The 70900-nt window shown below is 41.5% G+C and overlaps 1 protein-coding gene and 1 pseudogene across 5 annotated transcripts; one reads left to right on the top strand and one right to left on the bottom strand.

Moving 5' to 3' along the window:
- Positions 1-19340: 19340 nt before the first annotated feature.
- WEE1 (WEE1 G2 checkpoint kinase) lies at positions 19341-47152 on the bottom strand. Of its 5 annotated transcripts, none has more exons than XM_036028999.1 (11): positions 45856-47152; positions 44242-44447; positions 43277-43340; positions 42937-43109; positions 42351-42472; positions 37644-37790; positions 27929-28024; positions 27737-27822; positions 24701-24871; positions 24465-24610; positions 19341-19439 (listed from the first exon to the last, which is right to left on the bottom strand). In XM_036028999.1, the coding sequence occupies exons 1-11, from the start codon at positions 46429-46431 to the stop codon at positions 19427-19429; spliced, it is 1800 nt and encodes a 599-aa protein (XP_035884892.1). In that variant the 5' UTR covers positions 46432-47152; the 3' UTR covers positions 19341-19426. The 5 variants fall into 5 exon arrangements, with proteins under 5 accessions (XP_035884892.1, XP_028371350.1, XP_035884893.1 ...); XM_028515549.2 differs by lacking the exon at positions 19341-19439 and adding an exon at positions 21851-23164 and having other exon boundaries at positions 45856-46431; XM_036029001.1 differs by lacking the exons at positions 19341-19439; positions 45856-47152 and adding exons at positions 23011-23164; positions 45228-45655.
- Positions 47153-54958: 7806 nt separating this feature from the next.
- Positions 54959-56016, top strand: LOC114498962 (annotated as a pseudogene).
- Positions 56017-70900: the final 14884 nt, after the last annotated feature.

Below are 70900 nucleotides of genomic sequence, written 5' to 3'. Positions count from 1 at the left end.
AGAACAATACTCAACAAATATAAAGTATCTGATGTAATATTTATTCAATAAATAAATACATCTCCCACATATATCTTAAAAGAGTGAGTGGGAAATGAGAAAGTAGAAACGTGGTAAGTCGACAACTTTTTCAATAGTTTTTTACTATGAACGAGAGCAGAGAAATGGGATGGTGGCTGGGTGAGAATGTAAGGTCAAGGGAGGATTAAAAATGGGGATACAAGGAATAGTCCAGGTTGCCACAATCAACCGCACAGGGGAAAGGAGGGGATTAGGGAAACTGAGTTCTCAAAGACAGGAGAGCAATGGGATGCAGAGCAGAGGAGGGGAGGCTGGCTGCTGACATGCAGAGACCCATCCCTCCATTGGACAGGAGGAGAGAGTGGCCTCCAGCAGAGTTAGAGCCTTGGCGGTGGAAGATGAGGGAGTTCCCTTCCCTTGGCTTCTGGTTCCTCACTGATGTGTGGGAGGTGAGGTTATCTGCTGAGGAGAGAATCGATATTGGAGGTGTGAGAAGAGAGGACAGACAGAACGTACAGGAAGACAGAGAACGTACTAGGGAAATGCGAAAGGACAGCCAGGCGGTTACTGAGGGCAGATCCAGGGTCTGTAATCACAAATTTAAATGGAAGCTGGCAGCCCGGTCAGTAATTTTTCTTGAGGAGCATCTACCTGCTTGGTTGTAAGTGCAGAAGAGGCAGGGTAGGGTTCAATCACGGTAACTGGAGCCAAGCAATGGTTCTCAGTGTGTGGTCTCCAGACCAACAGCATCAGAATCATTGAAAACTGGTAAGAAATGTAAATTCTCAGGCCTCACCACAGCCCTCCTGAATCAGAAATGCTGCAAGCAGGGTCCAGCAAACTGTGGTTTAACAAGCCCTCCAGGTGAGTCTGGTGCTGTGCCCAGTCCAGTCTGACCAGCGCTGCAGGAGAAGAAAATAACAAGAGAGCTGAGGATACTTACAAGGGAGTGATTAGAATGCCAGGCTACAATGTCTTAATTAGAAATGAAAGGCAGTAACATGAGGGGGCTAGCCAAAGGTCATAAAATGGTGGGGTCAATACCTTAGAATATAATAAGGTCAAATAATTGTAGTGTGATGTGTTTATTTTCAGCTTTGCCATAGCAAATTACTACAAACTAAGTGGCTTAAAAAAAAAATCCACCAATTATCTCTTCATTCTGTAGGTCAGAAGTGCAGCCGACAGTCTGGCTTAGTGGGGTCCTCTGTTCAGTCTCGTAGAGGCTGAACCAGCGTGTTGAGGGGGCTGGATTCCTTTCTGGAGACTGTAGAGATAAATCTTTTCCCAAGCTGACTCAGGTTGCTGGGGGAATTCAGCCCCTTGCAATTATAGGGCTCAGGTCCTTATTTCCTTGATGGCTGTCAGGTTCTTAAAACTGCCTACATTCCCTGTCATGCTGCTCCCTCCATCTTCTAACCTGCAAGCTGGTGATCGGAACTGAGATGGTGGTATTTAAACTGGGGTTTCCAGAGGTATGCAGACATGGACAGTTTGAGGAGATCAATTTAAGGGGGTCCTTGACTTCCATATGTACTTTTGCCTAAAACTGATCTAAGGATGTACTGTCAAGGTATACCATTATGCCTATTGTCCTTTCCCTCCACCCCTTTCACAATCCCTCTTCTCTTTACAAAAGAAAGGTCTATCTCTTGCCCTGGCTGGTGTGGCTCAGCTGGTTTGAGTGTCATCCCATGGCCAAAAGTTTGCAGGTTCTATTTCTTGTCAGGACACATGCCTGGGTTGCAGGTTTGATATCCTGTCCAGGTGCGTAAGATCCTGGGTCCGGGCACATACTAGAGGCAACTGATCAATGTTTCTCTCTCACATCAGTGTTTCTCTCCTTTTCTTTCCCCCCTTCCTCTCTCTCTAAAAATAAATATATAACATCTTTTTTAAAAAAGATACTAACTTGCTGAAAGTCCAAGTCCAAGTACTCAGCACTCAATTGCAGGACCTCCCTGAAACCAGGTGATTTTATTACCCAGACCCCATCCACCATCAATCCTTTTTAGTTTTTTTTTAATTAAAGGTTTATTATATTCTCATTTGAGAGAGAGGGGAAAGGAGAGAGAGAAACACCAATCCATGCTGCAAAAGAGAATCAAGGCCTGATTGAGAATCAAACTGGTGACCTGTTGGTTATGGGACAACCCTCTAACGACCTGAGCCACACCAGCCAGGGCCACCACCAATTTTTAAAATAAAAAAGTAACTCTTGCTCATTTTACGAATTCCAATAACACCGAAGTGTAAGATGTGAAAGGTTAGCCCCTTTATGCCATCTAATCTATTTTCCATAAAACAACCAGTTACAAAATGGGATGAATTGTACAGACCCCAAGTGGGAGAGGACATGGAATGAGTCATGCACACACGCGCACACTCAGGGCAGTGGAGGATGTCGCTGCTGCGCCCTGCATGCCCACAGCTGCCTCTGGCCCTGGGGCCCAGTGACCTTTGTGCACAGCCCTTGCAGGCAGAATACCCTCTCCACAGGGTTCTGCTTGCCCTAGTTCCCATCTATTTCGGTCCTTTGGGGGACTTGCACTTTTGAAAACCTTGCTGGTTAACCCAAATGAATCTCTCATTTCTCTAACTGATAGGTCTTTTCAGCATCCCCTCCTCCGGCTAGCATGTCCACCTCAGGACTTGACTGGTCTCAGACAGTTCACAAGGGAGGAAGGAAAGAAGGGATGTCACAGAGACTCAGCTTACACAGCAGCCCTACACGGGAAGCTTTGGAGTCCTGATTCCATAGGTGCACCCTTCAAAGGAACATCAGCCAATTCACTTCACTCTTCTTTTACTTTTCCGCCTCCCAGATGTTGGCAGCAGTTGGCCCTATGAGACTGACACAAATGTCCCACTCAAAGGGTACACCACATTTTCATCCACTTGAACACTTGACATTTTAATTCAGGAAAGCGAGGACTGGACACAACACTGACCTTCCACATTGTAGGTGCACAGAAAGCATGAAGGACTGACTTACTGAAGGAACGAGCGAATGAATGAATGAATGAACAAATAACTACATGGTTTCTTTAACTTTCAGTTTTGTAAGATTGTCATTTTTTAAATGTTTCCATTCCCTTCAATGGTTCCTGTCCTCATAATTTTTTATCTGTACCCTTCCCCCAGCCCAGAAAGAATCTCTGCATTATACCTGCTCTTGGCAGCTTCCATCACTCCCACATCACAGGCTGCCTGGGAGACCATCAGACTCATCTCTCTATGCTCTACACTCACCCATTCATTAATACATTCAGTGAACATGTACTGAGCATTTGCCATGTTCCAGAAAATGTTCTGAGCATTTGGGACACACCAGTAAACAAAGAGGACAAAACAAAGATTCCTGCTCTAGAAGAGCTCATTTGCAAATAAATACACTATATGATGTTGCAAGATGAAAAGTACAAAGAAGAGAGAGGGAGGGAGGGAGGAAGGAAGGAAGGAAGGAAGGAAGGAAGGAAGGAAGGAAGGAAGGAAGGAAGGAAGGAAGGAAGGAAAGAAGGGAGGGAGGGAGGAAGGGAGGAAGGGGAGGGAGGAAGAAAGGAAGGAAGGGAGGGAGTAAAGGGAGGGAAGGAGGGAGGGAGGGAGGGAGGAAAAGAAAGAGTCCAGTTAAGACAGAGGTGTAGATAAACCTGGCTCACCTCCTCACACAACCACATCAAAATTACAACTAAAATACAGAACAACCATCACTCAGAATCATTAGAAATCAAGCTGAATGAAAGTCCAGCGACTACAGAATTAAAGAAATCACATCTATCCAGACTAGTATGAGGGTCAGAGATTCAAAACAGGCTGGTCCTACACCCAGGTGTTATGGATAAAAATTCGGGAGGGATACCTTGGGAGTCAAGAGCCTCAGCCCCACACCAGGCCTCCATCCCAGGGTTCCAGTGCCAGGAAGATAAGTTCCCATAACTTCTGGCTACAAAAACCAGCAAGGATTGAGTCAATGGGAGAAACTCCTAGAGTCCCAAGCAGATCTTCTTAAAGAATCCACACACAGACTCATTTACACAGACTCATTCCCTCTGAGTTCCAGCACTGGGGTAGCAGCTTGAAAGGCACCAGTGGCTTACAGGGAGGAACTGAAGTGACTGACATCAAGGTGAGAGGTGGGGAACAGCTTTCTCCCAGACAGAAAGGTAGGCAGAGGCCATTGTTCCTTTCTGAACCCTCTCTGCACAGTTCCATAGAACCAGCAGGTGGATACCATGTATGAGACTCCACCAACCTGGCTAACACTGTTTGCCCTGCCCTGGAGATCCCCTAAGGCTCTGCCACACCCAACTTATGGGCCCACCCAAGCTGCTAACATTGGCTTTTCCATATGAATGGCTGGTCTTGGCTCATGCTTCACAACTTCCTACATTCTCTCAAACAAGCACCAGGCAGCCTCAGTGAGCCCCTAGTCTCCGTACCTCTTGCTTAGTGGCCCCAGACCCGGCACTAGCAGCAGCTAACCTAGGTTCACAGCTTGGCTTCACCTGGGAATCTCCAAGCCCAACACAAGTAGCAGCCACCTCCACACTGTTTTATAACTCATATAGAGTGGCCCTGGATAGAACACAGGCTGGGGCTGACCTTGGCCTGCACCACCTGGGAAACCCCAGAGCCTGTGCACCCAATGGACAGCTGTAGACCATATCAGAGCACCACCACCCTATCTCTGCACAGCTGATCCTCCATGGAAGGCAGAGGTTGGTGGCCAGTGTTCACAGCCAGTCCTTGCAGCTGACTGGTCTGAGTTAATCCCTCCCATTGACCTGCCAATGCCAATCAAGTCTCAACTACAAGAGGAGGGTGTACCCAACCCAAACAAGGAGCACATCTCAAGTACACAGCTTGGGTGATAGGGGAGGCTGTGCCACTAAACCCTACCGGACACCTACTATGTTAGTCCATGCTACCAAGACAGGGAGTCATAGCAGCTCTACCTAATATATAGAAACAAACACAGGGAGGCTGCCAAAATGAGACAAAGAAATGTGGCCCAAATGCAAGAACCAATCAAAATTCCTGAAAAGAATGAAACAAAATGAAGATAAGCAATCTATCAGATGCAGAGTTCAAAACACTGGTTATAAGGATGCTCAAGGAACTTCATGAGGATCTCGACAGCATAAAAAAAATCTAGTCAGAAATGAAGGGTACACTAATTAAAATAAAAAAGAATTTACAGAGAAACAATAATACAGTGGATGAAGCTGAGAATCAAATCAATGACTGGAACCTAAGGAAGCAAAAAACAACCAATCAGAATAACAAGAAGAGCCCTGGCTGGTGTAGCTCAGTGGACTGAGTGCTGCCCATAAACTGGAAGGTTGCAGGTTTGATTCCTGGTCAGGGCACATGCCTGGGTTGTAGACCAGGTCCAAAACTGGGGGTGTGTAAGTGGCAACCAATTGATGTTTGTCTGACACATGTTTCTCTCCCTCTCTTTCTCCTTCTCTTCCACTCTCTCTAGAAATAAATAAAATCTTTAAATAATAAAAAGAACAAGAGAAAGAAGAATCCAAAACTGTGAGAATATCATAAGGACCCCATGGGACAACTTCAAGTGTTCCAGCACTCACATCATAGGGGTGACAGAGGGAGAGGAGAAAGAGCAAGAAATTGGAAATATATTTGAAAAAATAATGAAAGAAAACTTCTCTAATTTGTTGAAGGAAATAGACATGCAAGTCCAGGAAGCAGAGAATCCTAAACAAGATGGATGCAAAGAGGCCCACTTCAAGACACATCATAATTAAAATGCCAAAGATTACAGATAAAGAGAGAATCTTAAAAGCAGCAACAGAAAAGCAGTTAGTTACCTATGAAGGAGTTCCCATAAGACTGTCAGCTGATTTCTCAAAAGAAACTTTGCAGGCTAGAAGAGATTGGCAAGAAATATTCAAAGTCATGAAAAGCAGGGGCCTATAGGCAAGATTGCTCTACCCAGCAAAACTATGGCTTAGAATCGAAGGGTAGATAAAGAGCTTCCCAGACAAGAAAAAAACTAAAGGAGTTCATCATCACCAAACCATTATTATATAAAATGTTAAAGGAATTTATTTAAGAAAAAGAAGATCATAACTATGAATAATAAAATGCCAATAAATACATATCTATCAACAATTAAATCTAAAAAACAAACTAAGCAAACAAGAAGAACAGAGACAGAATCATGGATACTGAGAGCATTTTGATGGTTGCCAGAGAAGGCAGAATATGAAGGAATGGATGAAGAGGTGAGGGGATTAAGAAGTTCCAACAGTTAGTTACAGAATAGCCATGGGGATGTAAAGCACAGTATAGGAAATGGAGTAGCCAAGAAACTTGTATGTGTGACCAGTGGACATGAACAAAGGTGTGGGGACTGACTGAGGGAGTGGGGGATGTTGGGTGGAAGGGGCAGAGAAAGAAAATTGGGAAAACCATAATAGCATAATCAACAAAACATAGTTTTTAACAGTTTGTTTGTTTGTTTGTTTGTTTGTTTTTAGAGAGAGGGGAAGGGAAGGAGAAAGAGATGGAGAGAAATATCAATGTGTGGTTGCTTCTCACACATGCCTGGGGACCTGGCCAGCAACCCCGGCATGTGCTCCAACTGGGAATCAAACTGGAGACCCTTTGGTTCACAGACCCATGCTCAGTCCACTGAGCTACACCAGCCAAGACAATAAAATATAATTTTTAAAAGTGAAAGAAAAATGCAGAGCATGGAAAGCAGGATCAGAATGCAGGTTGAAATGTGTCCTATGTTAAAAAGGTGGCCAGGAGCCGTCTCACTGAGAAAGTGAGACTTGAGGATAAACTTTTTGGGAAGGTGATGGGATGAGACAAAGAAAAAAGCCGAGAGAAGGGTATTCTCATCAGAGGGCACTGGGGCAGGAGTGTGTCCGACATATTGGAAGAACAGCAAGGAGAGCCATGTTGCTGGAGCAAAGTGAACCATGAAGAGAACAGAAAAGGGCAAAGGTGAAAGCCCTGGGTCAGATCACCTAGACCCTTGTGAGTTAGCATAGGACTTTCTCTTTTACTCTGAGTGAAACAGCACATGGTAGGAGGGTTTCAAGCAGAGATAATTACTCTGACCTGTTTTAAAAGAATCCCTCTTACACCCTGGCTGGTGTGGCTCAGTTGGTTGGGCATTGTGTCTCAAAGTGAAAGGTCACCAGTTCCATTCCCAGTCAGAACATGTGCCTGAGTTACGGGTTTTGTCCCCTAGTTGGGGTGTATGCAAGATGCAACTGATCAATGTTTCCCTCTCGCATTGATGTTTCTCTCCCTCTCATTCTCCCTCTATTCCCCTCATAAATAAGTAATAAAATTTTTAAAAAAAGAATTCTTCTTTCTCCTGTGTTAAGAAATAGGCTGGTGGGGGTGGGTTGGGGTGGAGGTGGGGTGTGGAGTGTAGAAGCAGAGGAAATTTAGGAGGCTATTGCAGTACCCCAGGCAAGAAAGAACTCATAGCAGCTCTGACCAGGATGATAACGGTGGAGGTGGTGAGAAGTGTTTGGATTAGATTCTGGATTTATTTTGAAGGCAGAACTAATAGGATTTCCTGACAGATTGAATGTGCAAGTGTGAGAAAAAGTAAAGTGTGATTGCCAGTCTGAGCAATAGATGGATGGCACCATCGTTGGCTGAGATGAGGAAGCCGTGGGTGCAGCAGGTGAAGGGGAAGATCAGATGTTTGGGTTTAGACACACTGATCTTGGGTTGGCTTTTAAGCATCTATGTGGAGATGTCAAGTAGGCAGCTAGATAAATGATTGGGGAGAGAATTCTTGGCTGGATCTCATGCTTCCCCATGCTTTAAATATCACGTGCTCACTGACATCTCCAAAACTGGCTCTGACTTCACTAAGCTCCAGCCTCTTGTATTTAACTGCCTACTTGACTTACTCACTTAACCTTCTAACAGACACCTCAAATTTAGCATTCCTAAAGCTAAATCCCTAATTCCCTATCTCCCTCTACAAAACACAAATAAATAAACACAATACAACAAAACTAAAAAAACTCTACGGCAATTCCATTCTTCCTAAACCTTTAAGTCATTGTTGATTTTTCCTTCCAAACGTCACATTTAAACCACCAACAAATCCTGTTGCAACCATCCCATACTATCCTCACCACCTTCACCACTACACCCTGGTCCAAAGACCCACACAGTCACTTACCTGCATTATTATAAAAGTCTCTGCACTCTGACAGTATACTCCCCACATGACTAAATTGATTCTTTTAAAAGGTAAGTGAGAGCATTTCATTGCTCTGCTCAAAAACCTCTCGTCACCCTGGTCTCAGAGTAAAATTCTGTAGGCCCCCCAGGATGTGGCCCCTCACCATGTACAACCCACCTCTCTAGTTGTATCTGCTTTCACTCTTCCCAACCCATTTCACTTCTGTCACACTGGCCTCCTCTAACATGCCAAGTGTACACAAGGCCTCAGGACCTTTGCCCCTGTGTTCCTGTCTAGAAAGACTTTTCCCAGATTTGCAAAAATGTTGCTTCTTCACTTTCTTCATGTCTCTGTTCAAATGTTGCCTTATCAAAAAGATGTCACCTAACTACTCTACAAAAAAGAAAAAAAAAGAGTACACTCAATCTTCCTTGCCCGGCCTTGTTTCTCTTTGCTGAACTTGTCATCATTGTCTGGCTTCCCTAACTGGACTATAAGCTCCGTAGTAGCAGTGACTTTATTCTATTCATTTTTCTATTCTCCGTGCTCCGACCAGTGTCCATCATGTAGTAGACATTCGTTAAATCTGTGCTGGATGGATGAATGAATGGAACATGGCTTTTCTGGAGCTTAAAAGTTTATCATGACAACAAAAACTGGCCAGAGAAAACAGACCTCAGCATGAACTCTCTGAACACAAGTTCATGGTAATACATCACACACAACCACACACACACACACACACACACACGCACACGCCCCAGTGACCTGAAAGTCCTGACACTGAACAGCAAAGGGAAATGATGAAGTGTGCCTGTAGGGTGGAAAAGCATGCATTCATTAAAAACTAATTATGAATATACCAAAATGTTTATAGTATGTTAAGAAGAAGTAGAATTCATAAAACAGAACAGTTTTTAATATATAATTATTGTACTACTATAATCACAGCAATGCAAACTGTGGTTATATTTTACAAAATGTTTTAATACAGTAAATGACAGCTATTAAAAATAGAATTAGTTACTGTGTTAGGCTTATTACTGAGGTTATGTGTGGTTTTGTATTTTTTTCTTCACAATTAAAAAAAAATCTTGTATTCTTTTTTTCCATAAAAGGAACATGTTTGAACTCCGTGGACACATTGGCTGAGGAAAATCCCAGCCCAGTGAGGTCAGCACCTAAGTGCCCCAGAGACTCCCGTGGGGGGCAGGGGGCTGCTGGGCCAGGCCCGTGCACTCACTGAGTGGTAAGTGAGGCATAGAGCGTTTGCATGACTAACCCCGGAGAAAAAAACCCACCAGAGGGTTATTTCTATTTAAGCTCAGAGAAATGCAGAAGTAAATCTTACTTGAGCCCGACTTGGCTTTAAACTGAAACCGACGGTACGAAGTGGAATTTTTGCGAGGGGCCAGGAGGAGCAGAGGGACTCTGTGGGGAGGGAGAGCCACGTGTAGGCCCTCCTGTCACTCACAGAAGAGCCAAGCTCTGCCACGGGGTCCAGTTTCTCAGCGGGCCCTGCGCCTCAGTGTTAGTGCAAAGGGTTCTGAAGCCATAGACCACTGAGCATTGACAGGCCAGCCTTTCTTAATCAATCCGTTATAAACTCCTTGGTCATCATAAAAGCTATGGAACTTCATCCTAGAAAAATGCACATCAACTCAAATCCTGAAACAATTTCAGGGTTTTCATGGACCCCTGAATCCTAGACCCTTCTGTGTGTCCCTGGACCCCGCTTAAGAATCTCTGTTGGGCTTGAATAGATACCATGTCTTACATCCGGTGCGTATAACGCGCACACTATTTTTCAAGTCCGTTGATTGGATTGTGATGAATGGATACAAATTCATTGAAAAGAAATACTGAATTTAGAGACTTGTTGGTGTTGTGTATGTTCTCCAGAGAAACAGTAAACGCCTGTGGAGGTTCAGGAGCATGTTAAGTGGAACACCCTAGCGCAGGGGTCCCCTATTCCCGCAGCAAGGCTGTCTCCCAGTGTCTCTTCCAAGAGAAGTGGGTCCAGGCGGCCAATTCTCCGCCCCAGGCCCCAGGCATTGCTGGGCGCAGGGCTCCTGGAAGACCCCAGGCCCTGGGGGAACCGACCGTGCTTTTCGGGGGTTTTGTCACGGAAATGCTGCAGCAGCTGGCTGGCTCACATGTGTTTAACTTTTAGTCTTCATTTATGACCTGGCTTCCGGACGTAGACTGTCAGCGCAAGTCCAAAGATTTACCAGTTCAGGCCGGGCACAAGACACAGTCATTGGGGTCGCTCCGGGTGAGCGTCTCTGGATGGAGTCCCTAGGGGCCCGGGCGTGGGCGGCTGTCACCCGCCGCTGCAACACGAAGAATGTTCTGCCCACGAGCTCCCTCGCCTGGGCGCTGCTGGGAGCTTAGCCCTCGACTGGGGAGCGCAGCCCCTTTCGCACTAGGGGCGCTCAGTGTGCGTGGCGCGGCTGCGCCTTGGGGCTTCGACTTCCCACTCACGGGTCGGGCGGCGCGAGGCCCCAGGCTGCGTGGTCCCTGGACAGGCTCTGCACGGCGGATCGGAGCTTAATGGGGAGATAGAGAGTGGAGGGATGGACGGACGTGTAACTCAACCCTTCCATCCCCCATCACTGACCGCCCCAGGACGGCTCTCCCCTCACCCCTGAGATGCTCAAACCTGATTTCCTCTTTGGCAACCGAACCCGGTTGTTTCTAGGCGCCCCGGCAGGCTCAGTATGGGGCTCATTCGACAACACTATCTGGCACACACAAAGTAGGTATGAGTACATCTGTTGAATAAATACAATATTTTATTTTATTTTTCATATTTAAATGCTCCAACATTTCCAACAGTGGGTACGGTCAGAAATGTGCTTGGAAGGATGGAGGGCAGCCGGGGAAGTGGGCAGCTTGCGGCCCAGCGAGCAGCTTCTGAATGAGCTGGAAGCTCAGCGCTCTTTCCGGGCTGAGCGCCTCTGTGGTTCCGCGGAACTCGGTGCAGACGGTCAACGCCTTCGGCCGCGGGCCGTGGGGTCAGGGAAGTGGAAAGGTGCCAGGCGAGAGCCCACAAGGGACAGTCCCCACCTCACTGCTGGGTACAGGCCAGGCTCCACTAGATACTAGAGAGATGCAATCCGGGAAGCTCGAGGTCCCAGGAGATGTAGACAGAAGGAGGCCGGTCAAAGGGGCCTCAAATCCTCCCACGGGGACAGAAATCCACCCGGGCTCAGGAAAGGAGAGCGCACCGGGAGGCTCTACCCCATGCTGAGGGACAGCGGCTGCCTGCCTGCAGGGGGCGAAATATTCCATGGCTTCGTCTGGGCTAGGGCTGAGATCACAGCCAAAAATAGAAGTTGAGATCAGCTTAAAGGAATGACACTGAGCAAGCACTGGTATACCTATAATCCTGATGAGACACTAGTAAAGTAGTATTCCCAAACACAGCAGTGAGAAGGATTACTTAGTAAGGCATGCTCAGGAAAACCTGGAGAAAAAAAGAAAATTCTCCATTATACTTCAAGATAAACTCCAAGTGTATTAAAATGCTAAATATTTTAAAGAACAGTCATAAGAAACTCTGTATAAGGAGGACAGTTTTATATTTGTGGCTATATGTCAGCTTTAAAACAATAGAAGAAACTGCAAAAGAAGGCTAACATTCAGATATATAAAAACTGGACAGGAGTTTTAAAAGGCGAAAGCATGGGAAATATGCTTGCACGTATTTTGAGCAGAAAATACCTCATAGGTATAAATTATAAATGCCTGTCTAAATATATAAAAACATCCAAGATGCCAGTAGCTAAATAGACAAAAAAAAAAGGTAAGTACATAATTCACAAGGAGAAATAAAGTTAGTACACAAGAGCATGGGAAATGTTCATTGTCCTTGAAAATGTTTAAATTTAACTTTGACATAGCACCTTACATCTACTAAAGTGGCAAAAATATTTTAGAATTGTAATGCATAATGTTAGCGAAGTAGTAAAATAATAAAGTCGCCATAGCTTCATACAATTCTTTTGAACAGCAACACAGTGATCTTCATTTTTCAGCAAATAGCTAATTGCAGAAGTTCACTGCAATGGAGAGAAACAGGCAGTATGCGTGGTGCACGGTGGTGATAGCACCAAGAGGAAAAACAGAGCAGCAAGGGGTGGGACGTGCTATTTGAATTTGGTTTGGGTAGGCCTCTCTGGTAAAATAACATCTGAGCAGAGAGACTTGAAAGAGGCAAGGGAGCAAATTCTGTTCATATCTGTGGGAAAAGTGCTCCAGGGTAAGAGGAACAGAAAGTATAATGACCTTAAAGTAAGAGCATGTGACCAGGAGAATGCCATTTAAAATCTTTTTTTTTTTAACCAGGCATCAAGTATTTGAATATTTTAAAAAATTGATTTACTTTATATACATATTAAAACAATGATGAATTCATTAAGCTAAAGTGATATAGTCAAATATCTGTTATTTTGTCATCACTGAACTAACAAAACGTTAGCAATGTTGCAACAAGATTGCTGCACCCCATCCTCTTCTCAGCACTGGCCTGGCGGGATGTAAAATGCAACACTTCCTCATTGTCAGCCCACTCAGTCCTTCACTACATGGAAGATCTCAACCTGGGCTGGTGTGGCTCAATGGGTAGGAGCATCGGCGCAGTAACCTAAGGGTTGCAGGTTCGATTTTAGTCACAGCACATACCTGGGTTGTCGTTCCAATCCTTGGTCTCGCTGCATACAATCCCCCCATCCAGGCACCTATGGGAGGCAACCACTTGATGTTTCTCTCTCATGTTGATGTTTCTCTCTCTCTTCTCTCTCTAAAAGCAATGAAAAAAGGTCCTTGGATGAAGATTTAAAAAATAATAAAAATAAAATAAAGGATCTAAATAGATGAATTAAAAGCACTGCCACAGTTCAGGGGAAGTGTCTTCAAAGTAAAAGCAAAAAGAAGCATTGAGTGTGTTTATCCAGTTTTGTGGTTTTGAATACCATCATTATCCCAATGATTCTCAAACAGATCCCTAACAGGACCTCTGCCCTGAATTCCAGACTTTGACAAACTTCCATCTGTCCTCTTGACCTTGCAAAATGGATGTCATACTTAAATGTCCCAAACCATCCACCTGTTCTCCATCCCTCCTCCCCCAAACACACACACACACACACACACACACACACACACACACACAATAGTTTAACAGTCTTCATCTCAGTTAACAGCAAGTCAATTCTTTCACTTGCTCAGCCAAAAAACTTGGAGTCATTTTTGACTCCTCTCTTGCCTTTAAAAGCTGTCATGTCATGTCAGTCCCCCGCTTAAGGTCCTCTCTCCTTTTCTCCCCATCCATTAGCTATAGAACCTGAAGAGCTCACTATGCCTTTACATCCCCCTCAGCTCTCTGACCTTTCTCCCTCTACTCTCCCCTTCCATCACTCCGCTCTGTCATGCCGGCCTCCGTGCTGCTCCTCAGACACAGCAGGCGCATGCCCACAGGCCTTTGGACTTGTTTCCCGGGCCAGGAATGCTTCTCGCCTCTTACTCACATGTGATCCATGCCTCAGTTCCTTCAGGTCTTTACTCAAAAGCCAAAACAACTTTCTCAATGAGTCAAATGCACAAAAACTCCATGCTTTGGATTTTCTACTTTATCTAGAGGGACGTATATACCCTACTTGTTTGCTTTGTGTGTTATTTGTATCTCCCCATTAGACTGTAAGCCCCTGAGGGCAGGGGTGGTTGTGTGTTTTGTTCACTGATGTGCCCAGAGCAGTGTCTGCCACATGGTAGGTCCTTGATAAATATTTACTGAATACAAGAGAGGAAGAAGGGAAAACAGACAGCAATGTGGTAAAGACCAGAGACAGGAGGAAACATTCTAATGAACAGAGATCTGACTTAGGGAGATTACTAAGGTGGATAGTGCAAAAGATTTTATAAAATATAAAGTGTCTGGGTCACCAAGATAGAGGTTAGAGGCCAGATATTCCCTGACAAGGAAGACTGGCTCTCTCCCTGGCTCACAGTTTACCTCCAGCTCCATCTTCAGAACCACGGCCCTCTGGGGGGGGCAGGCGGGCGGCAGGAATCGGCACCATGCCCCACCCTACAGACACTCCTGGGAGCCAATGGGACAAAGGGAGGCTAAGATGTTTCTCTCAGTTGGGATGCTCTCAGGTAAGGAAAGGTAACATAACACAACTCAAATCAGCTTAAATATTTTAAGGCCTTTATTGTCTCAGAGAAAGAAAAGCCCAGAAGCAGTGAGAACTTGACCAGTGGTTGACCTAGAACTTCTTCAGCAGCTTTATTTCTCTGAATCTCTCAGCTCTGCCCTGCTCTGTGTTGGCCTTGTCTTTAGGCTGTTTCCCCACGTGGGGCAGAAGGGGCTGCAGTTTTTTCAGATTGTACATCCTTACATGGCACCTTCCATACAGATTCTTGGGCTCCAATCTGTTCGGGGCAATGGCTGTCATGTGCCCACCCCAAAGCAACCTCTGTGGCCAGAGAAAAGTCTATATGCAGAGAAGGCCAGAGCAAGATTAGTTCTTTCCCTGAACCAGTCACTGGGCCAGAGTGATGGGGTTTCTCTAACTGGTTTAAGACACCGCTGAGGCTGGAGATGAAGTCAATTCAACCTAGAGCACGTGGCTCCTCCATAGAGAAGAGAAGGTGGCACGGGTAGGGGGATTCAGCCACAGGATCAACGGCAAAGGCACGTCCACCCAGGTCCTGCAGAGACCCCCAAACAATGTCTCCAAATTTCTGCTGGGAACCTGGTGCAAAGCCCCAAACTGCACACTGGGCTGGAGACACAGCTTAGGGCCTGTGTCTGCACAGCAGAGAGGCCACTTCAATCACGGTCTCCTTTGTTCCTGGTCAATCAGGCCCATGGTGCCCACCTCCTGCTCTGTCCAGTTACAAGGCCCTTCCTATACTCCTGGACTCTTATTGCTCTTTGTTCTTCCTGCCACGACTCCCAGCCTTCTGAGCCTGTACCACCCGGACCCTTTGGTCGCCTGCAGAAAGGAGCTCCCTCCACTTCTGCCTTAACCAAAATCTGGCTGAGGACATGGCTTCCCTTGCTGATCTCTTGAGAGACACCAGCTCATTCCCATACCCCAGCTACCATGGAACTAGGAGGAGGGTGGTCAGCATCCGTTCACCCCTCTTCACCTCCTGTGCAAGCCATCACTTTTCTTTGAGGCTCCCTTCCTTGGCACTGCTGTCTACCCACCTCCCGTCATTCACTAGGACTTGGGCTCCTGACTCACAGGCTCCCCGGGGGAAATGGTGCCATCATCCTAGATGATTCAGTGTCTCTGCAGAGAGCATGTTCTACATGTTAATCTTTAAGTCTCTGACTCCCTAGTCTCCAATGACCTTCGCTCTTCTTACCACTTGGGCCTCTCATCCCTTTGGCCACACTCAGCCTTTCTTTCATTACCTAGAAGTGCTATACTCTCTGACAAAATCCAGTCTCCAGCCATAACCACCTGCTCTTGCAGCTCTCCCTTCCCTACCTCATCTCCTCCTTTGTCTCCTTATCCTTCCATCTTCTTGTCATCATGTACTGCTGAGCTGTGGTGAGGAAAATTCCAGTCTCCTCTGGACTGGCACCGGGATCTCCAGTTTCAGTCTCCTGACATCTGGGCCCTCTCTCTACTACAGCACAGAAGCTGTTCTTTCCATTGTCACTGGAGCGGTCCATGTTGTAAACCACAGGGACACTCAAGTCCTTACCGTATTAGTCCTCTTCTCTACATTGACTACTTCCTCATTCTTGAAATTCTCTTTCCCTAGGGCTACCAAGACACAACACCCTCCTTTTTTTCTATCTCCTTGGGTGCTGTTTCTCAATTTTCCTCACTAATTCCTTCCCCCTCCCCGCTGCCCAAGTCTACACCATAAATAGTGCTGTTCCCAGGGTTCTGCCTTGGGTTTAGTTCTCTCACTTTACAAATTCTTTTCAGATTATCTCACTCACACTTAAGGTTTCAATAACGACTCAAATGACAATGGTGCACAAACCTAACCCTTGGGCCTTGACATACAGCTGATAACCCACTGGATATAGCCACCAGCGGTGCCCCTCAGGGACTTAAACACAGCATGCCCAAATCTGAACTCTGTTCTGTAATCTGAACTCCCCTTCTCTTCACTAGAACACTATATACCCTGCGTGAGGTAGCAGAGACCATATGAAGACCAGCAGATACTGCCTCTCTTCTGGATAAGAAAGGAAACTTGAGCAATACTCATTATTACGAATTTAAGATGCATCAAATTGCCCCAAACACTCTTTTCATTCAGCAAGTTGGTAAACGTAAAAACATTTACAATGCTATTTGGCCTTAAAGTCCTGAGTTAATCCACTGTGAATTCTTCCCCTACAGATGGTTTCAGGAGGAAATGCTGGGCCTTAGTCAGCTGCTCATTTGGGGCAGGCAGCTGACATGAGTCATGGAGTCTGGAGCTGAGTCTAGGTAAGCATGTGTAGTGCCTATGTCTGCATATTCAGAAATGAGTTCTGCTTTATTGCAGATATTAAGCTTTCTTTGAGAAGAGGCTAGGTCACATGTAAAGTTAATAATTGATGTCTTCCCCCTGGTTGGGTAGGTCAGTTGGTTAGTGTCACTCCAACACGCCAGGCTGGGGGGTTCAGTGCCTGGCCAGGGCTTGTACAGGAAGAAACCGGTTAATGCATGAACAAATGGGTGGAGCAGCAAATCGGTTTCTCTCTCTCTCTTCCTCTGTTTCCCTCCTTGCTAAAATCAATGAAAAAATTAAAAATAAAAATCAATGTCCTCTGAGGACACTCCAGGAAAGTCCGAGGTTTCCTGGTCTCATATCATCTCCTGAACCACAGTTCTCCGACACAGGTGTCATGCCTTACATAAGGAGAGTTTTGTAGAAAGGCAGATACCAGCTCTGGCAATGGAGTTTCTAAAGCTGGCTGGGAGCAGAACAGTCCCTATTGACACAGCTCCCCTTGGGTACCACTGTGACTGAGGAATGCAGAATAATCTGAGGTCTTGAGGAGAAAGAGAGCTTTGAATAACATTAATTTAACCTACTCAGTTCATCATCAGTGTGAGATCTTTTTTTTTAATTAAAAAAATTTTTGATTTATTTTTAGACAGAGGGGGAGGGAGAGAAACATATGTGTGGTTGCCTCTTGTACGCGCCCCCCACTGGGGACCTGGCCCATAATCCAGGCATGTGCCCTGACTGGGAATCCAACTGGCAACCCTTTGGTTCACAGGCCGGCACTCAATCTACTGGGCTACACCAGCCAGGCCTACTTTTTATTTTTTCCAATTACAAAATAAAGACTCGTGTAAAATGTATATAGTTCAGAAAAGAAAAAGTAGAAAATATCCCATAATCCCACCAAATGATAGCCATTGTTAGCCTTCCTTCTGTTTTGCAAAAAAATGTACAATTTTGCTTACTGACTTTTCCACTTTAACATTTTAGCACGTGTATTTCCCAAGTCATACAAGTTCCTGCAACACTGCTTTAAATAGCTATACAGTGTGCTCTGAAAACTTTTTAACCACCTCACTCAGAAAGAAAGAAGGCAGTGGAGTGAGATGGCATTTTCAGTTCAGGTGCCTCAATTCCAGCTTCTGATGAGAGGCCATCAGCCTGGGATTCTCCTCCCCCATCTCCTGCGTTCTTCCACACTTCCAAACTTGTCTCACCCACACTCGTTCTCCCTCTGCTCCAGGCTGAGACTTGCTATGAATTTGGCTCATGGCTCAGCCAAACACTTTAGGTTTGAATACTGACACTTTGTAGCTATGTAGTCTGTGAAGTTTGTCTTACCTATCATGTGCAAAGTGGGGATTTTGTCATAGTTCTCAATAGGATTAAATTATATTATGTATGTAAAACATGTAGCACATAATAGGCGATCAGTAAGTGACAGTAAAACACACACAGATTTTCCCTCTTGTTATATAGCCCTCTCCTCCCTGGCTCTCCTTTTCAGCAATTTCTTGAAAAGGACTTATACTTGCTGTCTCTGTTTGCTCATCTCCCGTTTACAACCCAACTCAGTGTAACCTGGCTTTCTCTCCCCTGCTGAGGTTGCTCACCAAAGGTCTCCCAGTGCCATAGTGGAACTTTGAGTCAATTCTTAATCTTTTTTTATGTATAGACACAGTTTATTTCTCCTTCAAACCTCTCCTGGTCTCCATGCGGTCAGTCTTCCCAATCTTCCTCACTCCTTCTTACTCTCCTTTGCTGCCTAAACTCTGTTCTTTAATTGGTCCCTGTCCTCAACTTCTGAGTGTCTGGAAAAAGCGATTCTTATCAGACTGAAGTCAGAATTCTGCCTCTTCTACTTGCCATGCTGAGTTCCTGAGTTATTTAACTCACCTCAGCCTCTGCAGTCTCAGCTACAAAGGGGTCCCTCCAGGTTGAGCATCCTAAATGGAGTCACTGTACACTGAACCGGGGTTTCTCATTGGTGTAATGGATTAGTAGTGGGCATAAATTGGAATTCCAGGCTGGAAACCCATTTCATAGCGTAAGAACTCAAAACAAGTAACGTACATTTCAAAATATTTATTAACCATATAAAACTAAGCAATATGAATTATGATAGAAATATTCCTTTGAGGTATTTTTCTTCAAGGGCTGGATTGGTTGAGGTTTCTTAGACTCTTAGTTTAATGAGGTTTGGACAGAACATGCCATCTTTTCCTGGTAAATCTTCCCAGAGTATATGCACAGATATTTTTCCTTACTCCAAGAGACCTTCGAACTGCACTGAAAATTAGTGCCATCTGCCACAAAGGAAATAAAAGTTCAATGATGTTCAAATGAATGCCTCTCAAAGTTTTTAAAAGCTAAATGTTGGGAGAGGAAGTCTCAATGTCTTACTTCTCCACTTTTATAAAAATCTACTTTACTGAGCTTCTGAGAAATTCCTAACAATACAACCAGGTTTGCAGGAGAAACTTCTAGATCCACTCACTCAGCAATGTCAATCAGTTTCAGTGATGCTCCTTACAGTCATACAAATTCCTTCAAATTACTGATGAGGCATTTTCCTCCAAATTCCTAGTTCCAGGCTTCACTTACAATTCTCACAATAGCCACAACACTTCCAAAATTCCTTTTTGATCCATCCTCCTTCTTGATTGCTTTGACCTTTAAAAATTTCACAAATAAAAATACCTTAAGGATGCAACAACTTATTTGATCTGTTGGCTAAAGTCAGTGAGATGCTCTGTGGAGATAAATGGGGAGGAAGAAAAACTAATGTCAGGATACTGCTACTTAAGATTTAGGAGACAGCTTGAAACACTACCCAAACTCAGTTGTTACCAGTTTAAAATTTTTTTTACTAATCCTCACCTGAGGAACATTTGTTTGTTTTTTGTTTTTTAAGACAGAGGAAGGGGGAGCAAGCGAGGGAGCAAGAAACATTTAATAGTTGCCTCCTGTACATGCCCCGACTAGGGATCGAACCCACAATCTAGGTATGTGCCCTGACCAGGGATTCAACCTGCAAACTTTTTGGTCTACGGGACGTTGTTCCAACTAACTGAGCCACCCATCCAGGGCTGTTTTTTAAATGTCATTATCTCTTGACCTCTGGAATAAAGCAAAGAAAAAATCAAAGCTTAAGGACCTTGGATTCTTGGCAAAATAAAGGCAACAGTTTTAATATATAGTCAATTGTAATATGTGGTTCCTCCTACCCAACTACATAGTCAGTATTTAAAAATCTTCCTAACGTCAGTTTTCCAAAAAAGGGTAGTTTCATAAATGTTAAATTATTTGTCTCAAAGAGTACCAGGCCTCTACATTTTAATTAAGTTTTCTGGGAAATTCTTCAATGCCTCAATATTAGCACTTGTAGCTTCTGCCAGATGTTATGCTAACAAGTTCTCACTCCATTGTAAAAACAAACAAAAGCTCTTCAATGTGCAGCGTTCTCATCTAAGGAAATCTACATCCACAGGGTGTAGAGTGTTTCCATCCACAGGGTGTCCCAATTCAGGCCCTCCTTACTCTTATCCCAAGTTAGTACAATGGTGGCTTTGAAACCAGTCTGACAAAATTCCCCAAATCAAGTTTCTAATGTACTACCAGCATCTTCCCAAGGTAACTGTGCTTTGAGCCATCAGTCTACTTTGCAGAATCCCTCCAACACTGCACTCATTTTATTGCCATTTCATTTTTACATGGATCTCCTCTATTTCATCCTTAGTCCCTGGTGGGCAAAGCCTATTTCTTTGGTTTGCAGGCCAGCACTCAATTCACTGAGCCACACCAGCCAGGGTTGAAGCTTATTTCTTACTGGTCTTTGGTCTACCGAGTTGGCACATGGAAAGGCACTCAATCTAAGTATTCTGTTGGGGATGACCCCAGCTCTCATAACAGCTTTCAGATGGTTTAAGAGCTCCCTCTTTGGCCCTGGCTGGGTTAGTTCCATTGGTCAGAGTATTGTCCAAATAAGCCAAAGTTGTGAGTTCAAGCCCCAGTGAGGATGCAAAAATAAGTGGAACAATAAATCGATGTTTCTCCCTTTCTCTCAAAAACCAATAAAATTTTAAAAATCATTTTAAAAAGACAAAAAGAATTCCCTTTGAAAACCAGATAGTTTTCTAATATTAAACAATGTGAAAAACGTACTGCAAATTCTGATGAAAAATAACACCTGATTTTTTTCTATGAAACTAGTACACTAGGAAAAAATGAACCTTAATGACTTAAAAAGAGTGATCCTATAAACACCAATTTATAGCTGTCTTTAGTGGCTACTGAAATGTGCAACCAACCTGCTCCAACTTCCAGCATTTTAGGTTTTCTGTCACCCATACCTATGAGCTTTTCTATATAATTTACCTGTCTACATTAGTTCCTCTCACACCTCAAATTGTGTTTTTTAGCATGCCATAGGCTAGAAAACTTGTTAGAAATGTTTATGGCAGGAAGAAATAGGCCCTAATTAAGAGGAATTATATACCTATGTTAAAAAAACACAATGATCTTGGCAACATCCACTTTATCTGTTCAAAGGTCTCCACTGTTTACTCTCTGACTCTTATCTATACCAGAAAAAGATGTCACAGATTTAATGCTGTTCATCACTTAAATTTGTACTCTCAATTAAAATCTAGCCTAGGTTAGTGAGTTAAAACCCTCCCCACTTGAATGCTCTCTTCTGTGACTCAATTCACATTAGAAAGTTGAGTTGTATAATATTCACTTAAAAAGCTAAGGCTATTTTAAACTACCTTGTTCTACATTTCCAGCAGATCAAAAGCATAATATATCCCATATACTAAAACACTGTGGGTTTGATCTCTGGTAAGGGCACATACCTAGGTTGTGGGTTCATTCCCCAGTCAGAGCACGTACAGGAGGCAACCAATCGAAGTTTCTCTCTCTCTCCCCCTTTCTCTCTCTCTAAAATTGGGTGAGGATAAAAAAACATATTTCTTTAAAAAATTTTAAAAGAATTTAAGATTGATGTGTATATTTTTCTTAAATCCCAAAATGTAACTAATGTGGACTAAAGGTTAACATTAAATAATCAATGTATCACATTCTATCAAAAATGTGTCCTCTGCATTTAGTACTCTACATCATGGAGACAACAGAAAATAGGCATCACAAAGATTTAAACAATTAAGCTCAGAGTGACTTTTAATATGCCAATCAATGTTAATAAAACACAAGTCAAACAAATACAAACATGTTTTAAACCAAAATCAATAAGAAAATGAACGATAGACAAATTCTTTTTTTTCAACATCTGTTAGCCAGTACTATTAGTCAAATGGCTAATCACAGATAAAATATATTTTATGAGAAGCTTGGAATAGTCAGAAGTCATTCTGGCATTTCAAACAGCTATGTACAGTATCACCAAGATTAGTTTATATACACATATATTGAAGAGAAACTGGGCAAAACAGTTAAAAACAGACTAACGATACAATCAAGTACAAAACAGGTGGGAAGAGAAAACGTTCTTTAAAAGTTAGGGAAGGGTATTACCAGAAAGAATTACAAATCCAGTAACAATTACACTACATTAATACAGCATTCCAAAGGGGGAAAAGGGTGCATTTTTCCAATGCACTAGCTTCAATGTTCAAAGGGAAGAAAGGCAAATAGCTGCTTTTTATCAAGAGCAGCTTTGTATTTCACATAATTGTTTTCAAAAGAAAGCCTATTAACAACAATGATTGTTTAATGCTACAATTATACAGCAAAGACAAAACTAAAATAGCAGCAAATTCACAAGGCAATACTTCCACAGAATTATTCTATGGTTCATACAGTGCCTAAAAGTGCTCCCAGTTGGATATACAAGTATAATTCACAATTAAAAAAAGACTGACACACAGTTACATTGATGCCTGGGTAGTAACTGATTCTCTTAGCACTCCCCTTTTCCAAGGGAGAATGCTTGTAATAAAGCCCTTGAGCCCTTTTTCAGGTCACTAAAGGGAAGGATACCTTTCATCACAATGCAACAGCAAACTATAAGCAGCACACCACCACAGTAGTTAAAACCCTGGAAAGGCCGATGTGACATCCAACAGTGACTGACACCCTACAGAAGACAAACTGGTAAAAGTAGACGAAAGCCTGACAGAGCACTGGTGAAAATACAGCTTTTAACTGCAGTTCACAAATAAAAGTCCTAAAAAGTATTTCAGTAAAACTACTGACACCGATTTTGAGAAAGTAATTTGCAAACTACATTCTAGCAGTGATTTCAACCTAGCTTAGCCTCCTCTTGTCACAGTTTTGGGGGAAGGTGGGAAATTGAGTAGAATTCAGTATATGGTAAGGCTGACAGAGCGGTTCATTTTCTTTCCAATAAGTCGAGATGTTCTATTACTCTGTGTGGTGGACCTAGTGGCCATCCGGTCAGTGAAGAATGCTCTTTCTTCAGCTGCAGCTTTTGCCATCTGGGCTTTTTTGAGTTCTCTACAAACATAAAAATAGGAAACAACACTTTTCACTTACTATGTTAATCCTAGGAAGGGATCCTAAGAAGCCAAACACAAACTATATTATCAGCTGTGAGATCTTTTCATGTCATCATTATTCTAAGGAAAAATACAGTACAGAACTTTAGCTTCTGCTTAAACAACTTAAATTTATAAAATAATCTTATCTTATGCTACAAAAATTAAAATATTATATACACTTAGATACAAGTAATAAAGGCACTAGTAATGACTGGGTTTTAATAAAAACGTCAAACAGAACTCTAATTTATGTTGTGAAAATATCTTTACAAAATAGATGAAAGGAAAATTCTACTTCCTATTTGTACAGTAATGATATCTATCAAAGTAGTGGCAAATAAGACTTTTATTTTTTAAAAGATTTTATTTATTTTTAGAGAGAGGGGAAAGAGAGGGAGAGAAACATCAATGTGTGGTTGCCTCTTGCATGCCTGCAATCTGGTCATGTGCCCTGACTGGGAATCGAACCAGTGACCCTTTGATTTGCAGGCCGGCACTCAATCCACTGAGCACACTATCCAAGGCCAAACCTTTCCATCTTTTAAGTCAGAACAGGTTTGGACCAAAATGGTAGAAATAAAGTAAATGAATTAGAATTGTTATTCCATTCAGTTCTAAAACTATCAAAGGTCACTCACATTAAACATGACAATCAGCTACTAACCTAAATGACATTAATTTCATCACTTCATAAAAATTAGTACAACAGAATATTTCAAGGAATGTTAATTTTGGCTGACAGTTTGGATGGGGGAAAACCATAGAGGCTCATTTAGCTTTTGCTATGATTTAGGGCTTGGGTATTATCACCACTTACAAATACAGGCTAGTTTAAAAAAACTTTAAGTCAATAATTTCAAAGTTTAGAAACAACAGAAATTTATAGGTCAAATATGAATTTAAGGCAGAAGTCCCCAAATTAACTGTATAACATGCCAAACCACTATATCCTTCACTGACAGAAAGCATAAATCATCTCACTAAAATTTGTGAAATAGCCCTGGCCGGTGTGGCTCAGTGAATTGAGTTCCACTGCAAATCGAAAGGTTGCTCCTTCAATTCCCAGCCAGGGTACATACCTATGCTGCAGGCCAGGTCCCCCAATTGAGGGGCATGTGAGAGGCAACTGATGGATGTTTCCTGCTCTCTCTCCCTCCCTTCCCATCTCTCTAAAAATAAATCTTTTAAAAATAAAATAAAATAAAATTTGTGAATTAAGGAAAAGAAAGTAAAAACAAAACAAAACCCTCACTTACTTCTGCAAAAGTGAATTTTTGAACTTTTCAGCATTCAATTCTATTCGTAATTGTTCTGCACTTTTCCTAGAAGCAGACAGCAATACTGAATGCTTCACCAGTGCCATTGCTGAAGGTCTTCTCTCTGGATCTGGATGAATCATAACCTTAAAAAGAAGTAAAATTAAAGTAAAAACATGCAATTTCATAAAATATTGAACCATGTCAATAAAGTGCTTCATATATAAAATACTCACTTTTAGCAACTCTGTGAATTCTTGGGAAAGCACTTGTGGAATCCGAGGTAACCTACCCTGTCTGATTTCATGCCACTGGTCTCCATTTCTGGGAAGAGGTTCAGCACCAGCAGCACAGACCACTGTGAGGGCAAGGGCAAAAATATCTGCTTTTGGCAGATGGGAATAGTTCTATAAAATGTAAAAAGAAAAAAAAAAAGGTTAAGTGAATATAAAAATGGTCAAAATAAAATACAATTATACCTTATAATGATTTAGATGAAAAGACAGGACTAAATTAAAATGTTCAATGCCACATTTAAGTGTAGGATCTATTTAGAGAAAAAGTAAATTTGGGGAAATTATTCTAATTACAAAGCAATACACAGTTCCCCCCCCCCCCAAAAGCAAATGCTTCCTCTACCACTAGCCCAATCCAACTCGTAGAAGAAACTCCTAACCCTCTAGAGCATTCGTATGAAAACACAAAACATACACACGATGACAAGTTACAAATATACATATACACGTAAGATACAAATATACATAAAAATAATGATCATACAATTTATTTGTTCTACTCATTCAAAACTCCTGAGAAATATTTCATTGCACCCTTTTTGCAACAGTACTGAACTATGAGCCGTAATTTACATAATCATTTCTGTGTTGCTAAATACTTATTTAGATTGTTCTTGGTTTATTTGTAAGGGATTAATTCTGTAGGAGACTCTAAGAAATGAAAATTCTGGATTAAAGGGTACTTGATTTTAAAATGTTGATATATACTAATACTTGGCTCTCCAAACATGCTGTATCATTTTAAAGTTCCACCAGTAGTGTATGGGAACTTCTCTTTTACCATACCTCCACCATGCTGAATATTATTAATCTTTGTCTTTAACGACTTTTTCTAAATTAAGTACCCCAGCTGATGGTTTAGACTTGCTATTTTGCATTAATATTCTACTACTTACTGGCTTAAAATTTTAATACATCTGCATTCGTATTATTCTATCAAATGGTAAATGTTGAAAACCAATGGCATGACTAAAGAAAAACTAGACTTCCGACCAACATGGAGGCATAGGTAGACACACTGTGCCTCCTCGCACAACCAAGACAGGGACAATAACAATTTAGAAACAGAGTAACAACCAGAACTGACAGAAATTGAACTGTATGGAAGTCGGACAACGAAAGAGTTAAAATAGACATGTTCATCCGGACAGGTAGGAGAGGCGGAGTCCGGAAGCCAGGCTGGAGAGGGGTCGCATGGCACAAAGAGTGTTGGGACTGGGTGTGAAAGTCTGCAGCGGGCAGACCCCGGGTGTGGGGTGACAACCGGCAGACCCAGCGCCTCCTATGAAGTGGCGACTGTGAAGCAAGGCACTGCATGCAACCCAGGATCCCAGCGCTGGGAAATAGAGCCTCAGGGCACTGATTGAAAAGACCTGTGGGGGCTGAGGCACAGGGAGGGACTCCCAGCCTCATAGGAGAGGTCACTGGGCAGACCCATGGGGTGCACAAGCCCACCCACATGGAAATCAGCACCAGAAAGGCCCAGTTTGATTAGGGGAAGCAGCGGAAGGGACTGAGAGCGGCAGAGAGCAGAGCAAGAGCCATTGTTCCCTCTTGGACACCGTCCCCACATAGGGCGTCACAACCCAGAGACTGGGTTGCCCACCACTCTGGTGAACACCTAAGGCTCCACCCCTCCTACGTAACAGGCACATCAAGACCAAAAAAAAAAAAAAAAGGCCCAAATGGAAGAACATCAAAGATCCAGAAAAAATACAACTAAGCAAAAAAGAGATACCCAACCTATCAGATGCACAGTTCAAAGCACTGGTGATCAGGACGCTCACAGAATTGGTTGAATTTGGTCGCAAATTAGATGAACAAATGAAGGTTACACTAAGTGAAATGAAGAAAAATACACAGGGAACCAATAGTGATGGGAAGGAAACGGGGACTCAGATCAATGGAGTGGACCAGAAGGAAGAAACAAACAACCACACAGAAAAGAATGAAGAAAGAAGAATTCAAAAAAAATGAGGAGAGGCTTAGGAACCTCCAGGACATCTTTAAACGTTCCAACGTCCTAACTGTAAGGGTACCAGAAAGAGAAGAGGAAGAGCAACAAGTGGAAAACTTACTTGAATAAATAATAAAGGAGAACCTCCCCAATCTGGGAAAAGAACTAGACTTCCAGGAAGCTCAGAGAGTCCCAAAGAAGTTGGACCCAAGGAGGAACACACCAAGGCACATCATAATTACATTAGCCAAGGTAAAAACAAAGGAGAGAATCCTAGAAGCAGCAAGAGATAAGGAGACAGTCACCTACAAAGGAGTTCCCATCAGACTGTCAGCTGGTTTCTCAAAAGAGACCTTGCAGGCAATAAGGGGCTGGAACGCGAAGTATTCTAAGTCAGGAAGGGCAAGGACCTACACCCCAGATTGCTCTATCCAGCAAAGTTTTCATTTAGAATGGAAGGGCAGATAAAGTGCTTCTCAGATAAGGCCAAGTTAAAGGAGTTCATCATCACCAAGCCCTTATTATATGAAATATTAGAGACTTATTAAAGAAAAAGAAGATAAAAACATGTATAGTAAAATGACAGCAAACTCACAATTATTAACAACCACACCTAAAACTAAAACAAAAAACTAAGCAAAACAACTAGAACAGCAGAACCACAGAAATGGAGAACACATGGAGGGTTATCAACAGGGGAGTGGGGGGAGGAGAGAAGGGGTAAAGGTACAGAGAATAAGTAGCATAGATGGTAGGTAGAAAATAGACAGGGGAGGGCAAGAATAGCATGGGAGATGTAGAAGCTAAAGAACTTATGACACATGGACATGAACTAGAGGGGCTGGAATGTGGGTGGGAGAGGGTGTGCAGGGTGGAGGGGGATGGAGGGGGTACTGGGACAGCTGTAATAGCATAATCAATAAAATATTTTAAAAGAAAATGCAATCACTCACTATCGAAAGAAAGAAAGAAAGAAAGAAAGAAAGAAAGAAAGAAAGAAAGAAAGAAAGAAAAACTACCTCCTGTAAAACTTCATTTGCAAGAAAACGGCTATCACCCTCTTCAACTTGTGGACTAGAGATCCTTGTTACATGCCCCAGATCACCTACAAGTAATGAAAAAATAAAAATAAAAAAATACAGCCAAGAGTTAAAATACAACAGCCCATTTCTTTATTCTAAGGTAATAATCTGGTTATCTTTCCCTCTTACCTATTTTATAGATAACTTTATTGGATACACAGTCATCTTCATCTCCATCTTCAGAGGCAGCATTTGGGATTGAGGTTCGAGATATGAAAATATTACCTGTCAAACATTTATTTATGTAAGTGATACTAACAATTAATAGTACAACCTAAGTTCACAAACAGGCATACATCAGAATCATCTAGAAAACTTTTAAGCACACAGAGTCTTTCTTACATGTTCTACCCCAAATCCAATGAAAGTAACAGTCCCAGAATGAAAACTGGGGCTTTATTTTCTAAGAATATATTTTCTGGCCTAGCACTGGTCCTTGAATACTTAGAAACCACTACCATTAGTCCCTTCACATTTACACATTGATCTTCGGCGGTTTTAATTACTTAGAAACATACAAAAGGCAATGGCATGTAATTTGTAATGCTGCCAAAGCACAACTTTTTTTAAAAAATAAAGATTTTATCTATTTATTTTTAGAGAGAGGAGGGAAGGAGAAAGAGAGGGAGAGAAATGCCAATGTATGGTTGCCTCTTGCACATCCCCTTTTGGGTACCCGGCCTGCAACCCAGGCATGTGCCCTGGTTGGGAATTGAATCGGTGACCCTTTGGTTCACAGCCCATGCTCAATCCACTGAGCTACACCAGCCAGGGCTTTTAAAGCACAACTTTTCATCTAATGCTACAGGCTGGTGTGAAAAGAATGAATCACATAGCTATTGAGCCTGGCTGACCATACAGCATCTTTATTCTAATGTGACTTTTGGTTCATATCTCAGCTGAACGAACTCTTTTCCTCTTCACATTTGAGTAAGCTCCTGATAAACTTAAGTTTCAGTGGCAGATTTTAATAGTTTTATCAATATAGTACTGAATTTATAAGTGTTATTATAGTCACTGCAGTCATCTCTCAGTTTTTATTTATAGGACCACTTATTTTGTGGCAGTATTTATAAACCTTACATTTTAAAACTTAGTATTTTCAATTTTTATACTTACAACATAAGGGTCTAACTACATTTGACACTTAATACAAGATATGTGTGATTATAGGCAAACCTTACTAACTCACATTTATTGCCATCAGTTCAAATATTTTTTTCTTTGAAAATAAAAATTTTAGTAAGCTGTTAATGTATAAATTCTACATACTCCAGAATTAAAACAAATTGTGTGAAAGGACTTAAATTCCCATGAACCACATACATTTCTATAGGTTAAAAAAAAACCCAAACCTTATTAAATTCAACTTAACAACACCTATTCTAAAATGTTTAACAGGAATCCATCAACCTATTAGTTATAACTTCAAATTTATAGAAAAATATAAGGGGCAAAAAGAATAAGTTAAATAATACAAAGAAACAACCAGTCAAAACGACATCTTGCACAAGGTCTACACTATTTTAATTCTCACCCAAGGAAATGCTTATTGATTTTAAAGAGAAGTGGGTGGGGGTGAAAAGAGAAACACTGATGTGAGAGACAAACTTGGATCAGTTGCTCCTGTCCATGGCCTGAGCAGGGACTGAATCTGCAATCTTTTTTAGTGTATGGGACAACGCTCTAACCTACTGAGCCACTGACCAAAGCTATACTATTGTTTTTAGGAGTAGGATAAAGTAAAACCTAAAAAGAAAAATGTGATGTCATGTATGGTCCTGAAATGGGTGCCAGTGGGACAAATCAACTTAAGAACCTGGGTTAAGACTTTCTTTAGAAGGTTCTTGAGGGAGTCCTGGCAGCCTCAAGGCAGAGAAGCCAACATGTAGAAGGCAGACCTGGAGATACCTAGGGCCTTTTACTGATCTGTCCTGGCTCAGAGCTGGTGGAAACCAAGAGAACCTTTCTATACAGCTTGGCCCCTCCCACATGCACCAGGCCCTATAGAGGCAGTCACAAACTGTAGAACACTTGGTAGCTCCATACAGGTACCCCAAGGCCAGTCAGTCACTGATAGTGTCTGACAACCTGAACTGGAGTCCCTCCCAATTGGAACCAGAAACAACACAACCAGTGGTGGGCTTCAAGTCACAGCAGAGCATGACCCAACTAGCTACCCAAGTGGCAAACCCGAAAGAGATTCTAGCAGGCACCAGACCCTGCTGGACCCAACTCTTCTTGCCAGGTATAGGGCAGCTTTCACAAAGCAGATCATATACTGTGATCCACGTCAACCCACATAGTCAAGCAGCCTGAGGGATAATCCCACACACAGATGGACCGACAACATTCAAGACTCAACTACAACAGGAAGGCTCACATAACCGACACAACAGACATTCCTGGAGCACCTAGGTCAGGTGATCAGGAAGACTGAGCCACTGAGCCCCACAGGATACCTATTAGATTAAGACCATTATAACAAGCTTTAGAGATATAGCAGATCTACCTAATATACAGAAACAAACACAAAAAGGCAGACAAAAACGGGAAGACAAAATAACATGCCTCAAATAAAAAAAATTCCTCCAAAGGACTAAATGAAATTGGAGGCAACCATGTTACCAGAGGCAGAGTTCAAAACAATGGTTATAAGGATGCTTAAGGAACTTAGGAGAAGAAGGGATGATCTCAGTGAGAACTTAAGAGATAGTCAGCATTAAAAAGAACACAGAACCCATAAAAAAGAACCAATCAGAAATAAGGAATACACTAGAAGGAATCTCAATAACAGGTTAGATGAAGCAGAGGATCAAACCAGCAATTTAGAGGACAAGATAACAGAATACACCCAAGTAAATCAACAGGAATAACAAAAACTTTATTTTTTAATATATTTCATTGTTATTACAGTTGTTCCATTTTTCCCTTCACTCCCCTCCACTCTGCAACCCTCTCCCACTCATATTCCCCACCTTTTGTTCATGTCCATGTGTCATACTTTTAAGTTCTTTAGCTTCCACATTTCCTATACTACTCTTGCCCTCCCCCTATTTTCTACCTACCATCTATGCTACTTATTCTCTGTACCTTTCCCCTCTCTCCTCCTCCCATTCCCCTGTTGATAACCCTCCATGTGTTCTCCATTTCTGTGGTTCTGCTGTTCTAGTTGTTTTGCTTAGTTTTTTGTTTTAGTTTTAGGTGTGGTTGTTAATAATTGTGAGTTTGCTGTCATTTTACTATACATGTTTTTATCTTCTTTTTCTTTAATAAGTCTCTAATATTTCATATAATAAGGGCTTGGTGATGATGAACTCCTTTAACTTGGCCTTATCTGAGAAGCACTTTATCTGCCCTTCCATTCTAAATGAAAACTTTGCTGGATAGAGCAATCTGGGGTGTAGGTCCTTGCCCTTCCTGACTTAGAATACTTCGCGTTCCAGCCCCTTATTGCCTGCAAGGTCTCTTTTGAGAAACCAGCTGACAGTCTGATGGGAACTCCTTTGTAGGTGACTGTCTCCTTATCTCTTGCTGCTTCTAGGATTCTCTCCTTTGTTTTTACCTTGGCTAATGTAATTATGATGTGCCTTGGTGTGTTCCTCCTTGGGTCCAACTTCTTTGGGACTCTCTGAGCTTCCTGGAAGTCTAGTTCTTTTCCCAGATTGGGGAGGTTCTCCTTTATTATTTATTCAAGTAAGTTTTCCACTTGTTGCTCTTCCTCTTCTCTTTCTGGTACCCTTACAGTTAGGACGTTGGAACGTTTAAAGATGTCCTGGAGGTTCCTAAGCCTCTCCTCATTTTTTTTGAATTCTTCTTTCTTCATTCTTTTCTGTGTGGTTGTTTGTTTCTTCCTTCTGGTCCACTCCATTGATCTGAGTCCCCGTTTCCTTCCCATCACTATTGGTTCCCTGTGTATTTTTCTTCATTTCACTTAGTGTAACCTTCATTTGTTCATCTAATTTGCGACCAAATTCAACCAATTCTGTGAGCGTCCTGATCACCAGTGCTTTGAACTGTGCATCTGATAGGTTGGGTATCTCTTTTTGCTTAGTTATATTTGTTCTAGAGCCTTGATGTCCTTTTGTTTGGGCCATTTTTTTGTCTTGATGTGCCTGTTACGTAGGAGGGGCGGAGCCTTAGGTGTTCACTAGGGCAGGCAGGCATCCCAGTCTCTGGGTTGTGACCCTGTATGTGGGGGTGGGGTCCAGATTTCAGTCCCTTCTGCCACTTCCCCCAATCAAATTGGGCCCTTCTGGTGCTGACTCCGGTGTGGGTGGGCTTGTGTACATTCTAGGACCCTGTGGGTCTCTCCAACATGCTCTCCTGTGAGGCTGGGAGTCTCTCCTGGCACAGGTGTTTTCTCAACCCCCACAGGTGTTTTCAATAGGTGTTCTGAGGCTTTATTTCTCTGTGCTGGGGCCCTGGGTTGCGAGGTCTGTCTCACTCCCCAGTTTCACTTGGTTTATCTGTGCAGGAATGTGGGACCACCTGGTCCTCCAGCTGTCTTGCACTCCACGCCTGTCCACAATCCACTGCCTCAATGGAGCTGCCCGCTGCCACCCCATGCCTGGGGTCAGCCTGCTTTCGTCTTGTGCTCCCAGGGTCTGCCAGCCACCACTTTTTTTAACCACGACCTCTCTCCTCCTGGCCACCCAACTCCGCCCCTCCTACTGGTCAGGATGAGTGTGTCTATTTTAACTCTTTGCTTGTCAGACTTCCATACAGTTCAATTTTCTGTCAGTACTGGTTGGGTTTTTTTTTGTTTCTAAATCTTTGTTGTCCTTATTTTGGTTGTGCGAGGAAGCACAGTGTTTCTACCTATGCCTCCATCTTGGCCAGAAGTCAAAAATTTTCTTTAAATGAGTAAAGTCTGCCTTGGCCAGGTGGCTCAGTTGGTTGGAGCATTGCCCAGCACACCAAAAAGGTTGCAGCACAATCCCCAGGCAGGGCACACACCTAGGTTGCAATCTGATCCCTAGCCAGGGTGTGCAGAGGAGGCAGGTGATCAACGTTTTCCTTTCTTTTCTTCCTTCTCCTTCTACTCCCCTTACTCTCTTCTAAAAATTAATAAACATATTCTCAGGTGAGGATTAAAAATAAAGGAAAGTTTAAGGGTCCTCTGATACAACATCAGACATAACATCTCCATCATCAAGGTACAAGGAGAGAGAAATCAGGGGGCAGGGGTCTAAGAACTTGTTTGAAGAAAATGATGACTGAAAGCTTCCCTAACATGGTAAAGGAAAAAGACATACCTGTCTAGGAAACACAAGAGTCCTAATCAAGATGAACCTAAAGAAGCCCACACATAAGGCCTGGCTGGCGTAGTTCAGTGGATTGAGCACGGGCTGCGAACCAAAGTGTCGCAAGTTCGATTCCCAGTCAGGGTACATGCCTGGGTTACAGGCCATGACCCCCAGCAACCGCACATTGATGTTTCTCTCTCTCCCTCCCTTCCCTCTCTAAAAATAAATAAATAAAATCTTAAAAAAAAAAAAAAGAAGCCCACACCAAGACTCATCATAATTAAAACGGCAAAGGTTAAAAACAAAGAATCTTTAGAGCTGCAAAAGAAACAGTTACCTACACAGGAGCTCCAGTAAGTCTAATTTCTCAACAAAAATACTTTAGCCCAGAAGGGATTGGCATAAAATATTCAAAATGATGAACTGCAAGGACCTACAACCAAGACTAATCTACCCAGCAAGGCTATCATTTAAAATTGAAGACAAAATAAAGAGCTTCCCAAACAAGAAAAAATTAAAAGATGTCATTACCACCAAACCAGAACTTTAAGAACAATTAATAAAGGGTCTTCATTCAGATAAAGAGGAACACAGTTATAAAGAATAAAATGGCAATAAATACGTACCTTGCTAATGACTGTAAATGTAAACAGATTAAATGCTCCAATGAAAAGATTTCAAGTAGTTAAATAGATAAGAAAACAAGACCTGTAGACATGATGTCTACAAGAGATACACCTCAGAACAAAAGACACACAAACTGAGGAAAAAGATATTTCATAGAAATAGAAACAAAACAAAGGCTGGGGTAACAAGCTTATATCAGTAAAAATAGACTTTAAAACAAAGGCTATATATAATAAGAGACTAAGAAGAACATTACATAATGATAAAGGAATCAATTCAATAAGGTATAAACCTTGTAAACACCTGTGCACTTGACATAGGAGAACCCATCAGGGGTGTCCAACTTTCTGGCATCTCTGGGGCACACTAGAAGAGGAGTTGTCTTGGGCCACCCACACATTAAATACATTGCAACACACATCATCACAAAAAAATCTCACAATGTTTTAAGTGGGCCGCATTCATAGCCATCCTGAGCCACATGCAGCCTGTGAGCTGCAGGTTAGACACCCCTGATAAATATATAAAGCAAATCTTGAAACACATAAAGGGAGAGAGTGACAGAAATAAGTTACAGTAAGGTATTTTAACACCCCATTGACATAAGTGGATAGATCTTCCAGACAAAAAAATCAGCAAGGAAACAGTGGCCTTAAACGACACACTAGACTAAATGGATTTATAATTGATAGTTTTAGAGGATATAACCCCAAAGTAGAATATATGTTCTTTTCAAGTGCATGTGGAACTTTCACTATAAATACACCACATTAGGACAAAACCAGTTGATAAATTCAAGAAGACTGAAATCACATCAGGCATGTTCTCCAACCACAATGGTATGAAACTACAAATCAATTACAAGGAAAAAAAAAAACAGAAAAACAAACACATGGAGGCTAAATATCATGTTACTGAACAATGAATGGGTTAACAATAAGATCAAGGAAGAAATCAAAAGTTACCTTGAGAAAAATGAAAATGAACACACAATACAAAACCCAAGACACAGTGAAAGCAGTCCCTAAGAGGGAAATTTATAGCAATACAGGCCTACCTCAAAAAGCAAGAAAAATCACAAATAAACAATCTAACCTTATACCTAAACAACCTAGAAAAAGAACAAAGCCCAAAGAGAGTAGAAGGAAATAATAAAGATCAGAGCAGAAATAAATAAAAGAGAATCTAAAAAAAAATATTCAAAAGATCAATGAAACCAAGAGCTGATTCTTTGAAAGGATAAACAAGATTGATAAACCTTTAACCAGATTCATCAGGTGTGACTCTGTTGGCTGGAGCTTGCCCCTGTACACCGAAAGGTCATGGGTTTGGTTCCTGGGCAGGGCACATATCTAGGTTGCAGGTTCAATCCCGTCGGGGCACATATGGGAGGCAACTGACTAATGCTTCTCTCACATTGATGTTTCTCTCTCAATAAATATATCTTCTGGTGAAGATTTAAAAAAAGAGAGAGAATCAAAGGGAGGAACCAAATAAAGAACATCAGAAATAAATGGGGGAGGAGTAACAACTGAAATACAGCTTTAAAAAATATTACTAATAACTATATGTCAACAAATTAAGACAAAATGGAAAAAATAGATAAATTCCTAGAAACACCCAATCTTCCAAAATTGAATCAAGAAACAGTGAAGCTGCCCTGACTGGTGTGGCTCAGTGGATTGAGCCTGCAAACCGAACGTTCACAGGTTCAATTCCTAGCCAGGGCACATGCCTGGGCTGCAGGCCAGGTTCCTGGCTGGGGGCATGCCAACAGGCAAATGATTGATGTTTCTCTCACACATTGATGTGTCTCTTCCTCTCCTTCTCCCTCCCTTCTCCTCTCTAAAAATAAATGTAATTTTTATTTTTTAAAAAAAGAAGAAACAGAAAATCTGAACAGACTGACTACAACTAATAAAAATCAAAATAGTAATCAAGACTCCCAGCACACAAAGTTCTGGACCAGAAGGCTTCACAGGTGAATTTTACCAAAGATCCAATGAAAAACTAAACACCTACCCTTCTCAAACTATGCCAAAATATTTTAAGAGGAAGACTCCCAAGCTCATTTTATGAGGCCAGCATTATCCTAATTTGAAAACCAGAAAAAAAAAACCACTACAAAAAAGAAAATTATAGACCAATATCTCTGATGAATAGCGACGCAGAAATCCTCAAAACATTAGCAAACCAAATCCAGCAATACATTAAAAAGATCATACACCATGATCAAGTGGGATTCATCTGGGGATGAAAGGCTGGTCCAATATTTGCAAATAAACATGCCACACCGTGTAAACAAAATGAACGACAAAAACCACACAATCATATCAATAGATGCAGAAAAAGCATTTGATGAAATCCAGCACCCATTTATGATGCTCACTAAAGTGGGAATAGAGGGAATATACCTCAATGTAATAAAGGACATATATGACAAACCCACAGCCATCATCATACTCAATGGGCAAAAACTATACAAGCAGCCGTGGCATTGTTTTAACTGTACTTCCAAAGATTAATAGAAAAGTGGGTATTTAATTTATTTTTTAGTCTGGCTTGTCTACATTTAAAAAAAGTTTTATGTTCTGGCTGGTGTGGCTCAGTGAATTGGGCACTGGCATATGAATGGAAACTGGTGTCACCAGTTTGATGCCAGTTAGGGCACAGGCCTAGGCTGCAGGCCAGGTCCCCAGTTGGGGGTTTGCAAGAGGCAGCCAATCAATGTTTCTCTCACATATCAATGTTTCTCTCCCTCTCTTTAAAAATAAATAAATAAATAATTTAAAAATAACAATTTTATAATGTACTTATCACCACTTCTGTAATAAAAATGTTTCAAATTAAGCTAAGATTATTTAAGTTTATACACTGATTAGTACCACGGCACCATGAATGTGAAATCTCACAAGGCTTTGAAAGAATACTCTGATGCTGGTCTAAGTAACAGTACAGTAAAATCTACTGCACCCACATATATAGAAAAATCTATTTTTTAGCTGAAAAGTAGTCGAACAGTAAAGAGAAAAAGAGTAAAACCACAATATTTCTATACTCTCCAGCCCTGATTTACTTGCAACCTTTTCTTATCAAGTAGTAATCATAATACATGTTATTTTGTTGAGTAATATAATAACAAATTATTCTTTCTTTTATAGACTAAAAATATCACACTTGTATAGCACTTGTTTTCAAAACATTGTCACATTTCTCATTTTATTCTAATAATCCCAATAGCAGCATCAGCATTAACTTATAATTATGGTTCTATAGTCTAGAACCATAGGGAATCATAAAGCCCCTACGGAAGGGGCTTTAAACATAGGTTTTAGTCTCCCTTGGTCAGTCCTACATCAAGACTATGTAGTTTGCACAAGATATCCCGTATTTTTTCCAGCTCTTAAAAATGAGTTCATTAAATCCAACCTTTTGGGGTAACAAGAGATGAACAGAAATCATAAAACAATACTAGTCAGTCGGCCATAGGTCTTTTAAACTAACAATGACCCCTGACCGGGTACCTCAGTTGGTTAGAGCGTTTCTCAGTGCACCAAGGTTGTGGGTTCAATCCCCAGTCAGGGCACATATAAGAAGCAACCAATGAATACATAAATAAGTAGAACAGCAGCTCTGGCTGGGTAACTCTGTTGGTTGGAGTATCATCCTGTACACCAAAATGTTATAGGTTTAATTTCCAGTCCCATATGGGAAACAACCAATCAATGTTTCTCTCTCTCTTCCACTCTCTCTAAAATCAATAAACATATTCTTGGGTAATAATTAAAAACAAACAAAAACAAACAACAGATGTTTCTCTCCTAAAAATCAATAATAAAAAGGAAAAAAATGAACAATGAAAAAACATACTAACATGACCAAGATGTATATGTCTCATACTGTTTTAATGAAGTCATTTATTCTCTATAATCCCAGAGAACACAAGTTAGAAGATTTGTAATACTTACTAGGCTTTATATCCATGTGAACCAAAGACATTGAATGAATATACTTCAAGCCCCGGCCAACTTGCAAAAGGAGATCCTTTAACTCTGCTTCTATAAAGTACCTCATGCTCCTGTAGTTTATACTTATGGCATCGGCTAAACTTCCACCTAACAAACACACACACAAGAATTAGCATTTTCTTCCTTCAGAAACATTCTTATTTCTCTTCTATCTTTACTGAATGACCACAGACTTAACTGAGAAAGTGGTATTTTATAGTACCTATTCCCTTCAACGTGCTTGTGAAATAATTATATTTATTGTTTCAACAGGTAATATACACACAGGTACAAAATATAAGGTATCGTTTCTGTAATCCATTACCCCAACAACTGACCTAGTTCTTTTCCCCAAAGTAAACCAATGTTATCAGTTTCTTATGCATTCTTTTCAACTTTTGATACAAATGGTAACATATTTTCATTATCTTGAAGATAGTTCTTTACCAATATACAAAGACTACCCCTTTATTGTGTCTACTGAATTCCACTGTATAAGTGAATGATAACGCATTAACCAGTCCCCGATTTAATGGACATTTTAAAATGCTTTCTAAGCCTTTGCTACTACATATGGTCTAAGATTTTGTACAATGGTCATTTCACACATATTTAGTGTATCTCCTAGAAATCCATTGCCTACCCTGGCTGGTGTAGTTCAGTGACTTGAGCGTGGGCTGCAAACCAAAGGGTTGCTGGTTGGATTCCCAGTCAGGGCACATGCCTGGGTTGTGGGCCAGGTCCCCAGTGGGGGGCCATGTGAGAGGCAACCACACATTGATATTTCTCTTCCTCTCTTTCTCCTTCCCTTCCCTTCTCTAAAAATAAATAAATAAAATCTTAAAAAAACAAAAAACATCCTGGGTCAAAGAGTATGTACAATGTTAGTTATGTACATGCATAGTATGTGACTGTGTGCAATACTATTTTATTATTACATATAGAATAAGTTTCTGTAGCCAACAGGGCCATTTCTCTGTTTATCCTCTACAAAAGAGCTTAGGATTGGTACTTACACCATTACTGCCAAGACTTGACTGCCTCTGAAAGTTTACATAAAGAGATAACAGTGCACTCAGTTTCTGATTTCAAAATGGCTCATACTTAAACTCTACTAGCAGTTGCCTATGTGAACCTGGAGTAATTACTCATGCCTGTACACACACTGTCCCCACAGAGAAGTCTGTACCAATTTATACTCTCACCATTAATATATGAAAATATTTGTTTCCCCACACCTTTGATTAACACTCTATAAATTTTACAGGTAAAAAAACAGTACTACAGTAGTTTTAATTTACACTAACTCTTGCAATGAATTAGAATAAAACATGTTTTTATAGAATCAGCCAAACCAATCAGCTACTGTTTTTATAAAAAGCTTATACTTTATTAGTTTTATTTAAAAGTTTGTAAAATTTATATTTTATCTCAGAGGAAGCACGTTACATTAAAAAAGAAAAGGAACCCACCACTTCTTTTTGAAGCTTAGTTAAGAATAATACAATCAAACCCAGGATAATAAAATCAGAAAGGTCAATGAAATATTAGTCGGGAAAGGAGGTCCTACAATTTGGACAAGACTGAATAAAAAATGGATATTGTGCTTTTAAAATAAAAACAAACCACACACCTGGTTATCTTAGGCTTAAGTGTTCTCCATACTTAATTTGTACAAATCTTGAACTATAGAGGAAAAAAGGGCTCTAGAAGGGAGCAGGTCAATAAAGCTGTCAGATAGTAAGGCTTGAAGTCCTAGATCAAGTTTAGTAAGAAAGAATATGGCTGCTTTTTAAGTGGGTCTGGCTACAGCTGGGCCAGCTAGCTCCTATCTCATTGCCAAAAGGGCAAGACAGGTGAGAAGAGCAAACAATCATCTGATTTTCAGGTTATCTTCCCTCATTCGCCAAAATTTTTCTAAACGCGTTTACTACGAGTAGAAATTTCAGTCTACCACCACACTAAAGACAAAAGGCTTAAAATGCAAATGGGCTGTTTGAGATCATAAGGAAGTTTAGTCACTGATAAAGGATATCAGTTAAATAGCATGTACAAATGAATGATAATAAAATCCATTCCCTGTGAAAACTGTGGAAAAGGAAATGAAGATCAGGCTTATTATTTGTACATTCAAAGCTTTCCAAAGCTTTCCAAGGAAAGGAGTATGGAAAGGGGGGACAAAAGATGATAAAAGCTCACAAATAGTATCAGGATAGTCCTACTTTTTTCTTCTACACAGAATAACCAACCATACATAACGGCAGCGTGTTTCACACAGGTCTAGTTATTATTTAGAGATTTTTATTCTTTATTTTATACTGCTTCAGTATAAAATATAAACTGCTTCAAAACAATAAACCGTTTCAAATGACTATTTTATAATCTAATTTTATTATAGGATAAGGTCTTTGTAATCTGAGAGGGTAGCAAGACCACTCACTCTTCCCCATATGCCAGGCCCTTGAGTTTTCTCAAAATCATCTGAATTATACAACCATGTATTTAGTAGGTTTTTATAAATTTGTGATCCCTGGACTGCCAATGAAATATTAAGAGAGAACCAGACACATCAAAAAGGTGACAGGAAGAAACTAAAAAAAGATGGTGCCCTGGCAGAGTGGCTCAGATGGTTGGAACAGCATCCCCACGTGCCAAGGTTACGGGTTTGATCCCCAGTCAGGGCACATACACAAATTACCCAATGAATGCATAACTAAGTGGAACGACAAGTCAGTGTTTCTCCCTCTCTTACTGTCTCTCTCTAAAATCAATCAACCAATCAAACAATCAATCAAATAATTAAAAAATAAAATAAAATGAGATAGTTCCTACCAAATATGGAGTGGAAAATACATTAAGGTTGAGTTGTACTATTTCAAATGCACTAAAAAATAAAGGTTAAGAAACAGAATAGTGTACAGGTCATGAGAGACAGCTACATAAATATTTTGATGGTATAAATAGAAATATTTCCTGAAACACCTATTCAAAAGAACCTATGCACCCCAATGTGCATAGCAGTGCAATTTACAATAGCCAAATGCTGGAAACAGCCTAAGTGCCCATCAGTAAATGAGTGGATCAGAAACACAATGGAATACCACACATCAGAAAGAAAGAACTCCTACTCTCAGCAACAGCATGGATGGAGCTGGACAGCATTATGCAAAGTGAAGTAAGCCAGGCAGTGGGGGGCAAATACCATATGATCTCACCTATAAGTGGAACCTAGTCAACAAAACAAACAAGCAGGCAGCATATAACCAGAGACACCGAAATAAAGAACAAACTGACAGTGACCAGAGGAGAGGAGGGGAGAGGGCAACAGGAAAAGGGGAAAAGCTGTCAAGCAACATGTATAAAGGACACAAAGCGGGGAATGAAGGTGGGAGAGGGGGGTGGGTAGGGCAGAGGAGAGTAAAGGGGGAGGCGGGGAAATGGGGACAATTGTAACTGAACAATAATAAAAGAAACATTTCAAGAGATTTTTGAAACAAACTAGCAGCAATGCTGTATACTGGGCACTTCTATTCTTTCAAGTATAGAGAACTAATAAAATCATGAGAAATGAGGTATGGAAATAGATCTTTTACTTTTGTTTTATTCACTCTTTTAAATATGAAAAACCTGAACCCACTACCTACACCACTTACAAGCTATGAGATGGCCGGTCTTGTTTAAGAAAAAAATGAGAATCAACAAAAATAGTAATATAAAAATAAATCTTTGCTATCACCCCAAGTGTTACTTAAATTCTAAATTTTAGTATTTATAGAAGATATACAAAAATAAAAATCCATTACACAGATTAAGGCAAAAGTAGGTTTATAGTCGTTCATATGGAGAATAATTACAAATAAAAATACAATAAACTGTGTTTTACTTTTGCCCCACCTTGTATATAAAGATTTAGATATTTAATAACAGATGTCTATATAAAAACTGAGACCAGAATACCAGACAGTATCAGATTGAGACCAATTGTGGTAAAGATTTAATGAGAAAAGGACTAAAGCTGAACTTTGAAGGACTTGCTGAAGTTGAAAGCTATACTCAGGCCCAAAGCTGAACCTCTACACATACTTATTTTGTTTGTCCTAGGGGAAAAGGGAGGCAGGTACAGCTAGAGAACCACTTCCTTAATAGAAAAGTCTTAGTGGATGCTTATAGTAAACTAGATTTGATACATGGGAGTGGGGGCAAGACTACAGAATGCCTTGAGCAAATGGTGAGGTTTAGATCAACGGAGAGTCACTGTTATGAATAACCAGCACCAGTTTTAGCAGTTCATATGATGAAATGGAAAGGGAAGGCTTGATGCAGGGAACCTGTGTTATTAACTACTATGCCCCCCTACACACTATACTAGGTGCAGGGAACAACAAAATATATATATGGCAAAGCCAGTGTCTCCTCAAGAAGATCAGTTTAATTCGAGTAACTGGAATATAAATAATTTGCACTGTTCTGCTACTGAGGTAGAAGAGACAAGACTTTCAATCTTTATTTAACAGCAGATAGGCACTACTGCCCTTGTAATTTGTATTACAATTCTGATCTTTGAAATTTAAGAGAAAAGAGACACAGACTTAAATAAACGTAAGTATTCCCTCAGTGCTCATTCATTTGAGCTCACAAGTTTAGAGAGGATCTTGTTATGTTACTCACCATTACAATACTCATTCTGTATGAGCATATGATCGTCTTCTGCCCATGCAGAGAAATACCGAACTACATGGGAATGTTGTCCAAGCACTGCATGAGCATATACTTCTCTCAAAGCATTCTGCCTAGGAATAATTTGAGATTAATAGAATAATAAATCATTTTTATTCAAGTCTGAAATAAATTTACCTGAAACTTCATAAAAGAAACCTGATTTCTGTATCTATCATTATACTGAAAAACAACTTGGTTGAGAGAGAAGGAGCTAAGACTGTGCCAGATTTTTCCAAAGACTTTCACTAAAAAATGGCAGTTAGAAAGAAGGAACCTTACTGGACCTAGAAATCAGGAAAAGATAAAACTTCCATTTAACCGTGAATTCATGGATGCTACTAGAAATCAGAAATTTGTTAGGTTCCAAAATTAGACAAGTCCGATAACAACTAATGGTAAGAAATGAAAATGATTTGATTATAACTTCTCAAAAGTTAAAGAATTAATTAAATTCAATGTTTGATCACCTAAAACTCTAATGTTTGTAATACCATAGGGAACAAAAAAATGAAAAGACAAAATTTTCAATACATACTCATCAACAGAGCCGGCCAATGGCTTTTTCGATCGCTTAATGGCATAAATGCATCCATCCAGCCTCTTCACACATTTAAATACAGAACCAAATTCTCCAGAGCCAATTTTCTCTAGCTCGTGAAATTCTGTTGTATACCGGGACTTCATATTGCTTTCAGTAATTGTAATTCTCTGTAATAAAAAGTGTATCCATATGTATAATACAAAAATATGAAAATTATTTTTTACTGTGCTGATAGCATTATGTTTCAATGCTTACTTAACATGTATATATAACTTGTTAAGAAATAGAAAATCAAGTTTCAGAAACAATGAAAAGAAAACTAAATGTTATTTACTTTAGCGGGTCTTGTTTCATCTTCAAACTCATAATCACTGGCTTCCATGTCTTCACCACAGGAACTGAAAAATATTATGCATTTTTTCATCAACATATCTGAAATATACATCAACTAGAGATCCAAAACTTTACTCATAGGTGCACAGTGAAATTTTAATGAGCAAAAATAGAAAAGAAAGCATTGTTTTATAATCACAAGATAAAGCCCAGCTGATTAAAATGTGGTACTTGCTGAGATATGCTCATGAATCAGAAGCCAACACCACCAAGCATATCAAATTTAAAAAGCCTTTCTAGCCCTGGCTTGTGTGACTCAGTGGATTGAACACCAGCCTGTGAGCCAAAGAGTTGCCAGTTCAACTCCCAGTCAGTGCACATGCCTGGGTTGCTGGCCAGGTCCCCAGTAGGGGACATGCAAGAGGCAACCACACATGCCTCTTGCACACCCTTCCCCTCTAAGAATAAAACCTTAAAAAAAGGCCTTTCTTTCTTTTTTTAAAAATTTTATTTATTTATTTATTTTTAGAGTGGGAAGGGAGGGAGATAGAGAGAAACATCAATATGCAGTTGCTGGGGGATATAGCCTGCAACCCAGGCAAGTACCTGGCTGGGAATTGAACCTGCGACACTTTGGTTTGCAGCCCGCGCTCAATCCACTGAACTATGGCAGCCAGGGCTAAAAAAGGCCTTGCTAAACCAACTCTCTCTGCCTGCCTCATTTTTGACACCAGTGGATTTCCTAGAAGTTACCTCAACTTTTTATTTCTTCCTTTCTCATGCCACTCCTTTTCCACACCTGATTACTTCTCACCTATCTCTGCTGAGAATTAGGTGCTGGTAATAGAGAAAAACTTCAGAGCATAATCTTCCATATCATTCAGTTGAAAATTAAGTTTTGATTAAGTATACCAAACCAATCTTGGGTATTTGGTGAAACAAACTACTAAGCAGTAACTAACTTACTCATTCCAATACGTTCTCTTTCTTCTACGACACTGTCCTGAGGAATGAAGTAATACAGAATCTGGAGTAAAAGGATTAATATTCACTTGAGGTGTCTGTCGAATGTCAAATTCTCTTTTTCCAGATTTTTCTGTATCCATGAATAGAGAACCACTTCGGAGTTTAACAGAGCTGGAATCAATTCCCCGAGCTTTGGAGAGCAAACTCTAGGAGAGGAAAAATAACATTTTTAGGATCCACGTCCAATAGACAGCCTTCTCAACCGAACAGGCAACAAGCCTTCCTCCTGGCTGAATGTGTAGGTCAAAGCCAACACACAAGTCTAGAAATACTGCAGTAAATACTACAAAATAAAGTGGTTAACTTAGGAGTCTGAAGCTGGATAGTAACCACCTTTTCTGAAAGATAGCCAAGTAAAATAGGTCTAGAGCCCTAAAGAGTATAAATACATACTAAAATTAAGTTCATTTTAGAGGCTAAAAGTTAACAAACGCTTTCTAAAAATAAAAAGCAGTCAGAGAGCCCCATAAAAGCTCCTCTCCCCTCCCACAACCACTAAATAGGGCTTTGAAAGCCGCCTCTGCTACGCTCCTCCCCTCACTTCCGGAGGGATCTTGCCTGGGGCAAGTCTGCTAATAAACACTAAAGGCCTAAAACACATATCTTCCTGAGGTACTGAAACCTATTTAAGAAAGTACATTTTTCATTTTATTCCTACAAATGAGATACTTGCCTTAATTTCGAAAACTGTCAGTCTTAACATCTGCTGTAACTTTTGAAGTTCTATTTGTGGTAATCGGCACAATTTCTTGCCACTTAACAGATGCTGAACTCCTACTTCACGATTCATTATCAACAATACGAATGCATAAGGGTCCAAGTAACAATCCCAATGCTGGTTTTTTAACAGTTTCATATTCCTAATCATCCCACTTAGGTGACCAAACTCGGTCACTGCAAACCCAACGGCGTAAACAAACGCTTGCCCAAATTATGTCCGGAAAGAGGCTTAAATGCTACCCAGAGTTATTTACAAGTCTTTAACAAGTCTTTAAGAGTGTAAATGACTGGAAGGCTAACCTTTTCTCCCCAGTCAAAGCGCAGTCTCCCTCCCTACTTCAAGCTTTCCCCCTTACGGTGATGAGACCAGAAATGATAAGCCCATAATACAGGACCGATCACAGCGTTTAAAAAGCACCATATGGCTGCGGCGCTGAGGAGTGTCAGGTGGTGGGGCCAAGCATCACTCCAGCCTCCTTCCAAACCACGCTATCGGTGCCACAATCCCGGGTGACAAGCTCGGGGCAGCCCCCATTCGGCGGGCTTTCAATCGTGAGCCACCTGGACGGCGCCGACCAGCCCCTTTGAAAGATGAAGAAGTTCCAGATGAGGCCCATTGTTCAGTTACATAATCTTAACGGACAACTTCTGGGCAGGGCCAAAAAGAAAGGCTGCCAACTTTTTGCTGCGGCGCAGGAGAGTGAGCGGGGATGCGGCCGGGCGGTTATGTAACCGAACCCGGCCAGCGCCGCGCACCGCTCTAGGCGCCTTCACGTTTTTAAAAGGACCGCCGGGCGCGGGCTCGGGACGCCCTGGTCATGGCTCCTCCCTTACCTTGGGGGTGTGCGGTGTGTCAAAAAGCCGCAGCTTGCGGAAGGTCTTGTGCGGCGGCGTGCCCGGGTGGTCCCGCAGCGGCGAGCAGGGGCCCTCGCCCGCCATGCGCTCCCCGTAACCTTGCGGGGACGCGTCTTCCTGACCGCCGCAGCGCACTGGCGAAAACGAGCTGCCCAGAAAGTAGGCTGCCGCCGGCGACTTGACCGGCGACGAAGAACCGAAGCCCTCCTCCTCCCACGAGTCGCCCTCCGCCCCACCGCCGGATGCGTCCACGCTCGGGGAGGCACCCCGCAGCAACATGTCCTCTTCCAGCTCCCCGGGGCTGCCGGGGGCTGGGCCGGGCGACCGACGGCCCTCGGGCCCGGGCTCGGTGGGGCTCCGCGCGGGCGGCAGCGGCGAGTCGGGCTCCTGAAAGGCCGAGTCCTCGCCAGTGCTGTGGCCGCTGCCCTCCTCCTCCTCTTCTTCCTCCTCCTCCTCACAGTCGCTGCAGGGCGAGAAGATCAGCTTCTGCCGCAAGGTGCAGGAGACCCCGGCGCGACGGGACGGCGGCGGCTGCTGACGGCTAAGGAAGCTCATCGCGCCCCTGGGGCCGAGACGGAGAAGTGGACAGCCGGGACTCGTGGAGTCCAGGACACAGCCGGTCCAGGGGGCGGGTCTGCCACGTGCGACTGGGCGCGTCTACTGGCCTCGGCGGCGGGTCTGCGACGCGGTGGGCTGCGGCTCCGGGGCGCTTGAGGCTGCGGGCGGCGGTGGACACAGCGGCAGCTACGACGCGGACTGTCCGGCAGAGGTGGGGCGGCAGAGGCGGTGAGCTTGAGGTCTCTGCAACTCCAGCCGCGAGTTCGGGCTCCGCGGCTTCCCGCGACCGTTAGCCACGTGACTGACCAGTCCACCAATCCCCGCCCAGCTCCGGGTTTGAAAAAAAGGAGGGCGCGACGTACCCCGCGGGGGAGGGATTAGCTACGTGATTTTGGCGCGAACCTGCTAGTTCCGCCCCCAACTCGGCGCGGGGCCCGGTCTGGGTGGATGCAGTGCCGGGGCCCTAAAACAGAGCTGGACCGCGGGGAGCTAGGTTCGGCTCCGCCCCAGCAGGGCCGAGCTGGGAGCCCTGGCCGCATCTCAGGGAGGGGGCTGGTGGAGCCTGACTCGACTCCTCCACGACTAAGCCGAGCCGAGTGTCCCCCCGAATTCCGCCTCCTCGCGGCCCCTCCGGCGCTCCGGGGCTCTGACGTGGGACTGAGGGGCTGGGAGCGTCTCTGGGTCCCTGTGGGTCGCGGCGTGTGCGGAACTGCTGTAGCTCCGGGGCGCTGCTCAAGGAGACGCGCCTCCAGTAAAGCCTTCCTGGGCATTGTGGGCGTGGCTGTAGGCAGTCACGTTCCTGGGTCGAGGTCTAAGCCGGAAATGTGGATTCCGGCGTTAGAGCTTTTCCGAACTGTGTGAGCAGATTCCTTAGGCTGGACACCGAAATCAGTAAAACAGAGGCGCTAGCTCTCCGGGCGAGGACTCCGGCTTTGGGGTCGCCTGTGGAGACTTGGTTTTACCCCAGGTGAGCTCCCCCAGGCCGTGGTCCCCCCTGCAGTCCACTGTAGCCTTGTCACAGAAAAAACAGCACAGTTGGCCCTAGCACGGAATACCGTGTTTGTTTGCCAGCACGTGGGCAGGTGTTGGCAAAACAGATTGATCCAGCCGGGCTGCAAATTTAAACGCAACTTTAGAAAAAAAAAAGAACTTCCTCTAATACTCCATCAAATTGTGACTTAATCTGTCCCTCATTGTTGCATATACAGATTTAATTTGTCGATTGTAAGTAACCCCATGGTGAATATTGTTCTTTCTCCTGTTTTTTTTTCCCTCTACTGTGTGTGTGTGTGTGTGTTATTCCTTGAGGTATAGAAGTGATAATTACTGGAATAAAAGATTTAAACTGCCAAATTGCCCTCAGGGGTGGGGGGAACAATTTATGTTTTCGCATTAGAGTACACTTTTCTTGAATTCTGGGTAAAGTTTGTTAGTGTAGTTTTGTTTTAATGAATGATTTCTAGTGTCTTACTGTAGCACTTTATGAATATTAACAAGTTACTGTGTATGTTGTTCTAACACTTTTCAAAGGCTAAACTAAAGCTGAATTTTTTTTTAAACAGATTTTATTTTTAGAGAGAGGGGAAGGGAGAAACAAGGGAAGAGAAACATCAATGTGTGGTTGCCTCTCTCGTGCCCCCTGCTGGAGATCTGGACCACAACCCATGCATGTGCCCTGTCTGGGAGAGAATCCTCCACCATTTGGTTCACAGGTCAGCACTCAATCCACCGAGCCATACCAGGCAGGGCTAAAGCTGGATTTTTAATAATGGGAGCACATCTTAGTACTTATCACATGGGGAATTCCCTGACGTCGCAGTGAAGGGTGAACCACTGTTTTCTACAGACAGTTGCTAACTGAGGTATAAACGTCTTTTTGCATGTTAATCCAAATTCAATTTTAAACACTTGGAAGACAGGAAATCTACCCCTTTGGTGTGTTTCTAGGAGAAGCGTCCTTTGATTCACGGTGGCCAAAGACAAGGAGTGGTGTTTAGCACTCTCCTGCAATGCCTCCTCTCCCTCAGTCCTCCTGAGGACAAATACAATTTTTTGATATGGATAGTTGACATTTTCCCAATTTCATGTGAACTCTAAATAAAAAGTAACTTTAGAAAACTTTTACTCTTTATTAATCTGTAATATGAGTTGTGCACAACATAGTGTTTGCTTCCTAAGTAAATGGGAATTTAAAGCCCCACAGACACCATCCCCACTTGATTATTGCCTCTAAGCCCCTCCCATATAGGAATTCTTTATCCCCTATTGCTATCACATCCCCTCTCCCCCTTCATAGCACTCTGCTTTCTTTTTTTTTAATTGTTAAAGTTTATTGACTAGAGAAAGAGAGGAAGGGAGAGGAAAGAGAAACATCGATTTGTTTTGTTGTCCCACTTATGTATTTACTGGTTAATTCTTGTATGTGCCCTCAGCAGGATGGAACACACAACCTTGACAAATCTGAAGGATGCTCTCTAACCAACTGAGCTACCCCTGGCCAGGGCGCCCTGCTTTATTTCCTTAACAGGCTTATATCTGTCTCAAAGTGTGTTATTTATTACTGTCCGGTTCTAGAAAATGAAACCCCTTGAGTGTAGGGACCTTTTCTATTTGTATATTGCAGTATTCTGATGTGACTTAGATGCTCATCTTCTTCATGATAATTAAGCCCTTAAATCTTTGTTGATTTATTTTTCTCTCTTAATATAAATTCAAAAGATACAGAAGTCTCCCACCTACTCCTTCAGCCCCTAGCCCAAGTCCCCTTCCTGGATGAAAGGTTGTTTTTTTTCAACTTTTAATTTGACCCCTTGTCTGCTTCCCTAAACTGGGAGGTCCTTGAACTAGGCTGGGGCAAAAGGGCTGGGTTCCCAATAGGAAAGGAAGAGTTCTTGGTCCACCGCCCTAGAACTTTAAATTCTTGGCACCCAGGCCCTCACACAGAACAGAAGAGGTAAATTCCCAACAAATGTACAGAATGACTGGGGGAAAGGAATTTCTTTAAAAGTTGAAAACAAGACTCAGTATAAGAACCATTTCCTGTATAAAGCCCTTCCTTGACTTACTCTACTTCCAAGTAAAAGACAATATTCCACACACCACACTTGCTGTCACACCTGGCATAGACTGTATAAAACACTTTGATTACCCTGGGCCTGCTGAGATCAAGTTTTGTCTTTAGAGTTTCAGCAACCAGCAGTGTCCCTTGACCCCTGAGGAGGCACTTAATACATGTTTCTGGAATAATTTAATAAAACTCTTGTGTTTCAGGGCCCTGGCCAGGTAGCTCAGTTGGTTAGAGCATCTTCCCTATATGTCAAGATTCTGGGTTTGATCCTCAGCCAAGGTACATACAGGGAGCAACCAATGAATGCACAAATAAGTGGAACAATATTGATGTTTCTGTCTTTCTAATTAATAAATAAAAATTTAAAAGTCAGCCCCAGAACATTTATTTTAAAAAAATCTTGTGTTCCTTAAAACAAAAGTGCCAAAATGAGTATGAAACCCATGCCCTGCCTCCACCAGCTGAGAACATGGCACAATGTTATGATTTAATTGCGGCACTGTCCTAACTGAAATTCTTAATGATTGTTCTGATTTTTAAAATGTCTTGTTTCTGAGGAAAGTACTTACTGTACTGGAGAGACAGGGTTACACCCACTTGCCCTAGGACATAACTAATCAAATTTCCTGTTCTTTCCCTACCCAGTGTTGTTTCTAACTATAATGTTGCTAAGCAACTTCTACAGAATCCACGAGCCTGTGGTAATGTTATACTAACTGAGTAAAAATTTTGCCTCTAGATGTTGGCAGAACAAACTCAACCTGTTTATCCCCATTAAAGACAGATGACTTAGCACTTTAATACCACTATTGTCAGCCCATTTACCTTCCTTAGCACAAGCAGCAAGATTCCTGCTCTAAAGATTTGTTATTGAAATTCTTAAGTCACTCTCTCAAATACTTTTTATACAAGCACATGGATATCTGTGCATATTATTAACATAAGAATGCATCTTTGAATTTTAGAATCCTTCAGAACTGGGAACTAGTTTTTCAGTCTGTAGGAAGGTTTCATACAATTAGCCAGTCTTTATGTAAAGCTGAATTTTTTTCTAATTTATGCTTTTGATTCTGGAGAAATAACAACTTTCTCGACACAAGAGCCTACTCGGACTTCTAATTTAAAAAAATAAAAAGTCATATTGGTCCTGGTCAAGTGGCTTAGTGGGTTAGAGCATCATTCCAATACGCCAGGGTTGCAAGTTCAGTCCTCAGTCTCGACATACACCAGAAGCAACCAATGAACACATAAGTAAATGGAAAAACAAATCAATCTCTCTCTCAAAACTCAAATAAATGTTTTAAACCTTAAAAAAAAACCCTCATGTTGGTCAAATCTGTTTTTCTCTTAAAAACCAAATAAACTTTAAAAAGTTAAGCTATCTTTCTTCATCTTCCTTGTTATCTCTACCTTTTCTCTTCGGCTGGTTCTCTCAGCAGACCTCACTCACTTCCACCCAGCTCTAACTGCCGGTTACCAACTGCCAGTTGGCCCAAGGAATCCAGATCTCAGGCTAGAATGTGGTAACTCCTGCCACTGCTCCTGTTTGACTTCCCAGGTACAGATTTGCCTGTTCTCACTTGTCTTAATACCCTCTGATGGATGACTTGGATGATGTTTGACTATTTCAGCACATGTTCGTTCATCAGCTCACCTTGAGAATATAGTGTGGTATAGTCAAATCCATTTCCTCCTTAGTTGTTCAATGCATTAAATGTGAGACTAGCATTGTTCCTTACAGTGGTCAATAAATGTTATGTGTGCTTTTAATTATAGCACACTATTGTTGGAGAACAATCCACACTTGTTAATGGTTTTGTAACCAGTGAGGATAATCAAATCAAAACAGATAATATTGATATAATAAGGACTTACTTGAAAAGCATAGCTCAGGAAAAGTGATCATTTGAGAGATTGTATTTTAATGAAGTAAACATTTCTTTTCATGTCTAAATAGCTTTTAAGGACTACTACTGGGTTGGCCAAAAAGTTCTTTTGTTTTTTTCCATTAAGAAGCGCTTAGATGTCTTGAACTTTACTCGAAACAATTTTGTTAGACTGTATTGTGACAGCTGTCATATCTGCATACATTAAAAAAAACCACTTATCGCCCTGGCTGGCGTAGCTCAGTGGATTGAGCGCGGGCTGGGAACCAAAGTGTCCCAGGTTCGATTCCCAGCCAGGGTACATTCCTGGGTTGCAGGCCATAACCCCTAGCAACCGCACATTGATGTTTCTCTCTCTCTCTCTATCTCTCTCCCTTCCCTCCCTAAAAATGAATAAATAAAATCTTAAAAAAAAAATTTTAATAAAAAAAAAACACTTATCAAAATTGGTTAATGTGTAGCCATTAAAATATTGAAAATGGAAGAAAATATACAACATTTTTGGCATATTATCCTTTATTATCTCAAGAAAGGGAAAAATGCAACTGTAAGGCAAAAAAAGATTTGTGCAGTGGGTGGAGAGGGTACGGTGGCTGATTGAACATGTCAAAAGTGGTTTGGTAAGTTTCCTGCTGGAGATTTCTCCCTGGATGATGCTCCACAGTCAGGTAGACCAGTTGAAGTTTATAATGATCAAATGGAAACAATAATTGAGAACAATCAACATTATACCACGTGGGAGGTAGCCAACATACTTAAAATATCCAAATCAATAAAGTTGTTGGTGAAAATGAAAAATGTGTCTTTTATTTTACAGAAAAAACTAAATGGACTTTTTGGCTAACTCAGTAATACACGATTGCCATTTATCCTTCTAACATTTATACAAGGTAGATCAAGGGCAGATTTCATTATATATTTTAGGTATGGATTATATGAATTATGTGAACTATGTGCAAGAAGTTTGAGGATCTAAGAACCTTCATTGAGTTTTTGCTTGGGGTCTTCAGCTATGAGAAACCATTCTAGGGCACTTAAATGTTGTGTCTTTACATGCACAAAACCTTGACTATAATAAGCCTTATTCGTGAAAGAAGGCTTCAGGCCTGTTCCCAGGTATCTCAGCCCTTCCATAGGCCACCTAATCTTGAAAGACTTGATAGTCCACTGCAGTCGGTCAGCCCGGTGGCAATGACACAAACTTCAAGACTTTCCCAAGAGAAAATGCTAATGATCCCTGGCCCTATCCTTCCTAGCTAAGAGTGGAGTTCTTAACCAACATATTTACAATTATAGTTCTGTGAAGCAGTTAACCAAAACATGGTGCTTCCTACTTGCTTTTTTAAAACTCCTTTCTACTGGAAGGGAACTGAGTAGCCCCATTTTCTCCAATATTCCTTTTTTACATCCTTTACAGAGGCACAAAAGGCTGCTTTTATCTGTATTCTTAATGAATTTCAATAACTGAAAAGGTCACTTCAGAGAAATGCTATGAATAGGAAGAATCATAAGGGAGTGCCAACAGAAAGCCAGGGCTCAGTACACATTCAGATCATTGATTAATGGCCTCTCTTGGGCTAGTGGCATAGACAGGAAATGACCTGGATGACCACGAGGACTGCCTGTTGTTTGCTGACCACACTGTGCTTATTTAAACCAGCTTTGTTCAGATTACTGCAGCATAAAAGATGTGATGACCCTTCTCCAATGAGTCAAGGGGCCCTGTCTCTTCAGAAGAGTGAAAGGAGGAAAAACAGACAGCCCATGCTGGTCTTTTGTGTAGCAACAGGAGTGTTTGGGTATTCTGTGTTTTGATGACTCAGTGGTGAGTCAGTTTTAAAGTTCTGTAAAAGGCCTTGTTCAGCTCAGACAGGACAGAGATGAGCTCACCCCGTGGCTTGCCCAATAGTGTGTGATCTGATCAGACAACTGGTGATTTAAATGTATACATGGAAAAACACCTACTTCCTGAATAAGGATGAACTAGTTCCTGAATGCAGAAATCGACTTTACTTGACAGTCATCTACTGAGTGCCTGCTATGTTCAAGCACCACCTGTGTCTACCCACTCCTCATTACCTTTATACAGGTCAGAATATGAGAAATGTCCTAAGTACTACAATGAGCTGGGTGATTTGAGGGAGCTAGGAGAGGCCTAGTGCCAGTGAAAGGGTAGGCACTGAGCCAGATGCTTTGCATATTTATCTAATCTTTACAGAACCCTTCAAGAGAGGTATTTTTATACTCACATTTTACAGATGAAGAAAATGAAACCCAGATCAGCTCGCACCACACAGTCATGGAGCTAGTATTACTCAGACTCTCTTTCTGAGACTCTATTACTACTGGCTTAAACACAAGTTCTTTCTCCCCTGGCAAGAATGGAGTCAGGTCAGGGTGGGAACTAAGGGAGACATGATGAAGACAGAGTCCCTGCACGCCACTCCCCCCCCCACCCCCTATGGGCTAGACCCATTATGCAGTGTGACGCTGAAGTCGTCTAGACAGAAGGGTGCACAGCTTGTACGGTGTGAATGAGGGAAGTGGGACCCCCAGAGATGTAGGCTTGCACCTTTTTTGTTTTGCCATAAAACCTACATGTATTTTAAATTCTAAAATCAAGAGGGAAGGTCATAAAGACTGATACTATCCTGTGTTGCAAAAGTCCTGGGAAATACATTCTTATATACTGTGGGGATGGGTGTAAATGGGTACTATTTTTTTAAAGATTTTATTTCTTTATTTTTAGACAGAGGGGAAGGGAGGGAGAAAGGGAGAGAAACATCCATGTGTGGTTGCCTCTAACCTGCCTTTCACTGGGGACCTGGCCTGCAACCCAGGCATGTGCCCTGACAGGGAATCGAACCGGCAACTCTTTGGTTCATAGGCCGGCACTCAATCCATTGAGCCACACCAGCCAGAGCATATGTTAAAAATACTGTTTTGATGCTTTCTGTTACAATTTAAGTATTGATACTCTTTGACCTAGCAAGTCCACTGAAACATTTGCACAGATTTGCAAAAATGAGTAAGAGAATGTTTATCGCTATATTTATTCATTCAGTAAATACTTAATGAGATTCTCCTGTGGGTCTGGCACCGCTCTGTGCACTAGAAACACACCAGTGAAACAAAATTTTGTTTTTAAAAAGTTTTTATTGATTGATTTTAGAAAGAGAAAGAAGAGATGGGAAAAAAAGAGAGAGAGAGAAATACCAATTTTGTTGTTCTACTTATTTGTGCGTTCATTGGTTGATTCTTATATGTGCCCTGACCAGGGATTGAACCCACAACCTTGGCATACAGGGACAATACTCTGACTGACTGACTAACTAACTAACTAAGCTATCCAGCCAGGGCATTTCAATTTCAGGGCATTCATTTAAGTTTTTACTTAAATGAAACTTTTGAGGTCTCTGGTGAATATAGAAAATACATAAAAAACCAAATGTACAAAAAAATCAAGTAGTGATAAATTCTTTTTAAAAAATAAAAGGGATTAAGAAATGGTAGAGGGTTAGAGCGAAGTGCTACTTTAAGCAGTGTGATCTAGGAAGACTTTTCTGGAGCGGTGTCATGTGAGCAGGAACCAGAATGAAGTGAGAAACTCAGCCAAATGGAGAACTGGAGGAAGGGCATTCTACGCATATTGTTTATCATACCAAAAATCAGAAGCCACACAGATGTCCACTAACTACTAAGTAACGGCAGTTCACAAAATAATGAGACAGAGCTATATGTACAAAATGAAAAGATATCTAAGATATAATGAAAAAAGTTGCAAAACTATATTGTGATTCTGTTAAAAAGTAATAAGAAGCTCTTTCCGTGCCTGGCACAGCAGCTGTGGCCCATAGTCCCAAGAAGCATCTGAAGCATGTAGTATCTCCAAAGCATTGGATGCTGGATAAACTGACCGCTGTGTTTGTGCCTTGGCCATCTACCGGTCCCCACAAGCTGAATGTCTCTCTCTCATCATTTTCCTAAGGAATGGACTTAAATGTGCCCTAACAAGAGATGAGGTAAAGAAGATCTGCATGCAGCGGTTTCTTAAGATCAAAGGCGCGGTCCCAATGGATATAACCTCCCCTGCTGATTTTAAGGGTGAGATCAGCATTGACAAGACTGGAGAGAATTTCTGTCTGATCTGTAACACCAAGCGTCGCTTTGCTGTCCATCGGATTATACCTGAGGAGGCCTTGTGCAAACTGTGCAAAGTAAGGAAGGTCTTCATGGGCACAAAAGGAATTCCTCATCTGTAACGCACGATGCCCACATGATCTGCTACCCTGATCCCCTCATCAAGGTGAATGACACCATTAGATTGATTTGGAGACTGGCAAAAGTACTGATTTCATCAAGTTTGACCCTGGTAAGCTGTGTATGGTGACTGGAGGTGTTGACTTGGGAAGAACTGGTGTGGTAACCCAACAGAGAGACACTCCCTGGTTCATTTGACATAGTTCATGCCAAAAACACCAGTGGCAACAGCTTTCCCCCAGCTCTCCAATATTTTTGTTACTGGCAAAGGCAACAAACCATGGATCTCCTTTCCCTGTGGAAAGGCTATCGGCTTCAGCATTGCTGAAGAGACACTGGTAGCCAAACAGAGCAGTGGGTGAGACAGGCTCTAGGTAGCATGATTGGAAGAGTCTTTGTAATTAATTAAAGACAACATGGCATTAAAAAAATAAAAAGAAGAAAAGTAACCTAAAACAAATATATTTACCACAAGAAGATATCTGTAGTAATACACAAAATTGTCAAGAAAAAAACAAAAAACAAAAAACAAACCAAAACCCTTCATTTCTACCCTGGCTGGTATGTCTCAGTGGGGTGAGCGCCAGCTTGCAAACTGAATGCCTGGGTTGTGGGCCAGGTCCCCAGTGGGGGATGCGTGAGAGGCAATGATTGATGCTTATCTCACTCTTTCTCCCCTCTCTAAAAAATAAATAAAGCCTTTAAAAAAGAAAACCCTCACTACTAAGGGTTATCTTATGGATTGATTGAGAGAACAAGTCAAAGTGCCAAGGTGCTGAGTGAAGAGACAGCCAGGAGGAAGGCCTTATCACTTGCTAGAACAGAAGAGGGCAGACAGAAGCATGACAAGTCCTGAAGACCTATTCCCTTCCCTTTTCTGACACACTAGGAACTCTCCTCTCAGGTGGCTGATGCCTGAGCCCTTCTTGCCTTTCCTCCCTTCTCCACACTCCTATCTCTCTCTGGCTTTGCTCTTGGGAAAAGAGATGGTGCTTCTGTTTTCTTAGCCTGGATACTTCATTTGAACTGGTCTTACCGCCTGTCTCAGACAACAAGCAGCTTGTGCTCTGGCTGCAGCCTGTGGTGAGGTGCTGATAAGGAACAGGGCTTCCAGGATTCTTCTAATTTACCATACGTCCCCTTCTTTAAAAAAAAAAAATTGTGACCTGGCAAGGTAGCTCAGTTGGTTAAATCATCATCCCAATATGCCAAGATTGCGGGTTTGATCCCTGATCAGGGCACATACAAAAATCAACCAATGAATGCATAAATAAGTTGAGCAACAAAGCAGTGTTTCTTTCTCTCTCCCTCTCTCTAAAAAATTAATTAATTTGAAAAAGGTTTTGTAATTTTTAAAAAATTTTGTAAAAAGACTTTATTTATTTTTATAGAGAGGGGGAAGCATGGAAAAAGAGGGAGAGAAACTTCAATGTGCAAGAGATACATTGACCAGTTGCCTCTTGAACACCTCCAAGTGGGGACCTGGCCTGCACCCCAGGCATGTGCCCTGACTGGGAATCAAACTGGCGACTTTTCAGTTCACAGGCTGGCACCCAATCCATGGAGCCACACCTGACAGGGCTATAATATATATATATATATATATATATATATATATATATATGTACTTATTTATTTTAAAAAAAGATTTTATTTATTTTTAGTGAGAGAGGAAAGGAGGGAGAAAGAGAGGCAGAGAAACATCAGTGTGTGGTTGCCACTCATGTGCCCCCTAATTGGGACCTGGCCCACAACCGAGGCATATTCCCTGATTGGGAATCAAACCCAGTCAAGCGACCCTTTGGTTTGCAGGCCGGCACTCAATCCACTGAGCCACACGAGCCAGGGCTAGGTCTGTAATTTTTAAATTACAGTTGACAATATTATATCAGTTTTGGATATACAGCATATAATTTATGAAGTGATCCTCCCCATAAGTCTATTGACCACCTAGCACCATACATAGTTTTTACGATATCGTTGACTATATTCCTTATGCTGGAATAAGGAATATAGCCCCATGACTATTTTGTGACTGCCATTTGTATTTCTTAATCTCCACCTTTTTCACTCAGCTCTCATCTCCCTCCCATCTGGCAGCCATCAGTTTGTTCTCTATCTCTACAAATCTAGTTCTGTTTTATTTGTTCTTTTATTTTGTTCTTTAGATTTCACATCATATGGTGTGAAATCATGGTGAAATCATATGGTGTTTGTCTTTGTCTGACTTACTTCACTTAGAATAATACTCTCTAGGTGCATCCATCTTGTCACAAATAGAAAGATTTCATTCTTTCTTGTGGCCAAGCAATATCCCATTGCATATATGTGCCACTTCTTCTCTATTCATTCATCTGTCAGTGGATACTTAGATTGTTTCAATATCTTGGCTATTATAAATAATGCTTCAATGAACAAAGGGCTGCACATATTTTTTATAGGCTCACTTCTAAGTATGAAAGAAAAGGCTTCATCCCTGGTTATCAGCTTTAGAAGATTAACTGAACCAGGAGTTGAGTTTAGGAGATAGAATGATCACACACACTCCTGCCAGTATTGATGGAATCACCTGTCTCCTTCAAGGTTTTTGAAGCAGCCAAGGATTAAGTGTCTGGTGCCCACCTCCACTGCCTCCCACCACTGCCAAGCTCTGCTGACTTCCAGAGCCCTGTGTATCTATATGCTTGTCAACCAATTGTTGGAAATAACATAAGACCACATAGGAATGACCAGTATAAAACAAATACACACAAAAAGTTCTATGCTCTTATACTGTTTATAACAATTTTTCAGTTGATTAACTTGGATTTCTATGTAGGCAATCATATAGTTGATAATTCTCTCCTTCCAGAATTTATGAATCTTATTTTGTTTTATTGTCTTATTGCATTAACTAGCATTTCTAGAGCAACAATAAAAAATAGGAGGGGTGTTCAGTGTCCACATAGCTCAGTGGGTTAGAACATGGCACTAAAAATAGGAGAGGTGATGAGCATCATTGTCTTGCTGCTGACTTTGATGGGGACATTAAGGATAATATTGGGTCATAAGATGTGTATACATGTATACATCACGTACACAGGATTTATATCTGTTATACTAAAGAAGTATTGTTTTATCAGAATATAAAAAATTAATATTAAACTCTATCAAATTTTTAGCATTTCTCTGAATTCTGTTTTTTCCTTTTTATTCATATGGAAAATTCAATTAATGAATTTTCTTAGATTTTATGACTTGATTCTTCCCAAAATAAATGTACTTAGTAAAGTTGTTTTTAAAATATACCTCAAGTAGCCCTGGCTGGTGTGGCTCAGTGGATTGAGTGCCAGCCTGCAAACTAAAAGGTCACAGGTTCAGTTCCCAGTCAGGGCATATGCCTGGGTTGCAGCCCAGGTTCCCCAGTTGGGGACATGTGAGAGGCAGCCAATCAATATATCTCTCACACATTAAAGTTTCTCTTCCTCTCTTTCTCCCTCCAACCCCCTCTCTTTGAAATAAGTAGTTCTTTTAAGATGAACTCTTGGGAGTTCTGGCCAAGATGGAGGAGTAGGTAGAAACCCTTCACTTCCTCGCACAACCAAAAGGAGGAAAACAACCAATCTAAAACCAATAAACAACCAGAAGTGCCAGAAAATGAAACTGCATAGAACTCGGACAACCACGGAATTAAAGAAACATTCAAACAGAGCAACCAGACCAGTAAGATGGTGAACTGTGGGGTGAGGCGGCAGGCTGCATGGGAGGGACTGACTTAAGGGGAAACTGAGACTCGGAGCTGACTGTGGACTATGGCAGGGCTTGCCTCATTGGGAGAAACTCCCAGTCTCACACAGAGTTCATTGAAAAATGCACTAGAGCCGAGCAGGTAAGCTGCATTTTTCCCTCTCTGGCCCCTCCCCTGCAGTACAGCCAGAAGTTTTGCCCTGCGGGGAAGGGGGAAGAATACCGAGGGTCCCAACCCCTTACTACTTATCAGGTACACAAAGACAAAGAAATAGATCCAAAATAAAAGAACAGAGTAAAACCTCAGAGAGCTAAGCGATGAGGAGATAGCCAACCTATCTGATAGAGAATTTAAAGGCCTGGTAATCAAAATGCTCACAGGATTGATTGAGCTTGGTTGCAGAATGAAAAAAACAAATGAAAGATACCCAAAATGAAATAAAGCAAAATATTCAGGGAACCAACAGTGATAGGAAGGAAACCAGGACTCAAATCAATGATTTGGAAGAAAAGGAAGAAATAAAAATCCAACCAGAACATAATGAAGAAACAAGAATTCAAAAAAGTGAAGAGAATTTTACAAAAACCTTGGGGACAACCTGAAACATTCCAATATCTGAATTATAGGGGAGCTGAAAAGAGAAGAACAACAGCAAGAAATTAAAAACTTACTTGAACAAATAAGGAAGGAAAACTTCCCCAATCTGGTAAAGGAAATAGACTTTTAGGAAGGACAGAGAGTCTCAAAGAAGTTGGACCCAAAGAAGAACACACCAAGGCACATCATCATTAAGTTATCCAAGATTAAAGACAAAGAATCTTAAAAGCAGCTAGTGGAAAGGAAAGAGTTACCTACAAAGGAGTTCCCATAAGACTGTCAGCTGATTTCTCAAAAGAGACCTTACTGGCAAGAAGGGGCTGGAAAGAAGTATTCCAAGTCATGAAAGGCAAGGACCTACATTCCAGATTCCTCTATCCAGCAAAGCTATCATTTTAGAATGGAAGGGCAGATAAAGTGCTTCCCAGATAAGGTCAAGTTAAAGGAGTTCATTATCACCAAGCCCTTATTATATGAAATACTAAAGGGATTTATCTAAGAAAAGGAAGATAAAAAATATGAACAGTAAAATGACGACAAACTCACAACTATCAACAAATGAGCCTAAAAAAATAAAAGAAAGAAAAACAACGAAAACAAAAACTAAGCAAACAACTAGAATAGGAACGGAATCAGAGAAATGGACATCACATGGAGGGTTTTCAGTGGACAGGGGGAGGGGAGGAATAGGAGGGAAAAGTACAGGGAAGAAGAAGCATAATTGGTAGGCATTAAATAGATCGGGAGAGGTCAAAAATGGTATGGGAAACAGAGAACTCAAAGAACTTACATGTACAACCCTTTGGACATGAGCTAAGGATGGGGGGATGCTGAAGGGTTGGGGGGCATGGTGGAGGGGGGATAAAGGGAGAAAAATTGGGAAAACTAATAGCATAGTCAATAAAATATAATTTTTTTAAAGTAAATAAATGAAATATTTAATAAATAAATAAATAAAATATACCACAAGTATACCTGAAACTAATACAAAATAATATTGAAAGTTGACTTCCGGCCAAGATGTAGGCATAGGTAGACACACTGTGCCTCCTCGCACAACCAAGATAGGGACAACAACAATTTAGAAACAGAATAACAACTGGAACTGCCAGAAAATTGAATTGTATGGAAGTTGGACAACCAAGGAGTTAAAATAGACACATTCATCCAAACTGGTAGGAGGGGCGGAGTTGGGAAGCTCGGCAGAGAGGGATTGCGAGGCACAAAGAGCGTTTGGACTTGGCGCGTAAGACCGCAGCGGGCAGATCCTGGGTGCGCAAGCGGTGGCTGGCAAACCCTGGCTGAGGCGTGGCAACTGGCAGACCCAGCGAGGCGGCAATTGTGAAGCAAGGCACTGAGAGCAACCCAGGATCCTAGCGCTGGGAAATAAAGCCTTGGGGCACTGATTGAAAACACCTGAGGGGGTTGAGGCACAGGGAGAGACTTCCAGCCTCACAGGAGAGGTCACTGGAAAGACTCATGGGGTCACAAGCCCACCCACATGGGAATCAGCACCAGAAAGGTGTAGTTTGCTTGGGGGAAGTGGCAGAAGGGACTGAAATCAGCAGAGAGCGGAGCAAACGCCATTGTTCCCTCTCAGATCTCGTCCCCACGTAGAGCGTCACAACCCAGCAACCGGGTTGCCCTGCCCTGGTGAACACCTAAGGCCCCACCTCTCATATGTAACAGGCACGACCAGACCAAAGGCCGGGGTGGGTGTGGGGGGTGGGGAACAGATGGCTCAAACAAAAGAACAAATGAAAGCTCCAGAACCCATCTTTTTAAGTGACCAAGAGATAGCCAACCTATCAGATGCACAGTTCAAAACACTGGTGATCAGGAAGCTCACAGAATTGGTTGATCTTAGTTGCAAATTAGATGAAAAAATGAAGGCTACAATAAGTGAAATGCAGAAAAATACACAGAGAACCAATAGTGATGGAAAGAAAGCTGGGTCTCACATCAATGGAATGGACCAGAAGGAAGAAAGAAACAACCACACAGAAAAGAATGAAGAAAGAAGAATTCAAAAAAGGAGCGGCTTAGGAACCTCCGGGACATCTTTAAACATTCCAACATCCAAATTATAGGGGTATCAGAAAGAGAAGAGGAAGAACAACAAGTGGAAAACTTATTTGAACAAATAATAAAGGAGAACTTCCCCAATCTGGCAAAGGAAATAGACTTCCAAGAAGTCCAGGAAGCTCAGAGTCCCAAAGAAGTTGGACCCAAGGAGGAGCACACCAAGGCACATCATAATTACATTAGCCAAGGTAAAAACAAAGGAGAGAATCCTAGAAGCAGCAAGAGATAAGGAAACAGTAACCTACAAAGGAGTTCCCATCAGACTGTCAGCTGATTTCTCAAAAGAGACCTTGCAGGCAAGAAGGGGCTGGGAAGAAGTATTCCAAGTCATGAAAGGCAAGGACCTACATCCAAGATTGCTCTATCCAGCAAAGTTTTCATTTAGAATGGAAGGGCGGATAAAGTGCTTCCCAGATAAGGTCAAGTTAAAAGAGTTCATCATCACCAAGCCCTTATTATATGAAATGTTAAAGGGACTTATCTAAGAAAAAGAAGATAAAAAACATAAAATGACAGCAAACTCACAATTATTAACAACCACACCTAAAGCAAAAACAAAAACAAACTAAGCAAACAACTAGAACAGGAGTAGAACCACAGAAATGGAGATCACATGGAGGGTTATCAACAGGGGACTGGGAGGAGGAGAGAAGGGGAAAAGGTACAGAGAATAAGTAGCATAGATGGTAGGTAGAAAATAGACAGGGGGAGGGCAAGAATAGTATGGGAAATGTAAAAGCTAAAGAACTTATGACACATGGACATGAACTAGAGGGAGGGAATGTGGGTGGGAGAGGGTGTGCAGGGTGGAGGGGGATGGAGGGGGTACTGGGACAGCTGTAATAGCATAATCAATAAAATATTTTTTAAAAATAATGTTGAATGTTAACTGTAATTGAAAATTTAAAATATAAGATAAACTGTGTTTTATGTTCATATGTTTTGTTTAGTCATTTTGCATCTATATTTATAAATGGGACTGGTTCATAGTTTTCCTGTTGTATAATCTTTATAAGAATTTGGCTTCATGAAACACTTGGATGTTTGCTTCTTGTTTCATGCTTTGGAATATCTTTACTAGTATGAGAAACACTGATTCCCTAAAAGTTTAAAAGAAATTGTTCATTAACGTATATAGGGTCAGTATTTTTTTCCCCGAGGTATATAGCTTTTAACAGTTTTTGTTCACGATGATTTGTCTGATTAGATTTTCTACTTTTTCTGAGTCACTATTGTAATGTATATTTCCTTGGAGTATTATCCATTTTGTTCAGATTTTAAGTTGTATTTGCATAGGAATGGGCAAAGTATTCCCTTGTATTTCTTATCATTTCCTCTGTACCCATGGGTATAATCCTTTCCCATTCCTAATTTAAATACTTATGTTTTGTCGTCCTTTTTTATTATGTTAGCTAGTAGCTTATCATTTTTATTGTTTGCTTCTTCCTACGCACCAAAGAACTAGATCTTAGATTTATTCATCTATTATATTGTTTTTCTGATTTTGAAATAATTCATTTTATCTTTATCTTTATTAATTTTTTCCTTTCACTTTCTTTAGATTTTGCTTTGCTGTGACTTTCCCCCTTCCAATTTCTTGTGTTGTCTGCTTTGTTAATGGATTTATATTTTTTTATTCAGATAACAATGTTTAAGGTCATGGATTTTCTTGTGAATACAGCTTTGGCTGCATTCCATAAGTAGTGTTTCATTGAGTTTGTTTTGAAGTAGTCTATAATACAGTTTTTTAAACTTTGTACTGATATATAATATACATACAGGAAAGCAAACATATCAAAATATTTACAGTTTGGTGAATATTCAAAATTTCAACACCCATATTAAGAAACAGGATCTTACCGACACTTGAGGACCAGCTAAATAATTTATAGGGAGCAGTGAGAAATGAAAATACAATGTTCAAATTTTATTAAGGACTTTAGGATGGTGACAGCAGATTATTACATCAACTACAGGGTCTCTCTAAGTTCAGTGCCCTGTGCCCATGAAACTGACCCCACCAATGCCCCTCACCCCTCTGGGCTCTCTTCCTATCCCTAATGCCACCTCCCCACCAAGTGTATCTGGTATCTTGACTCCAAGTGGCAGGAATAGTTTTACTTGTACTCTTTTCTTTCCATGTCTAGCTTTGTTTGCTCAACATCATATTGTGAGGATCATCTATACTTTTACATAGAGTTGAAGATCATACATTTTCATTCCTTTATAGTTAATCCTAGTCTGTAATTCAGTTTTAGTTTGTCACTGATTGAAGAGTTATTTAGGAGACCTTGAAAAATTTTCCTAGTGGTTGAGCACATTAAGCCTAAGGTGAGTAAGGATTACTTCCTAGTTTCAGGCTCTTTTTCCTCTGAATGAGTGAGTCCTTACTCATAGAACATGTAGTATGAGTAAGACACAGTGAGATTTATTCACTCCTTATGTTCTTCTGCTACCCAATAAGGAAGAAAGAGGAAGAAAGCTGGCCAAAGGGAGTATACAAGGCATGTCCATTACTTTAGGCTCTCCTGGAAAAGTGAGTGGTGGGCCCTTTTTGTTAATGGAGGCAGCTGAGTGCAGTCTTTTTTTTTAATAGATTTTATTTATTTATTTTTAGAGAGAGGGTAAGGGAGGGAGGAAGAGGGAGAGAAAGATCAATGTGTGGTTGCCTCTCACATGGCCCCACTAGGGACCTGGCCTGCAATCCAGGCATGTACCCTGACTGGTAATCGAACCGGCGACCCTTTGGTTTTGCAGCCCATACTCAATCCACTGAGCTACACCAGCCAGGGCTGAGTGCAGTCTTGATGCTGAGAATGGCTGGACGCATGACACGTGCGAAGGGCCACTGCCCAGACCACCTGGCTAATTGCTGGCAGAGGGAAGGGAGGGGAGAGAGAAAGAGAAACATTGATGGGTTGCCTCCCACTTGTACCCTAACTGAGGAACAAGCCCGAAAACCAGGAAAATGCTGACTTTCAGTTAGAAATTAGTGAATATCTTCCGTTAGAAGATTGCTGGAGAGCCCATGGGCCTTGGGGAAAGAAAGCCTTGCTTAGACTCTACACAGATTCAGAGACTTCTGGCCAAGGTGGAGGCATAGGTAAACAAGCTTTGCATTCACACATAATCACAGCAAAAATTACAACTAATCTACAAAAAGAAATCACCCAGATTCATCAGAAAATTAGCTGTATGGAAGTCTGGAAAACAAGGATTTAAAGAAGCCATATTTATCCAGACAGGCACCTTTTCTACAATAGGCCACACTACTAACAAGGGAGTCAAAGCAGCTCTACCTAATACACAGAAACAAACATAGGATGGCTGCTAAATTGAGGAGATGAAGAAATATGGCCCAAATGAAAGAACAAAACTCCAGGAAAAGAACTAAACAAAACAGAGAACCAACCTATCAGATGCAGAGTTCAAAACACTGGTGATCAGGATGCTCAAAGAACTCACTGGGTACTGCAATAGCATAAAAAGGATGAAGGTTGCATTAAATCAAGGGTGTCAAACTCATTTTCACCAAGGGCCACATCAGTCTCATGGTTGCCTTCAAAGGGCCAAAATAATTTTAGGACTATATAAATGTAACTACTCCTTAACTGTTAAGGAGTTGAAATCAGATTTGACCCTTTGAAGGCAACCAGGAGGCTGATGTGGCCCCCAGAAAATGAGTTTGACACCCCTGCATTAAATGAAATAAAGAAAAATCATCAGGTGGGGATGAAGCTGAGATTCAAATCAACAATTTGGAACATAAGCGGAAAAAAAGTCTTCAGTCAGAACAGCAAGAAGAAAGAGAATTCAAAAAAATGAGAATAGAATAAGGAGCCTCTGAGGCATCTCCAAATGTACCAACATCTGAATCATAGGGGTGCCAGAAGAAGAAGAAAAACAAGAAATTGAAAACTTATTTGAAAACATAATGAAAGAAAACTTCCCTAATTTGGTGAAGGAAGTAGACATACAAGTCCAGGAAGCACTTGAATCCCATACAAGTGGGACCCAAAGAGGACCACACCAAGACACATCATAATTAAAATGCCAAAGGTTAAAGGCAGAGAATCTTAAAAGCAGCAAGAGAAAAGCAGAGAGTTATCCACAAAGGAATTCCCTTAAGACTGTCAGCTGATTTCTCAAAAGATACTTTGCAGGCAAGAAGGGACTGGTCAGAAGTATTTAAAGTGATGAAAAGCAAGGACCTACAATCTAGATTGCTCTATCCAGCAAAGAGTTCATTTAGAATGGAAGGGCAGACAAAGTGCTTCCCAGACAAGGTAAAGCTAAAGGAGTTCATCATCACCAAGCCATTATTATATGAAATATTAAAGCAGCTTATTTAAGAAAATGAATAAGATCAAGATTATGAACATTAAAATGGCAACAAATGCACAACTATCAGCAGCTGAATCTAAAAAACAAACTAAGCAGCCCTGGCTGGTGTGGCTCAGTAGATTGAGCACAGGCTGCCAACCAAAGGGTCACTGGTTTGGTTCCCAGTCAGAGCACATGCCTGGGTTGCCAGCCACGTCCCCCAGTGAGGGGCATGCAAGAGGCAACAGCACATTGAATTTTTCTCTCCCTCTCTTTCTCTTTCCCTTCCCCTCTCTAAAAAAATATAAATAAAATCTTTTTTAAAAAGTTAAAAAAATAAAAATACAAACAGCAAACTAAGCAAACAAGCAGAACAGGAACAGAATCGTAAATATGGAGATCATTTGGAGGGTTATCAGCTGCGAGGGGGAAAAGGGTGAAAAGGTTCAAGGATTAAAAAGTACAAATTGGTTAGGTACAAAATAGACGTTTTGTAGGGGAGATGTTAAGAACAGTATAGGAAATGGAAAGCTAAAGAATTTATATGCATGGACATGAACTAAGAGAAGGGGTTGCTGGAGGGAATGGTAGTACCAGGCAGAGAGGGGCAAAGGAGAAGAAATTGGGACAACTGTAATAGCAAAATCAATAAAACATATTTTAAAACTTTTTAAAAAACAGAATGGCTGGATGTTGAGGGATGAATAACCCAAATAAGTAGTACACTAATCCTTAAAGAATACAAGGTCTGTCCAAAAAAAGTCCAGCCATTGTTAATGTAATTACGGTTTGTGTGACATTGATGTAAACTGGCCGCCAAGGAGAGGGAGAGTGGACTGGAATGTGCATGCATGAACAATGACAACTGCATTGTACTAGTCAGTGTGGGTGGTAGATGCCACTGAATGAGCATGTGTACTGCGTAGCTGTCACATTCAAAATGACTGAGTGAGTAGAGCAATGAATCTGTATCAAATTTTGCATTAAGCTTGAACATTCCTCCATGGAAACTATCAGATGATTTGGAAGGCCACAGCTATGGGCAACTGGTGGTTGGCAGCTTCATCACGACAACATGCCCACTCATGCAACATATCTGGTGTGGATTTTTTTTTGTGAAACATCAGGTCACTCAGCCCCACTATAGCCCAAGTTTGGCACCCCGTGACTTCGGCTTTTCCCCAAACTAAAATCACACCTTTGAAATGGAAGAGATTTCAGAACATCGATGAGATTCAGGGGAATATGAGAGGGCAGTTGATGGTGATTGGGAGAACTGTGTGAGGTGCCAAAGTGCCTACTTTGAAGGGGACTGAGATGTCATTGTCCTATGTACAATGTTTCTTTTTTTTTAATATATTTTATTAATTATGCTATTACAGTTGTCCCATTTCCCCCCTTCTCTCCCCTCCACCCTGTACCCCCTCTCCCACCTACGTTCCCCCCCTTTAGTTCATGTCCATGTATCATACTTATGAGTTCTTTAGTTTCTACATTTCCCGTACTATTCTTGCCCTCCCCCTATCTATTTTCAACCTACATTCTATGCTACTTATTCTCTATACCTTTTCTCCTTCTCTCCTCCTCCCACCCCCCTGCTGCTAACCCTCCATGTGCCCTCCATTTCTGTGGTTCTGTTCCTGTTCTAATTGTTTAGTTTCTTTTGGTTTTGCTTTAGGTGTGGTTGTTAATATTTGTGAGTTTGCTGACCTTTTACTATACATGTCTTTTCTTTATCTTCTTTTCTTAGATAAGTCCCTTTAGCATTTCATAAACTAAGGGCTTGGTGATGATGAACTCCTTTAACTTGACCTTATCTGAGAAGCACTTTATCTGCCCTTCCATTCTAAATGAGAGCTTTGCTGGATAGAGCAATCTGGGATGTAGGTCCTTGTCTTTCATGACTTGGAATATTTCTTTCCAGCCCCTTCTTGCCTGTAAGGTCTCTTTGGAGAAATCAGCTGACAGTCTGATGGGAATTCCTTTGTAGGTTACTGTCCCCTTACCTCTTGCTGCTTCTAGGATTCTCTCCTTCGTTTTTACCTTGGCTAATGTAATTATGATGTGCCTTGGTGTGTTTCTTCTTGGGTCCAACTTCTTTGGGGCTCTCTGAGCTTCTTGGATTTCTTGGAAGACTGTTCCCTTTGCCAGATTGGGGAAGTTCTCCTTTATTATTTGTTCAAATACGTGCTCGATCTGTTGCTTTTCCCCTTCTGATTCTGGTACCCCTATAATTCGGATATTGGAACATTTAAAGGTGTCTTGGATGCTCTTAATCTTTTCCTCAATTTTTTGAATTCTTATTTCATCATGCTTTCCTGCTTGGTTGATTCTATCTTCCTTCTGGTCCACTATATTGTTTTGAGACTCATATTCCTTCCTTTCACTATTGGCTCTCCTCCGCGTGTCTTCCTGCATCTGTTTTATGGTAATCTGCATTCTTTCATCTAAATTTCGTCCAAAATCCACCAGTTCCGTGAGCTTTCTGATCATCAGTGTTTTGAACTGCGCATCTGATAGATTGGCTAATTCTTGGTCGCTCAAAAGGATGAGTCCTGGGAGACTGATCTGCTCTGTTGAAAACATTTTTTTTTTTCCCCTATCTCTCCTTTTTTTTTCCCGGTCTGGTTGCTCTTGTTACGGTGGGGGGTGGAGCCTTAGGTGCTCACTGGGGCTGGGCACCCCAGTTGCTAGAATGTGACGTTATATGTGGGGGTGGGGCGGGAGCGGGAGCGGGATGGGAGAAAACAATGGCGGTAGTTCCGTTCCCCTGGACTCAGACCCTTGTCTGGGTTTCTGGGCGTGAGTTCTGCCCTGGTCCACAATCGCTACCCCTCTGGGTCTGCCAGCTGCAGCTTGCATACTCAGGGATCACCGCTGCCTTCTTGCGCCCCCGGATGGCTTTTGCGCCGATTTTGCGCCAAACTTTCCCCGACCTCCGCGCGCCGCCAACCCGAGCCAGCCCCGCGCCCACCCGGCTGGTCTTCTCCTACCAGTCCGGATGAACGCGTCTACTTCAACTTCTTGGCTGCCCGACTTCCATTCAGATAAATCCTCTGCCGGATCTGGGTGTTATTCTGATAGTAAATTATTGTTGTAAATTATTGGTTTTCTAATCTTGGTTGTACAAGGAGGTACGGTGCGTCCTCCTATTCCTCCATCTTGCCGGAAGTCTCAATAAAAATTTTTTATAAAAAAACTGCCAAGTGCATTCAGCTCCTGCTACAGGAAGGAACTGCTATTGCCAGGATGTAGGAGAATTGCTGGGGTGACTTCACAGACAATGTTTCTTATATCTTGTATCTTCTTCAATAAATGTCTCTATTTTTCATGTTACATGGCTGGATACCATCTGGACAGACCTTTGTATATCACATAAAGCCAATCATACTTCTACATTTAAACCTAACATTGAGGCCTAAATTCAAACTATTTATTGTAATCAACTTGTACCAGCGAGCCTATACCCCAAATTTGATGACCAAACAGAAAATCTTTTAATAAAATGCAGTTTGTTTGAAATAGAGGACCTCATTAATGTCACTGGGATTCTTTCTTGAAAACAACCATTTTATTTCTTTTAAAATAGATATTTAAAAAGCTCATAATACAAAATTCAAAAGATACAAAAATGTATACAATGAAAAGTAAGTCTCCTTTTTACCCCCAGCCTCCAGCCTATTACCTAGAGGCAACCAACATTATTTTCTTGTATATTTTTTCAGAAGTAGTTTATGCAAATATATGTAATCTTTTATGCATTTTTATAAGAAACTGTAGCATAGATGCATACTGTTGCAAAACTTGCTTTTTCACTTAATATTTTGGGAGATTGTTTCATATGAATGCATACAGGACTGCCTCATTTTATTTACAAGATGAACCATAATTTTTTTTTTTTAAATATTTTATCTATTTATTTATTTATTTATTTATCTATTTATTAGAGAGGGAAGGGAGGGAGATGGAGAGAGAGAGAAACATCAATGTGCGGTTGCTGGGGTTCTGGCCTGCAACCCAGGAATGTACCCTGGCTGGGAATCGAACCTGGGACACTTTGGTTCCCAGCCCGCGCTCAATCCACTGAGCTATGCCAGCCAGGGCTGAACCATAATTTTTAAAAAAAAGGTTTGTCTTCTTTTTTTAGCAGCTCCATTGAAATAAATTTATGTACCATAATGTTCACCTATTGAAAGAATACAATTCAATTATTTTTAATTTATAGAATTATGTCACCATCACCACAATCTAGTTTTAGAACATTTCTATCATCCTAAAAAGTTTTCTTATACCCATAATTTATCTTTTCATCATTTAATTAGACTTTACTTTTCCCTTTTCAGTAATTCATTTTAATGTTCCCTGGAGCCATGACACTTTGTTTTCCCACGCAGCGCCGCACAGCATTTAGAATGGTGAAGATACGCAGGGAGAGCATTTCAAACCTCATGTAGTACTGATTCCGTCTCTCAAAGAGTAGCTATTCTCCTTTTCATTCAAAGCTGCTGTGGATTTGGAGAG

This window comes from Phyllostomus discolor, chromosome 6 (genome assembly GCF_004126475.2).
Source record: "Phyllostomus discolor isolate MPI-MPIP mPhyDis1 chromosome 6, mPhyDis1.pri.v3, whole genome shotgun sequence".
Classification (NCBI taxonomy): Eukaryota; Metazoa; Chordata; class Mammalia; order Chiroptera; family Phyllostomidae; genus Phyllostomus; species Phyllostomus discolor.
Note: the sequence above shows the minus strand (reverse complement) of the source record. Positions and strands in the feature narration are given on the sequence as shown.

Coding starts and splice junctions, on each gene's coding strand:
- WEE1 (XM_028515549.2), bottom strand. CDS start 46,431: ATGAGCTTCCTTAGCCGTCAGCAGCCGCCGCCGTCCCGTCGCGCCGGG. Junction 42,473..42,936: donor TTGGCCGGCTCTGTTGATGA/GTATGTATTGAA, acceptor AATTATTCCTAG/GCAGAATGCTTTGAGAGAAG. Junction 23,165..24,464: donor AAAAATTCACTTTTGCAGAA/GTAAGTGAGGGT, acceptor TTATGTTTGTAG/AGAACTCAAAAAAGCCCAGA.